The sequence below is a fragment of the Cucumis sativus genome, chromosome 6 (assembly GCF_000004075.3).
Source record: "Cucumis sativus cultivar 9930 chromosome 6, Cucumber_9930_V3, whole genome shotgun sequence".
NCBI classification, from domain to species: domain Eukaryota; kingdom Viridiplantae; phylum Streptophyta; class Magnoliopsida; order Cucurbitales; family Cucurbitaceae; genus Cucumis; species Cucumis sativus.
Window position 1 is genome coordinate 14,841,447 of NC_026660.2, and position 52,661 is coordinate 14,894,107.

A 52,661-nucleotide genomic window follows, 5' to 3' on the forward strand; every position below is an offset into this window, starting at 1 on the left:
TTTTTAGTTTAATATACAAAAAGATAGACATGCACTACGAATAAGAATCATATCAGGAAGACTTGTTGATTAGATATTGTTTGCAATTCAATGTATTGCGATTAGTTAAAAAGAGTCATCTCGAATTGTGATAAGATATGACATTCTTTGTATTTAGCCATTAATAAATTATTTTGAAGATTTCAAATTTTTATATCGGGATGGATTTAGTTTTTGTAGCAAAATTAGCGAAGAATTGAAGAAGACAAACAACACTATAGGTATACATAGAAAAAAATGTTGATGGGTTCAATTTTTTTTAGGGATTAAGAGTATTAATGAAACTTTTAAAAAGTTAAATATTGTTATTAAAACTAAATAGTAACCACATTTATGGCATATAATGATATTTTAAAATAAAAGGTAAAAGTAGTTGGGGATTATTAATTTTTTTAAAAAGTTAAAGTTTATGACAACATACCTTGTATTTGTTAAATCATACTACCTAAAGAACTTGTACAATATACACTTTTAATGGATATGCTTTTAACTTATAAATTTAAATGGTATATGCATTTGACATCAAATTTAAAAGCAATTAAAAAGATAAATTGAAGTCAAATATTTTTCAGTTGTAATTTTAAATGATATAAGAGTAAAAATAGATTAAAAGTTAATAACTACATACACACATCTTCCTTTCATTTCCTTTGTTTTACATTTCAAACAATTTGTTTGCTCCTAACTAAAATCCTATTATGATCATCTTTACGATTCTATTCCAAGGTGATCGAACGATCAATGAAGCTATATATTACTAAATTAATTTTAAAGGTGAAGTAAGAAAACAAAGGTCTCTCCTTATAGAACAAGCTCGAGAGCATGTGTGAATAAAATATGATTAGTACATTCAACTTTAAAACCACAAACAAATTAGCACTAGAGAGGTATATATATTTAGTTATCATACTCTTTATAAGATTCAAATTTGTAGAGATAATATCATTAAGGCTCACCATATGAAATGTTTAATTTTAGATGACACACTTTCAGTTTCCAAACCACTTCACCGGAGTTAAAACTACAAAAGTATGTACACAAGTTTTAGATTTACGAAATCATTTATATATATCCACTTTGATGGAGTATAAACCAAAATATTTGAAAGTGTCAAATAAATCTATCCGAAAGAGAGGAGTTGGTTAACTATTATCGTTACATGTCATTTTAACCAAATCTACAACGATGTTCTAATATCTCCGTTTTGGTTTACAAAATAATGATCAACAACGAATGAATTTTGGAAATTAGGGTTGGTATAATTCATAAAGTATATTTGCTATTTTTAAAGTAGAAGTACACCATTCATCAAGATTTTTAAGAACCCAATTACTTGTGATAGTGGAGGAAGAAAATTCTTTCCCCCTTTTTTTTTTGTAGGAAAGACAGTATATGACATAATATTGATATGTTTTTCTCTTATTTTCTTTCCTATTTTTCTTCAATACCCCTAATTATATTACTTCATATTAAGTGGACTAAAAGATTAACAATTAATTACAATGCACAAATTTACATTAAATTATCTACGATTTTGTAGAGACAGAAAATTATATTTACTCCAATTTCATATATAATTTTTAGGTAAAAGTGTTGCTAATAATCTTGATTTATCAATATATTATAATTTGATCTAAATTTTGTTTGAATATTTATTGTAGGTATTTTTTTTTGTTGTCAATTAAAAATTTATAAATTTAACCAATTTTTTTTAAAAAAAATCTATAAACATTGTCACTTTGTCAATGATAGTTTATGAAAACTAAAATTATTGTACACTCAAAAGATCTGTGGTTTAACTTCTTACACCTCATTCGTACTAAGATAAGTAAATAAATATTATGTTATGTTTTTTACAAATTTTTCGAAATGATTTTGGTATGTTATTTGTGTAACATTTCAATTATTTTAGTTAATTAAAAAAAACATTTTGGAAAGTTCAAAACTTGAAATGAATATTTTAAATACCATAATTGTATTCTGCTATTATGCTCATTAGTTATTTTATATTATTTATTTGAAAAAATATTGTATTGTTTTAATGTGAATGGTAAATATTTTTATCATTTTCTATTTTTGATAAATTTAATTTTTATTATACACATTATTAATCAACCATTTAAGATCAAATTGCCATATGTAAATGGAGAGGGGCTAAGTTTAGCAAGTCGTTGTATATTCAGAAGTATCCAAAATAGGGATTATCTATGAAAATACATTTACCTTTAATATATATCGTTAGTTTTAGTCCTTACGTTCATATATCACATACTAAAAATTATAAGTGAACGGTTTAGAATACGGAGTTTTATTATAGCTAGATTATAATATTTTTGTTTCGGATGTAGATTATTTTAGTTTGCATTGTAACATGTGTTCAAGGTGTAAATTATTTTAGTTGAAAATGAAACCGTAAATATTATAGTAAATAATAAAAAGTGTAGCAAGTATAATAAATACTCTAGCAAACCAAATTAAAGGTTCTGAAATATTATTTACGGAAACTTATTGGGCAGTACAAAATAGCATTTGCTATTACCAAATGAGATTATTACATTTTTACATAGTTATTGCCCCCAAACGTTCCCTAATTTTCTTATATATATTATACTACTTTATATGTGTGTGTATATATATATATTTTTTGTAATACTGTCTCCAATACTTTTATAATATTATACCATTTCAATTTTATTCGTTTTGTACTAAATACGAGCATAGTTCAATAACAATCAACCTATAACTCATTTTCTTAAGATCGAAGGTCCATATATATCATCGTATTTCATATTTATGATATAAGAAAAAACTTTCATTCATTTAAAGCTTTTAATTTTATTTTCAATTTAAATGTTAAATCGTAGATAGAGACTAATGATATGATGAAAATATTGAAATACCTAAAATATAAAGATTAGTAAAGAAATAATAGGAAGAAGATTAAATGTAATGCATAAATAAATATAACTCAAGATTACGTAAATAAATGAATTGAAACCAACAATTTGAAGCCTACTTTCATAGTTTCACAAATTTTAGTGGATTTTTTAAAAAATATAAAGAACTGATGAACTATTTACCGCACAAATAACAAAATCACTAAAACATAAAATTTATTATACTTGATAATTTTTTGTATGAACTATGAGTATTTTGTCGATTATTACATTTTTTTTCAGGACATTTAAACTTCTATAATTGTAGTCTTAAGTAAGTGTTGCAATTTTAAGAATCTAAACAAGTTATCTCTCAATTATCATCTCATGTATTTAATTGATTATTAGAACCTATATATGAAATTCATGTTTTTGGTAAGAGAAAACCAATGGTTGAAGCTTTTTTATAGTTGAAATTTAAAATTATTAATTTCTATGTGGGCCAAACTTATTTTTCAACAAAACTTTATCTTACTATAATTAATGAGTACGGATATTATTGAGTTTTACATTTTGTTTGGTTAAATTTAGTAGGGTAAATTAATTGTAATTGAACCAATGTGTTAACCTAATTCACCAAGTAATATAACAAAATATATACACAATTTCTTACAATTATGTATCTTAAAAGTGTATGAATGTATATTTGTTTTTATTGGAATTGATATCAAAATATAAAATTTTGAATCGGCAACTAATTTATATAAATAAAATATTTTATTAGATAAATGGTTCATATATAATTGTCAGATGAATCAAATACAATTAGTATCCAATTAATTTATAATCCAACCTATCTCTTTCAATGATCTAAAAATAAATTTGAAAAAAAAAAAAACCCAAAATGGACAAACATACACACTTTCTCGTTACAATCTAATTCATTTTCAAACTTCCAAAGATTAAAATAACAATAGAAACTTTCTTAAATGTATACCTTTTTTCAACTTAATATTTCACCAATGTTTCTTTTGTTTAATTTATTAATATTTTTTAACTTTTTATCTCACGTTTTTTAAAAATTAAACCAACATATAAAAACTAAATAAAATAGTTTTTAAGAATTTGTTTGTTTTCAATATTTGTAGGAATTCAACTAATCTACTTTAGAAATATTCACATTATTGTGATAAATTGAAATGAAATGTATTTAATTTTTGACAAATACGCTAGTTTTTCAGTTCACGAAAGTGAACATGACTTAACAGTAATTGATACTTTATAGTTGGAGATATAAATCCTTCATTTGTTGTATAAATTAACCGTTTAGTTTTACTTGTTCTTTTTAGACGAAATAAGCCAACGAACAACCAACCAAAAACTACACCCACAATTATTCTTCAGAAATTAAGACAAGAATACATATATTAATATGAACAATAGCAAATAAGCACGAGATGTTGTTGATGTCAAAGCTATGATAATATGAACAATCACGTTACATTTTAGTACCGATTGTGGTAGTCAATGAGGCAATTTCTCATATTGAGAGGGGCTATTTGGGAAAAAAAACAATATTGATAAGGGGTAATTACGTAAAAGATTATGAAGTATGGGCCCAATTACGAGCCCAAATAAAAAAATTGGACCAAGCTGTATTAGTTGTTTTATTAAGCCCACCGGACCCAGAGAAGTACTCGCCATCCAGGGTGCGCCCGCCCGGGGTCGTATTGCCAGCCGTTACTGGATGTCACCGCTCGACGCGACGCCCAACTACGTCACTTTTGATTTCAAACGACTTCAACGGTAAATTCCCATTCCAAAACTACGTTTTATTGTCCAACTCTTTTACATAGGTCGATGAGATGGGGGTGGGAGTTGGTTATAACTTGTGTTTTTATTTTTTTATTTTAAACATGTAGGTTGATCGAACACAACCAAACAAAACAAATGATTTAACCCAACTATAAAATTGACAAGATCCCATTTTTACATTTTAGATTGAATTTGAACTATCAAGTTATTTGAACATTTTTACATTTTTTTTTATATGTACGAAACAATCTTACCACTTATAAGTTGTTTTTAACAACAAAATTGCTGATTTTTTTAATTTATTAGAAATTGAGTACATTATTTTATTTATTAATAACAAGTTATATTAGTATATTAGTGTATATAATTGTCATTATTAGTAAATAGTAAAAATTGGTTATATTTACAAATATTTTGGTATATCTGAATACAACCGACAATTTAATTTATAAAAATTAAAATGTTATTTTATATAGTTATTTTTAAAATTAAATTTAAAACGCTCATAATAATAACTTTTAAAACTCATATCATCTTTTATACTATTTTTTTATAATTTTAATATGGTATAATTATTTTTTTAAAAACCAAACAATAAATTAATTAATACTCGACTAAAAATTTACATTTTCAGAATGAAAGAATGAAAGAGTCTATTCTTAACACACAAAAAAGTGCATATTTTAAATTCGTGGACTAATTAAATGTATATATTCCTTGAAACTTATAAACTAATAGGGTAATTTTACCTTGATTTTAAAGAAATTAGGTTATTCTTTTATGCTATACTTGTTAGATTTTATGTCTTAAAACTCGTAGATAGTAAATTTAATATGTTGATCGTCATTAATAAAATGTTGCTTTTGTAATTTCAATAAAATATCATTAATTATGTTATTAGTTTTTTTCTTAAAATAACATAAATCTAATAAACTAACATCTTAAGCTATTTGACGAGTCTTGAATTATATGCAATATGTTGTATCACTTTCTATTTGATAAAATGTTATTGATCTAATGCATTTGTGTATGTGACATGTGAGCTAGTGAGGGTATCCCTATGTAATGAATTTGCATAAGATAGATCCACAAAACAGTAATCACTAAATGTAACTTTGTTAACTAGTTATGTTTTTATTTGATTATGTTAACATAAGTAGTTTCGTCTTAATCTTGAGTGAATTATAAATTATTATTCACGATGGATTGTCTTTTGACTTAGGTGAATGAGAGTAGGAAGTTTGCCGACTCAATTTGATACATGAATGTATCTCTCTACTGCTATTTTATATGAACATTGTTCACACGAGATTTCGAAAGAAATGTATTTCGTGAAATTGAAATTTGTATATTGATGAATATTGTGAATACAATTTCTAGTATTCACTAATTTGATGCTTTCTCTTGAATACAAGTTAAAAACTTGGAATTTATTGATCTTCGGTCTTTAGGATGTTGTAGTTGCAAATCTATTTGAGCTTCAATCTTCTGAAATTCAAGGAAAGTTTGATCTTCCAAGTATTCAATCTTTCAGAAGATGATGATCTCGAAGTTGATAAAAACTTGCACGTCTTGAGAGCTTTATAGAAGTTTGAATCTTCAATTCTTCAGAGAGCTTCAATTCTTCCTTCAAGAAGAGACCTCCTCAAATGAATGACAAATGTCTCTATTTATAGAGAAATTTTGTGGGCTTTAGGTGGGCTTTGACCCATTTGCTTGTTGGGCTTAGACTTAGAACAATTTGCCTGTTGAGCTTAAACTTGGACTCATTTGCCTTGTTGGGTTTTGACTTGGACTTAGGCTCATTTGCTTTATTGGGCTTGAGTCCATCTGCTTGTTGAGCTTGAATTGAGTTGGATTGAGTAAACTTAACTATCAAAATCCAATAAAATATAATTATCGAATATTTGTTGTGATGATGTGGCAGAATTTAATTGACCGAAATTTCTTGCTCAACAAATGCCCTCTTTCGAGATTAGTGCACGTGTATGGTGGACGAGTCTCGAAAACGATAAGCTGAAACAAAAAATACTAAGTGATTTGTTATTGACTATGATTTCAGTTAATATAACAAATTAATCACACTACGCATAAATGTGGTTAAAATGCTATATGAAGTTTTGGTGAATTTTGAATTCAATTCACAAATTTTATTTTTATCTTTTATATATATAAATCATTTGGGATATAGTGAAGAGATTTTTTTTTTTTTTACCAATGTATTTAATGAGATAATTGTGGCTTGAAATTGAGAAAATTGGACTATTGCCCACTCATCAATTTAAGTCCAAAGTTTTGAATTTTTTTTTTTTGCACAATCTTTTAATTTAAATTTCTAGCAAAACTTGTTCTACTCAAAGATGAATTGCTTCCAAATTTAAATTTTGAATCTTTTTATTTTACTTAATTTGAAATTGAAATAAATTTATGATTTGGAATAAAGTTTAAAATTTTCAAATAGAATAAAAAGTAAAATTATTTGGAGAAAGTAATTTTTTTTTCTTCAATTATGTATTTAGTTAGGAAAATTTTATTTAAAAGAAATATTTTATTTATTTAAATAATTTGTTATTATATATATATATATATATATATAAATAAAAGAAAAAATATTAGGACTCAATCCCAACTCCTAACTCAATCTCAACTCCTAAGATTTGTTGGTTTGTTGAGAAGTAGAAGGAGAAGTTGGAGATTTTTTTTTTTTTTTTCACTTTACTATTTTTTATATTTTTTGTTATATGTATTTTCTTTCCTTTTTTCATTTTCATTATTATTATTATTATTATTTTAAATTGACTTTCACTTTGACCTTTTTTTTTTTCAGTCATTTTGAAGGCTCTATGCAAGCATCTTAGATTCATGGGTTTGTACATGATAGACGATGCAACTCTATCATGGCGTCCACTATTTCTTCGGCTTCTGCTTCTTGGGTTTGTACATGATAGACAATGCAACTCTATCATAGCGCCCACTGCTGCTGGACTTCTTGGGTTTGTACATGATAGATGATACAACTCTATCATGGCGCTCATTGTTGCTGTGACTTGTTGGGTTTGTACATGATAGACGATGCAACTCCATCATGGCGTCCACTGCTGCTGCAACTTGTTGGGTTTGTACATATAGACGATGCAACTTCATCATGGCGTCTACTGCTGCTGCGACTTCTTGGGTTTGTACATGATAGACGATGCAACTCCATCATGGCGTCTACTGCTGCTGCGACTTCTTGGGTTTGTACATGATAGACGATGCAACTCCATCATGGCGTCTACTGCTGCTGCGACTTCTTGGGTTTGTACATGATAGACGATGCAACTCCATCATGGCGTCTACTGCTGCTGCGACTTCTTGGGTTTGTACATGATAGACAATGCAACTCTATCATGGCGCCCATTGCTGCTGTGACTTCTTGGGTTTGTACATGATAGACGATGCAACTTTATCATGACGTCCACTGCTGCTGCGACTTCTTGGGTTTGTACATAATAGATGATGCAACGACTTCTTGGGTTTGTACATGATAGACGATGCAACTCTATCATGACGCCCACTGCTGCTGCGACTTCTTGGGTTTGTACATGATAGACGATGCAACTCTATCATGGCGCCCATTGCTGCTGTGACTTCTTGGGTTTGTACATGGTAGACGATGCAACTCTATCATGGTGCTCATTGCTGCTTCTGCAACACATTGAAGATGAGTATGTTGTTGATGATTCTCTCGATTGCGACATATGTGAGAATGAAGATGATGATGACAGTTGCTGCAATACGTCGAAGATGCAGATGATGACAATTGCTGCAACACATGAGAGAAGAAGATACTCTACTCTCAACCACAACACTTGAGAGAAAAGCTAGAGCTTGCTAATTTGACTTTGCCCCATTTATTTTCTGTTGTAACTCCTCATGAATTTCATTCTCTATTGAGATTACATCATCGCGACGAAACATAATACCTTTTTTTTTTTCGTTCGACTGAACTCAAAGTAAACTTTAAGTTGCCTACGTACCCTTTTTATAACATAGAGATCAAGTCATAACGTAGTTCAATTGAGTATTATTTATTTTTTGTCATTCACCTTTTAAGCTCTTGTGGACTAGGAGCATCATGCAGTTTAGGCTCTTGCAATAAGGAGCTTTACACATTTAACAAATATTTTCATGAAAAAAATTGTTCACCTTCTTCATTTGTAGAATTAGTGAATATAATAATTTTTGGCTTCACGATCAAGGAATCTTCTGTGTTTATGTCAATTTACCTTCAAAGTTTTCATCTCTTTTTCATGTTGATCGTTTGTCATATTTACTCAATCAAAAACAGATGTTGAAGGTTGATCTTTCTTTGATGTGGAGATACTTAGCCTTTTGAAAGCTGAAGTTCGAGTGGAAGTAGATGTTCAACATTGGTTTTCTTCTTCTTTTGTGGTCATACTCAATCTTTGAAAGACTGAAGATCGAGTAGTTGAAGGCTTGATACGATCAAAGACAGAAGTTATTTGCTTAATTTCGTTTGAATTGTCGATTTCTTTAGAAGATGCATAAGTGTTGTCGACTTTTGTTATACCCACGACATGACATGCAGTGACTTCTAATACTTCCTTGTGATGAACATCAATGAATCTTCTTGGGAGGAATTCTCTCAGAGACTTAGGCTTCCACATCTTCTTGTTTCTTTTTTTTTCCTTCTTTTTTTGGGAGATGCGTTCTTTTGCATGCTTTTGGCGGAATGATGATTCCTTTTGAATGAAATTTGGTTGTATTTCTTTTCGATTAGTCACAACTATCCATCCTTCGTCATCATCTTCAACATGCTCTTCTTTGTTTTGGGAGCTTGTCGTCATGATCCTTTGTTGGAATTGGACAACTGTAGGTTCAAAAGTCTCAACTGAATTAAGCTTTTCCTTTGATCATAAATTTGTGTTGATGGTGGAACACTTGAAGTCATCTCGACCGCAACATGATTCGTCTAAGCTAATTCATCAATATCCAGCTCGATCTTCTTTTCACGAGCTAACTTTAGAATCAACTCTTTTAACACAAAACACTTTCCAACAGGGTGACTAATGACTCGATGATACTTACAGTATTTAGGATCATTTACTTTTCCTGCTTGTTCCGGTCGCTTGCATTCTGGCAGTTGAATAAGTTGCTTATCTAGCAGTTGCTCTAACATGTCTGCAACGTCAGGGTCAGGAAATGGATAAACTTTTTCCTGTCTTTCTTTAAGAGTTGAGCGTTGCTTTTTCTCGCTATCACGCTTTCCTTCAATTTTTGTTTTTTTTTTCTTTTAAAGAAATATTTCAAAGGGGTTACATGAACAACCATAGACTCGTTTATGACACTATTTGCAATCTTTTTAGTATCATCAATTTCATTCTTGTCACTCCTCATTTTTTGAACCAAAAAATCTTTTGCTCCTCTGCGTGTGATACTTAGTTCCATATCATGGGCACGAGACGCCAACTCTTCAAACGTGCGTGGTTTTATCCCCTGCAAAATATAGAGAAGTTCCCAATGCATGCATTGGGTGCACATCTCAACTGCAGAAATTTCTGTGAGCTTGTCTTTGCAATCCAAGCTTAGAGCTCTCCATCGGTTTATGTAGTCGATGACTGGCTCCCCCTTCCGTTGTTTGGTGTTTGTCATCTCCATCATGTTGACGATACGTCGGGTGCTGTAGAAGCGATTGAGAAAGTCTCCCTCAAGCTGCTCCCAACTGTCAATGGATTCATGTTCCAGGTCGATGTACCAGTCGAAGGCATTTCCTTTTAGAGTTCGAACGAACTGTTTTACCAACAAATCTCCTCTCGTACCAGCAGTTTCACATGTTTCAATGAAGTGAGCAACATGTTGTCTTGGGTTACCCTTTCCATCAAACTGTTGGAACTTGGGTGGTTGGTATCCATGTGGCATTCTGAGATTGTCGATCCTCTTCGTATATGGTTTGGAATACAAAGAGAGAGTTAGAGCAGGTCCACCGTATTGAGTTTTGATGGAGTTTGCAATAATTTCCTGTAACTGATGAACATACAACGATGCAATTGAAGTCGAATTTTGTGGATGACTTTCCTGCATAATTGCCTTCCCTTTGTCAGTATTTTTGACAGTATGTGTATGGCTTGATTCAGCAGCATCACGACGTTCGATGTGATTCTTGAGAGATGCAATCTCATTATCCTTTTCTTCAACAGCCTTCATGAGTATGTTGATCTTCTTTTCCAGCTCAGCCATTCTGTCTTCATTTGTATCCACGCCAGTCACCATAACTGACATGATATTTGGATGAAGCATCTCCTTATTCGAGCGTTCACAGGAGGAAATTTGTTCGTCAATCAAAAGATTTTCTTTGATTATAATTCCACCTTTTGGTGGTTTGGACAGTTGTTCCCAAATGTTTTTTGCGGCCTCAAAGGATGACATTTCCTCATATGATTGAGTTTCCCTTGAGCGGCCACGAGTAGTGGGCTGCTTGCCGATGTCACTTGGAACTTTGGAAATATTGCCTTGAGGTGTCATGATATCTTTAAATGTTCTTCAAAAGAGAAAGAGATGAAAGGTAGAGATTGTTCCATTGGGCGTGCCAGACTGTTCACACGAGATTTAGAAAGAAATGTATTTCGTGGAATTGAAATTTGTATATTGATGAATATTGTGAATGCAATCTCTAGTATTTACTCCTTTGATGTTTTCTTTCGAATATAAGTTAAAAACTTAGAATTTCTTGATCTTCGGTCTTTAGGATGTTGTAGTTGCAAGTCTATTTGAGCTTCAATCTTTTGGAATTCAAGGAAAGTTTGATCTTCCAAGTCTTCAATCTTCTGATCTTCCAAGTCTTCAATCTTCCAGAAGATGATGATCTCGAAGTTGATAAAAACTTTCACGTCTTGAGAGCTTTATAAAAGTTTGAATCTTCAATTTTTCAGAGCTTCAGTACTTCAGAGCTTCAATTCTTCATCCAACAAGAGACCTCCTCAAATGAATGACAAAGGTCTCTACTTATAGAGAAATTTCGTGGGCTTTAGGTGGGTTTTGGCCCATTTGCTTGTTGGGCTTGGACTTTGACCAATTTGCTTGTTGAGCTTAGGCTTGAACTCATTTGCCTTATTGGGTTTGGACTTGGACTTGGACTTGGACCCATTTGCTTTATTGGGCTTGGGTCCATCTGCTTGTTGAGCTTGAATTAAGTTTGATTGAGTAAACTTAACTATCAAAATCCAATAAAATATAATTATCGAATATTTGTTGTGATGATGTGGCATAATTTAATTAGCCGAAATTTCTTGCTCAACAAACATGATTCATATAAAATTAATATTCGAATCTCATTCAAATATATTTTTATCACAAAATGGTTATCGCATGAATCCAATTATATATATTAATATTCGAATCTTATTCAAGGATGTATTTCAAATAGTATAATTTATTCTCCCATGATATCTTCTGGGACAAATTATTATAGATTGTATCTCTAATTAATTATATTTAATAATATATCAAAATATACACTATACTTTATATCAATCACATTGATATAAAACTTACTTAAGCAATTTGAATATTTTAAATCAGTCCTCGTATCCCTTCAAACATATTAAAATAAACTATTAAAATCTTACCCTGTCTAATACAACTCAATTGCACTGGCATCATTCAAATTTTGTCGAAATTTGATCAACAATACTTTCTCTTACTCAAGTTCTCAATCTAAAATGATGACAACTTATAACCAATAATTCAATTGTGTATCTCTTTAAATGTTGTGGCAGATAATATTAAAGTATAAGGATTAAAATGTTTAAAACCATGTAAACACGCCACATGTTAAAATAATTTTTTTTTAAAAAAAATAAATTAAATAATACGTAAAAAAGAAAAAAAACAAGTCTCTACTCTCAACCGAACCAATATATGGCTTTCAGGAGCATGCGACAACCTAATATAAGATTTTTAAATTACGGACTAACTAAAAAGTTGAAGCTATTATGCCAAGACAAATTTATAGTTACATATCACATAGCACTCCCCATCACTTTGGGCTGAAAACATGAAGGAACTTAAACGCATGACTCCATTGACCAACCTACTCTAATATTGTTTTAAATCGTCATTTGACCAAAAAGTTTAAAAGTCAATAGGTGAAAACAAATTTATCAATTAACAACCAACAAAATAAGTTTGAATTGACTTTGTAAGTGTTTAGATAAATATTTATAGTAAAACCAAGTATTTAAATAAATACTTACAATTGGGTTCGATGTCAGGTTCCAACCTCCCACTTGTCATGTCAATTACCATTGAATTGATTGCTAAAATTTACTTTGGCTAAGTATGGTTGTTTGGGGCAATAACTATATCTAAGGAAGCATTTGAGACAATAAGTTTATTATTATAATCTTATGTTATTATAGTTGGGTTACAATGTAATAGTTTGTGTTTGAAATGTAAATTATTATATTTTATGTTATAATAATACGTGCTCGAGGTGTGAAACATATATTTTAACATGAGAAGAGTAAACACAGTAGAAAAGAGTAAAAAAAATGACAAAGCTAAGGTAAAATACTAAAAACTGTAGCAAACTGTATATACGAAAAAAGTAAGCTTTTAGTAACGCACAAATGTCACTAAAAGTATATTTTTTACGGTGCAAATTGTTGCGTCGCTAAAACTTTTAACTACGCAGATATAGTGACAATCCTATTGACGAATGACGTTGCATCACTAAAAGTACTAGCAACATGTTTTTTAGTTTTAGTGACATTTTTGCTGCGAACTAAAAACTAAATTTCTTGTAGTTGGTAGAAAATGAAGGGTACTACTGTAACAAGATGTAGTTATTGTTGTATTAATTGATCATTGCCACAAACACCTCCTAAAACTATAACAACAAACGACCTCTTATTGCGTTACAAATTTTCAATCAACTACAATAAATACTATTAGCTCCATTTATGTATATACACATATATATATATATATATTACAATCATTACTTTTTTTATATTAATTTATCATCTAACTAAGATAGTTTATAGACGAATAATGTATTATTATAATTCAAATATAAATTTTTATATCCAAAATATAATAATTTAAAAGTTAGGAATTAGTCAAAAGGGAACATTTATAGGATAAAAGAGAAATTTAAGCATTATACGTAGAACGTGATTGAGAGTGACATTATGATCACAACGGAGAGATGAAGGTGAGTGAAATAGACAGGACGCACATTAATTACGAACTGGAGAAAGAGGTACAGAAACGGACGCGTTTTCTTTTCTTTTTTAGTGTAACCATGGCGGGAAGGGTGGCCGCTTCACTTCACTTGCTTCTTTATTATTATTAGTGCACAGTACAGATATTATTTTGGTAGCAACGTCTGTCCTAACGCCCGAAATGGAACCCGTATTGCAACTTGGCGCACTTTAATTGGCTCTTATCTAATTCCCCATTTCACAATCAATTCAGGCGTTGGTGACAGGGTTAAATCGTACCTTCTTCGTAATATTATAATTTGATTATCGAATCTTCCATAACAGATGCCATTCACACTCCATCAAACCTACATTCATTATATCTTTTAGTAAATTGTTTTATACAGTGCACCTAATCATTCTACACTTATTTTATCCATTTTTGTTCGTCACTACCTACCTCTAAAAATATATATATTTCTAATTAACGCAGGATAAACTAATACTACTACTAAAGTAAGTTTAGCTAAATGATTGAGTCATGAGTAGCTAGGGTTATCATAAACCTAAAATTATGATAAACTTCATATTATAATAAAACGTATTCGAAGGAAGAGCTATGATAATATATTTTTAGAAAAGAATTATGAATGAAGTGTTATGATAATATTATGTATGGGAGAAGGTTTACGTAGGTTGTGTTATGAAATTTATTATTTTTATTTTTTAAAAATCATAATATAAATCCAATACATAAATTTCTATATCTAATTTACCAAATTGTTTTGGTTTTCGCAAAATAATTTGTCTAAATTTCTTTAAATGCGACGTTCATTTTCAATTTTTTTAGTAATCGTTACATGCAATTCTATTTTTCTTTTTAAAAAATCATATTCTAAATTTAATATACGAGTTTCCTATATTTAATTTACTAAATATTCCTAGTTTACTTTAAAAAAAAATTCTTAATTTCTTTAAATACGATATACATTTTCAATTTTTGTAAAGTAGTCGTGGTGCAAATAGTTTTTTCTTTTTAATTCATATTATAAATTCAATAACATAAATTTTGTATATTTAATTTTCCAAATCGTTCTAATTTTTTTAAATCAATTTGCCTTAGTTTATTTAACTACGATGTTCATTTTCAACATTTTGTAAGTATGTGTTACGTTTCAATAAATTGGATTTTATAAATGTGACATGCAACCCATAAACATGTAAATAAGTGCAAATAACATTTGAAAATAAGAGGTCCATAAAACATAAAATAACAAACAAAGCGTTTACCAACTTTATTTTTATTTTATAGTGGAAAATTATAAATCTAGTTTTAGGTTTCTCCTCAATTTATTTTAGATTACTTTTAAAATATCAACTTTAATTTTTATTCTTTTTAACAATTGTATATATACTTTCAACTTATTTATTTTAATCATTATGCAACAATTATTAGGTAAAAACTTCATGAACCTACTATTTTTATAACAAAAAAAATTGTTAGGTTAATTTAACCAAACTTAATTTAATAACCAAAACATCAAAGTGGAAAATATAGACAAACAACCTCTAAAATAATAGATTTGTTGAAGTTACAGTCCCACAAATTTTTAATTTAATTAAATAGTTCTTATAGTTTGCTAATTATTATTGTAATCAATTTATGGTAGTTTGTTAAAATTGTGCCATTTTTTTTATTGAATTGAAGTTACTTCAATATTTAAGCTACTTAAGAAAATACAAAATACAATAAGGTTGGGATTGAATTCTAACATAGAATTGTTTGAAGGTAACTAAAATAAAATTTTAATTGTGTAATCACGCTAAATTATTTAATTTAAGAGTAAAGGAATAAATGGAAAATTTAATAATGTAACTGTACCAATTTCACAACTTAAAATTATGTTAGAGTTTTCAAAATAAAAATATTAAAATTAACAAAACTTAAATATAGAAATTATAAATGAGAAAGAAAATAATTAAATAATATATCTTTTAAAACTACCATAAATTGATTACAATAATGATATGGCAACCTTAGAGGGGTGAATAGGGTTTAAATAAACTTTTCGACAAATAAAAAGTAAAATCAACTAATTAGATATTTTCTAAAATTTAAATAAAAAACTTTGTAAATTTTGTTAAATAACAAGATTGATAAAAAGATATGAATGGAAGTATGGAATCAAACTCAACCAATAAGAATATGTAACTAAAATTAAATTAAAAAATAATTAGAAAATAGTTAGAGAAGAAGACACCGTAATTTTGTAGTGGTTCGGTTAAACTCAACCTACATCCACTTTCCCAAGCACCTCTTGGGATTTTGATTGAAAATTTTATTTGAACTCTTTCCACGGATTTGAGCCGAACCGATTCTTACTCATTTTTCGGGTTCAAGAGCGAACCCGGTTCTTTCCACGGGTTAGGATCCAACCGTTACAATATGTTGAAGTTTTTAAATCATACAAAAGAAAACTCTCTAAAAGAGTGAGTATACAATTTGAAGCTCACAAATTTAATCCTCACAATATAATAAGAAGCTCTCAAGAATAAGATGAAAAGAATAAAAATTGGAAACTTTAGAGAGAATAACGCTTTTTGCACTTTTTGAGGATTGTAAGGATGTTATGATCTTGTGTAAATGTGAAGTATTTAAAAAGAGAAAAGATAAATTCAAAATCATTTGGGTCATTAGATATAAGAAAAAGAAAAATAAATGGTTGAGATTTAAACTTAATTAGTCGTTAAACACAATACAAATAATAATATAATAATATATCTTTTCAAAATACTTTGTTTAAAAAGAAATCAATAAAGCAACTTCACCCTCTTTTAAAAAAACTAGCAGTTAGACACAAGAAAAAATAATAATATTAAAATCATTTTCCTTTTAAATTCATTTTCTTTATAAAAGCCAATAAAACATAACAAAAAGCCACATTTGTTACTCCTTCCTCCAGGCTTTCTCTAATTGGTTCAAATTGAATGCTTGGTCGCCACGTTAACATTCTTTTAGCAATATTTTCTTCATTTGAACTTCGATTTGGGTGATTCAAGAGGCGTTAGAATCATTTTTCCAAGCTCTTCGATATGGTCTATTCAAATTAATAAAATTATCAATAAAAAAAATCAGATTACATCAAAACATAAATTAATTGAATAATTAAAATAAATAAATTTGAGATTAAGGGCCAAAAAGCCAACAAGAAAGAGTTGAGGTGGAAGGTTAGGGGTAAAACTAAGATTATGATAACCCTTCCCCCAAAAGTGAGTTGGGTTACATGACCCAATCCTTCCCTCAAACACCACATTATTAATTTGTATAAGAGTTTCTTGAGTTAAATATATGTTTTTTTTAGGATGATGATTTTAGCAAAAAAAAAGTTAGAAAAAAAATAATTTATAATACATTTTTTTTGCATATTGCAAATTTGACGAATATAGCTTGTAATTGATGCTATTAGACGGAAATGTAGGCGACATAGATTATATTATCACAAATATATACTAAATGATAGATAGTTACAAAAATAATAAAAATACTTTTGATAAGAATGTTGCTCGGACATTAGAATTTGAAAAAATATATGTGATAAAAATAAACTAATATATTTTTTCTCTTTTAAATTGTCATATAAAAGGTAGCCAAAAACAAGTTTTAAGTGAAGATTGTTTATTTATTTATTGTTGTTATATATATATTTTAAAAAGCTTAAGTTATTTTTATAACTGACTTTTTAAATTTAAGTTAAAGGTTGTTTGCTCTTGAGATTAGAAAGGAGTTTTAGCTCACTTCATGTTTGTGGTTATAGTATTATCATATATTAGGATTAGATAATTTTTATAATTCCAATGTTTGGCTCTAGTATTATCGTATGGTAGGATTATGATTTTTACAATCTCAATGTTATGATAACTTTATTCTCTCAAAAGGTAAGAAAGCAATCCCGTTCATTGACCATTTTTTCTTTCAAATATAAAAAGAGAAAAAAAAAAAAAGATTGGAGAAGCCAAATAAATAAGCAATGAAAAGGAACTTTAGTGTGATTTTTGTTTTCCTCTCTTCATCTCTATTTAAAGGATGAAAGACATCAAAATCTCCAACACCACAACAAACTTGAGATTGACTTAGGAGTTGGAGATTAGTTTTTCTTTTATTTAAAAAAATTCTCCTAATTAAATTCAAGATTAAAAAAAAAAGGGAATTTAGAACAATTTTTTTTTTCCAAAATCATTTTTTTGTCTTCCGTTCCAAAAATATATATATTTAAACTTTATCTCAAATCATAAACTTACTTCAAATTCAAATTAAGTAAAAGAAAAGAAAAGAAAACTTTTCAAATTTTAAATATGGAGCAATTCATCTTTAATAGCACCCTATAATTCAAATGAGATGATTGTGTAAAAAAGAAATCAAAACTTGCAATTGAGTTGACAATATTCAAATTTTTTCAAAGTCTTAATTCTTCAATTAGATTCATCAGTTAAGAAAAAAACTCAATTTAATTAAAAAAAATAATCTTAATCATATTCCAAATGATATTTATTAAAATCAAAATTAGCGGTAAAACTGACATTGGACTGTATTACAAACTTAATATATGCTAGTATGATTAATTTGACATATTAACTAGAGCCAAAGTCAATAACAAACCACTTCTATTTTTTGTTTCAGCTTATCGTTTTCGAGATTCACCTACCCATACCCATATACATGCACGAATCTTGAAGAGAGACATTTGTTGAACAATATTTTTTTTGCCAATTAATCGTGCCATATCATCATGCCACGCCATCATAGTAAAATTGTGATATTCATAATTTAATTGGATTTAGGTAGTTAAGTTTTGGGGTTTTAACTCATATAGCTTGAAATTTTATACTATATTACAAGATTGACCTAAATTTCTCAAAATTTTCATAAATGTTCTAAATTGACTAATATTTTACACAAATATAAGGTCCAAATGACTAATTTACTCACATTTATTATCAATAATATATTAAAAAAGAAAGAAGAAAAAATGAAAGTGAACTCTGATTAATATTTGTATTTATTAGATATTCTATATAAATATGGTAAGTGAATAATTCTATTACAGTAATATTATAATAAATTTTTCTCCTAATTATTTTTATTTTGGTTATTTTGTTCAAAAAAATCTTTCATACTTTCTAATCTCTCACCTCGTCCATTCATTCATTCATTTCATTTTGCATTGTTTTTCGTATATTCCGACGAGAGAGTGGATGTGGATTACGGTTTAGATTTTTTTTTTTTAAAAAAGGTAAAATTTTTATTCTTTGAACAAGTTCAATATTGATTTCATTTTATTTATGAAAGACGCCAAATAATAGAAGGTTGATGAAAGTATAAATTTGCAAAAAATTTAAGGTTAGTAAGAATAATATCGGTAGCTGACCAGTGATCTTTCGAAAACAAAAAAATTAAGGTTGGTCAAAATTTATATTTTGTATTCGAAATACATTAGGGTATATTGAGTATATTGAAAATAACATCAATATATATATATATATATATATATATATATATATATATATATATATATATATATATATATATATATAAAGTCACATAAAATATATGTATTATGCAGTAGTATATATATGTAAGAATTTAAAAAAAAAAACTAATAAGATACGTAATCTATATTTACAGTGGTATGTAAGTACAAAAAATTCACAAAACATGAAGAAAAAGAAATGTATGTATTATTGAATATATGCAATAGTATATACGTAAAAAAATCACAAAACATAAATAAATTATTCAATAACATATGTGTAAGAAATTAAAAAAAAATATCGAATGCATATATAATATGTGTATATATTGGTATATACACGATAATAAAAAATTACAAAACATAAAAGAAAGTGTATATATTATTGAATATATATAGTTATATATACGTGACAAATCAGAAAAGAAATGATAAAGAAGTTGGTGTAGACGTTGAAATAAGGTGATAAAATAGTTAAAATGCAAACACTATATTTGTTTGTCAAACTTTATCATAAAGAAATATGAATTAGCTTTAATTTTTTCCTACAACTCTACTGCTTACTTTTCCCATTAAAAAAGAAAGAAAGAGAGGAAAAACTACCAGCTGTTTTTAGAGTGTATAAATAAAGAAATAACAACCTCACTGTTTTTCATGGGCGCGAATTATGTAGGTTTACTCCCCATAACTCGCAACAAGCACAACGTTTTCGTCATTTATCATTTACTTTCTCAATTTTCAGTTTTTTTTTTTGTCTCTAATACCAAATATAATATTTATTGGCCATATTGCATTTAAAATTCAATCACAGCCCTTCAATTTCGAAAGCTGAACAATAGCCGTAGGATAGAAACAGAAATCCAACTGCCACAATTAAGCTACTAGAAGCTTCTAATTCTTCATTAGTCACGTTGCTCTTAAATCTTTCTGCTCTCTCTTTCACCCTCTCCATTATCCATCTTTGTAAAAACGAAATTCCCTCTCGTTTCATTTCGCTCTTTCAAGGTTGCCATTGACGACGATTTTGGATCTCTTTCTTTGTTTTCTGTGCTGTGAATTGATTTTTGTTCATTTTGTAGTTAATCGATCTCAGCCATGGGGAAAAGCTATCCGACTGTCAGCCACGAATACCAGACGGCTATCACAAAGGCGAGGAGGAAGATTAGAGCTCTTGTTGCTGAGAAGCACTGCTCTCCTCTAATGCTTCGTCTCGCGTTGGTTTCTCTGTTCCGATTATGAATCCTTGATTTCATTATATTATGAATGAACGACGATATTTAATTTACTATGGAATGGATGTGTAATTTCAGATGGCACTCAGCCGGAACGTTTGACGTTAAGACTAGAACGGGAGGTCCGTTCGGCACAATGAAGAATGCAGCAGAGCTCGCTCACGAGGCTAACAGAGGCCTTGACATCGCCGTTAAGCTTTTGGAACCGATTAAAGAGCAGGTGCCGATTCTTTCTTATGGTGACTTCTACCAGGTACGGCACTATGATTCCGATCATTATTTTCGCACATTTCGTAAATGACTATTGCGAAAGTTTAAAATTATCGACGGATTAAAAAAATGAATCGAGTAATGTTTGTTTGTTATTCTTATTTTTATATTTGTTGTACAATAGCTCGCCGGAGTTGTTGCCATTGAAGTTACTGGTGGACCTGAGATTCCGTTCCATCCTGGCAGAGAGGTAGTTTAGACGAAGTTGCTCCTCTCTACGTTTGTTTCGTGATTTCTTTTTGCCCTTTCGTTTTACGCTGTTTGCTACTGATCTTTGATGTCCGGATGGACAGTTCATTGTATACCTATGGATTCTCGATTTGCTAACATTATTTCGATCGTGAATTGCGTTTCAAACTCTTTTCTGATTATTTGCTCATACGTTTTTGATACTTGTCTCTTGCATAAGCATATCACCTATTGATTTTCTGTTTGAAAGATTTATCTGAGCGGACATCGCTGAGAGCTCCCACTAGCCACTATTTTTACATTATTGGTGATTTTTTTTCCCAAAGAAAAGTGACTAATCAACAGATAGGTTAAATTATAAGAATGCCATAATTTTAGTTTGGACAAATAGTTTCAAAAATGCCTTTAAGAAGTTTAAAAAATATTTTGGAAATAAAAGTACTCTAAAAAGAATTTTTACGCAATATCATGTAGGGACATTTTTTTTTTATCATTTAACCTATTAGATTAGTTTTTTTTTTTTTTTTTAAATTATTTTATGTTGAATTTATAACTATCAGGTTAGTTTAATCATTAGTTCTATATGTGACTTGCTTGCGTTATTTAGTTTTGTCTCAGAATTTATTCAAGTAGCATCTTTATTTTGTAATTCTCATATAACAACGCTGACCTGTATTATCCTTGGCGTTTTCTGTCATCAGGACAAGCCTGAGCCACCGCCTGAAGGCCGTCTTCCAGATGCTGCTAAGGGTGAGTACACATCATAGAAATAATTTAAGACAACTTCTCTTACGGTAATAATGAATTTATGTTGCACCCATATAATACTCAAATGGACTATCATTAAAACAACAGGGTTTTCAGAAAATAAATTAGTCTATCAATAACTAATTTTGTATTTAACATTTTTAAATTGTGAGATAAGAGATTGCACTACTAGAGTGCTGGAAATAAATTGCACTTGGACGATATTTATCAACATTCGATATTCAAACTACCAATATCATATCTTCGTTTCTAGACGTCTTACATTCAATCTCCTACGGGTTAAGTTTAAATTTTTGGTTGATCTATGATTTCACAGAAATGGTCTACATCTAAATCTAACATTTTTTTTTTTGTAGGATGTGATCATTTAAGGGATGTTTTCTACTCAATGGGTCTCAGTGACCAGGACATCGTTGCTCTTTCTGGTGCTCATACTCTGGTTTGTTTCATTTGTGAATCTTTCCGCTTGCATCTTTCAATTATTCACCTCAATTTTTTTTAATTGACCTTTCCTATATGGGTTTTGACTCTTTCTTTTGAATTTTTATTTTATGCTTAGGGAAAAGCCCACAAAGATCGATCTGGATTCGAAGGTCCGTGGACAAAAAATCATCTCATCTTCGACAACTCTTACTTCAAGTGAGTTTTTTGCTTATAGACATCAATCTCCGTATATTAGAGATTCCATTATTCTGTGAATTTATTTGTGTGTGTGTGTGATAATATTTTTAATTTTTTTATTAGAGAGATCTTATCGGATGACAAGCCAGAGCTTCTTAAGTTGCCATCTGATAAGGCGCTTCTGACTGATCCTGTCTTCCGTCCCCTAGTTGAGAGATATGCTGCGGTATGAGTTTCTCATACTTGTTTTTTCTTTTCTTGCCAGCGAAGTTATCGAAACATCAAATTTCTTTACCCGGACAATTTAAAAAATATATTGTATACACACACAACAGTGACCCTAAACCCTTTTTCATTTTACATCTTTAACTTCAACCTTTTCATGAATTAAATTTAACATCCAAACTCAAATCCAAGGAAATATAATTCTAAAGATCCCATCTAACTTAATATAATGAGTTTTGGTTAGGTCATGGTCATCTACCAAGACCTATAGGAAAAGCTTAAGTTTGATATGTTTAGGGTTTAGGGTTTTAGTATTTATCAATAATCAACCCTAAGCTTTATGCGTAGGTTACTTTTAAAAGGTAGAATACTTTGTCTCCGGAACAATTTAGTGGTTGAATTTTGGTCATTATACTTTAAAATTTATAATAATTAGTCCATAAAATTTAATTATAGTTACTTAAAGTTTGTATAAGTTTAGTCATACCTAGCCGTGAAAATGGAGCAAGCCCAAGGTCAGAATCAAGAGCATGCCTTGGGTTTGGAGTTGTGGTTGGAGGTCGAAGTGGAGGTAAATGAGAGGGGATAGTTGCAAATTTAGCAATTAAATTCAAATTAATTAAGTATATATCACAACTTTAAAAAATTTGTAAATATAGCAAAATTTGTCAAATTCTATCAATTATATAAGTTTATCACAGATAGTGATAGACCATATGAAGTTTATCGGTGATTTTGCTATATTTACAATTTTTTTTAAATGTTTGCTATATCCTTAATTATTATCTCTAAAATAGAGGGACCAAGCCATGACCCAAGAATGAGCCCAAGCCTAGGCCGAAGGACAAGATAAAAAACAAGAGAAAGGTGAAAGTGGAAGTTGGCAATGGTTTTTAGTCTTTAGTTTTAAAAAAGCATTCCCAATAATATCTATCTCTACATAGATAAGATTAAAAAGGATCACTAAATCTTAATAATAGTCTTCAGAGTAAAGAACAGACCGGAAAATAGAGTAAATCAAATATGCTAAATTCAGAAATGTTTACTTCTATAGGCAAGTTACAAGGATCTGATAGAGTGTCTTTAACCCAAATTTAATTAAATGGATATTTCAGTAAGATAGTTAGATGCATTATATAGTTTGTAGTAATCATGGTAATTCTTCCCCCTTTTGTAGGATGAGGATGCATTTTTTGCTGATTATGCGGAAGCACATTTGAAGCTCTCAGAGCTGGGGTAAAGTCCTAAACAATATATTTTTTTAAACAAACAAATCAAACTCATTATTGTTGCCATGTTGAATGTAAATTTGGTGTATTGTTGTATTTATTGCCAGATTTGCGGATGCTTAAATTATTCCAGAAGCGTCAAACGCGGATGACTATCTCAATAGTGTGCTTTTAATTTCTCTTAAATCGTGGGCGGCCTTTGGAGAGTTGCTTTGTTGCGCTATTAAGAATGTTTGTGTGTGTGGCTTTCTTGATCTTGCTTTTTCGGCCATATGTGAATGCTATACATACATTACTTTTACCTGTTGCCTTTCTCTGCTTTTCCTGTTCAGCAATTATTAGGTTGAATCTTATATTTTCAGCAATTATTAGGTTGAATCTTATATTTTCAGCAATAAAAGTGTCTCATGGCAGCATTTTGTTGGCCTACATTTGGATGATTTTTTTTAAAGGAACAACCACTAATCCCATCGGCAACCATTTTTCTACGGCACAAAAATGAAAAAAGTGAAAAAGAAGAAAACCCTAATACAATTTAGAAAATCATGAAAAATGTTATACATTTTCAAATGAATATGTATTAAATGTGATAAATGATAATAGATTTAAAACATGCAGAGAAAGAATAATAAAGATAGAAGTTAAATTCTATAATCGATTCAAAGCATTAAACCATAAAGATTGAAGTTCAAGAGTGTGTGTAATAAGTTCTTACTGTTGATGAAGAAGATCCACATTGAAAAGAGAGAAATTAGACGTCCACATTGAAAAGAAAGAAATTAGACGTCCACAGAAGATTGCATGCAGAAAATTTGAAACAAGGTCAGCTTCATCTTTTCCTTTTAGGTCCATTCACAACATATACTAATATATACACGATATATATAAATATATATATAATTTCACTTAGATATAAATATATTATTAATTATATAAATTTATCTTTAAAAAGCCAAAATATTCATCACTATCTTTTGAGTATATATATATATATATATATATAAATTACAATATATGCATTTAAAATTTAAAAATAAAATAGAATGTAAATCGTAAATCATTATTTGAACCAAAACGGAGTGTTGATAATGGAAGAAAATGAGTTTTTCGTGTGTTGTTGTGGACCCAAATCAAGACTTGTAGTACATACTCGATTTTTGTGTCTGCTAGACTTTAAAGTGCAGACGGTAAAAAAACCAAAATACTTATCTCTATCTTTTCCAGTTTTAATCTCTCTTATTCTCTTCATGTTGATTTCGTTCTCATTCTTTCAGATGTGCTAGACTCAAAGAAAACAAAGTTGGTGGAAGGGAATCAAAATGACGATGTAGAATTTGAGAGTTTTGGACAAATTTTCTAGCAATTTAAATGCTTTTATTGAGCGACTGCAATCGTTATGAAAAAATGAATAATCTTAAGTTTCACCTTCTGATCTAGGCCGACGATACTTCGTGGTGGGTAATTTCCTCTTGTGTTTGAATCATTTCACTTATGCGTTCTCTTGACTATCTATAGTGTGTTTGATATTGAATTGAACAATCAATATCAATTTCTTTCGTAATGTTTTTTACTTCCTGTACATTGAAACTTTGATTCTTTCATTGCGTTTCTGAGTAAGAAGATTAGTGGTATAGTCATTAAATCAAACGAACTAACATTGAGATCAAGTTACCTACAATATTTTGATGATGAATTGTGCGAGTTCTAAATCTCTTGGTGAACTAAATTAGGTTTTGTTCATACACCTTTTTTTCCCTCAATGTTAACAATATTCGCTAAATGTAACTTCAATTTTCTCTCTTGATGAAATTTTCTTTATCGTCCTTTATGAGTTCGTTTATCTAGATCCGAGCACAAATTTCTCTCTTATGTGTACTCAATGTTTTCTTTTGAATTTTCTGGCCAGGGCAAAATTTTCTTTCCACTGCATCAAGTAGTCTCCATTGTTTGCACGAATTCTTACTTCATATTTTTGGATGATACATTTCTTGTTCTATTATTTCCTAAATTGGAAGAAGATTAAAAATTTACGGAAGTTCAATGGAACTCATCCATGATCCAAAGGCAAGCTTTCTTTCATACATACGATTTTACATTATTGAACAAATTCACTAATAGAAGGCAAGTTTTCTTTGATTAACATTTATATGATTTATAATTCTTTTAGATCTCTGCTATAATTTTCCCACAAATCATCTGAAATCACAAAATTGAGTTTAGTTTTATGCAATATATAAATGCATTGTGGTGAAATTATATCTTCTTTCTGATTTTTTGTTCTTTCTTTTGCATGATTCGTGGAAGGAATCAATTCATTGGCTATCCATCCATGATTCAGAATATATATGAGGAAAGATTGTGTAACATTGCTTTGAAAGCAAATTCGACCGGACCGTGGTGCTAATCTTAATGCCGGTTGCTTCCCAAGGTTAACATAACTCTCTACTTCTGGCGTACACTCGCCGAAAATAGGAATAGAAACGATGAATACTAAACACACTAGAATTTTGTATCGATAGGGAGGATGGTGTATCGGTAGAGAGAAATGTAGAGTGGAGATTGTGTATTAAATGAATGAAATGAAATGATCAATTTCATCGTGCCTTTCTACTATAAAGGTGTTTAGAAAATCAGGTTCGAAACTTTTCTCAGTTCTCTGTCTTTTACTTCTTCTAGGTTCTAAATCATATCTTACGCTAAAAGTATCTACCTCAGGTGTTTCACTAACAACTTTGGGGTTCTCTAGATCATGCAAATTTTTTGATGGACAGGGAATGGACAGAGATCTCATTAAAGGAAATACATGCTCAAAGAATTCTAAATCCCTAGATTCATTTATGCTTTTATCATTCAAACACATAAACCTATATGCAGCACTCACTATCTCTATCTAGTTTTAATCTTTTTATACTTTTGCTTAGTTGATTTTCAGACTCTACCTTAAATTTCAGAAACATGCTATTAGCTTAATCTTTTGATTTTATCAAGTAAACCTTAGTAAATTTAGAGAAGTCATCAACAAAAGATACATAACAATTCTTACCCCACTACTAGGGGTGTTTTTGAAATCAACTAGATCCGAGTGAATCAATTCTAATAATTCAATACTTCTCGTCATAACATGTTTGTAAGGTTTCTTAAAACACTTACTTTCTACACATACATGTCATTTACTAGCTTCATGCGATTCACATGTATTAATTAGCTTTAAATCTTTAAGCTTCCTAATTGATGCAAAATTCACGTGTTTAGTCTACCATGCGACATAAAAACAATAGTGAAGTACAAAAAGACCCATTAGACAAATACCCATTACCAACAAATTTTTTGTTTTCGGTGAGGACTACTTTGTCACCTTCCAGTATAATCATGAAGGTTTTTTAGAAGTGTCTTGATGCACGTGGTAACAGGTCATACTATCACCATCAACACAATTTGCAGTTTCATTGTGGCACTTAACTATTTATACCCATTTACCTTTTTCAACTTTATCAATGTGGGACAATGATAGAGATAAATTTTTATTGGGCCAAAGGCCCACAGACTTGTCCAACACTTCCAGTCGTAAATCGCAAGTCGATCCACGCTCATATCTGTTTATACGCTCTCTTTTGCGTTAGTTTCGAGAGCCGCTGCCTATGCATTATTGTGGTTCGAGGTAAGGATTTAGGTTTGGGTCTTGGTGGTTGTTTTCAATAACCATTATTGGTTGGGTTTATTATTTGGTTGACATTGTTTCTTGAAGGTGCAAATTGAGGACAATGCTTAAAGAGTTGGATTGGAGTTCGATTCTCCACAATTTGGGTAAGTTGTGAAATTTACATATATGGTGAATTGAATGGATGAAATTGTTTGTGGAAGTGATTGATTTCTGTTCAATTATGTTTAGGTTGGTTCGTTGGACTTTAGTTCAACCAACACGCTTAGGTAACCTTAAGGAAAGAGATTTTCTACTACTGAACCTTGTATCAAAATGCTAAGTATTGGCTGAATTGACCGAATTGAGAATGATTGATTGTTATGTAAATGTATAGATAATATATTGTTGACTGAATTGAGATGAGTGACGCTTATGTATAATTTTAATTATTTGAGGAACCGTTATGCTAATATTTGATTATGTATTGTTTTGGGTAAATTGATTATATTTTTGTTGAACTAAAATGATTATTTGACGAAGGTAGCTTGTTTGAATTGACTACTTAAATTGTTAGAATGGACCGAGGAAAAATTGTTAGTTTCATCTATGGGGTAGTGTGCCTTGCAGGTGTTCCACAGAATCACCACTTGTTGTGCATCCCCCGGGGGCACTAGACTGATAGGTGCATCCTTTGGGAGCACTAGACTGACATATGCATCTTGCGGAGGACTAGACTGATAGGTGCATCCTTTAGGAGCACTAGACTGACATATGCATCTTGCGGAGGACTAGACTGATATATGCAACATTGAGGGCATTAGACTGATTATGTGCATCCTATGAGATCACGAGACTGTTATGATGCAGGGTACCCCCAATAGAAAGTTAACAGTTTTATCTCCAAGGGGACCAACATGGGTCTCTTACTGGGTGTATTTATACTCACCATTTTATGTTTAACTTTTAAGGCAAAGGTAATACGAGAGGCAGATGATGAGAGACAAGAAGGAGACGTGATTGCCATATGGGTACTCTCTTCAAAATTGCTTCCGTTCAGTGTTTTATGTTTTCAAGTTTTTGGTGATTGAAATGAGCTTCATGTTTAGAACAATTGTTTATTTCTTGGTGATTTTATAAATAATGCTTTCGAATCTTTATTTTTGTTTGAAATAGGGCTAGGATAAAGATTCTTTGATGTCTTTTTTACTTTTAATAGATTTTACGAACTCATATGTTTCAAATGAAGTGTCTTGGTGTTAAAGTAATGATCTCAGCTTAGTTTGAAAAGTTGGATCGTTACAGACTAAGAAATAGGTAAAACACCTTACTTCTTCAACATTACTTTGGAATATAAATTGAACGAAATACTTGCTTTTTAATCTATAGTATGCACCCAAGTGAAATATTATCCTTATTACCTCTAAATTGGGACTCTCTATTGCAAGTTGTGAATACAAATTTGGGGTGCTAAAAAATAATAACAAAAATTAAGTTTTAGGAAAAGGACATTTGTTAATAATCATTAAATTAATAAAATAAAATGACTGAAAGATATTTTATTTGGCTATGTTAGAACTTAAACAAATACTTGACTTGCATGCATGAAGCCAAATACATGAATAAACAAGCCAAAAATTATACTCTCTCTAAGAACCATATGGTGTATTTTAAAATAGATTAAAAAACTTATCTATAATAAGTCTAAAGTGACCTCTTTTTTTATGAGACACTTGCAAAAATGGTAAAATAAGTTATAATAATTAAGTCTATAATGCAAACAATTTATTATTTGCAAAAATGGCAAAAAAGAAGCCCAACCCACATATTAAAAGGTAAAAGTCATAAATGCTCTCATTACTAATATATGTTTGATACACCTAATACATCCCTTGATACACATAATACTTCTTGATACATTTGATACATTTGATTGATACATTTGATGCACCTGATACTTTTTGATACACACCTAAAACATTACTAATATATGTTTGATACATTGCAGATTCATTTAGTCTTCTTCACTTATACAATTGATTGCTTAAATACACTTGATATGCTTGAAGTCCTACTTATGCACTTGATTCATATACTTGATAATGATTCACTTTACTGATATGCTTTAACAATATATTGTTGATATATTTGATAATGATACATTGAGTTACACCATTCATATACTTAATAATACTCTAATGCACTGAAATTTCAAAAAATGAAAATCACATAGTAAGTATATTAACCAACTAATACATATAATATAAGTATATCACAACACTGATATACGAAACTGAGACAAAGTAAAACAAAAAAGTTAATGTAAAAAAATAAAACAAAATCATTTGAAATTAAATTCAACTCAAAATACACATCGAAAAAAGTAAAAAACAATCTGATCAACAATCACTATATTATATTTCATATTGCAATTATTGTACTATTAATATTTTAAAATTAAAATTAAGACATAAATAATAAATTATTTTTCTAATATAAGAATAAATACATAATTAAGAGTTTTAAAAAGTAGAAGAATAAATAAATAATGAATAGGACATTGAAAGAGGTCGAGAAATAAGTCAAAATATCCTTTAATCTTACTAAACATATTAGTTTTTAGATAAGATATATTTATGGATGATTGATATCATGAATCAACAAAGGAGTATCACACTAAAATATCTCATATTTATTTGTTGTATTAAAAATCTCATATTTATTTGGTTGTATTAAACTCATCTCATATTTATTTTAATTATTTGTTGTATTAAACTCATCTCATATTTATTTGTTGTATTAAACTTATATTGATCATTTAGTAAAGTATGTTCATATTCATTGTTGTGCATCCCATTTTTTACTTCCATTTTCGTACTTTCCAAGCTTGTTCAATATAGTTTGTTCAATTTTAAGTACGTATTTATAATAAACTTTAAATTCAGTTTTCAATGTTAATTTATTGTCCTTTTTTTTTTTCTGAATTTGAAAATATATTAACATATTATATTTTCTTACACAATAGTTATAATTATTTGATCAAAGTTAACTGAAAATATGAAAACTAAAATTAGAACATTGAAAATGTAGTCACAAAAATTGAAATATGAATGTCAAAATGGTGTTTTAACCTTTTGTAATTAATTTCCAGAAAGTATTATCCAACGGGTCGCGGTTAAACTAAAAGTTATTGGTTTGTCAATGAATTCTAAACAAAGAATTTTTCTTGTTTAATGTTGTCATTGTGAGTTCATAATGGAAGGGAGGAAGTGAACAGGATAACTTTTGTTTTTACCTGCACAAGGTGGGTCTCGGTATATTCGAATAAAAGAAGTCAGTAAGACCGTTAGTGGGAAAGAAAGGAAGGCATTCTAGCTAACAAAGACTCATGGAGTTAAACCCGCTTTGGTACATTTTGTACAATCAAACGGTCCGATCCCTTGATTATTTTTCCGTTTCACCTGTTGGTTTCAATTAACACATAATTAATATTAGACAAAAACTAAAAAATATATAGATGCGGTTGTTAATATAGCAATTAAAATAAACAATCAACATATATAATAACATTTTTAAAAATTTGTGAGTATAACCAAATCTAACCACAATATTTGATAAACTCTCATCGTCTATTAACATAAGTATTAATTATATTTGTAATTTTTTAACCCACTGTGTTATTATCTTTAAAACTGCTGTCCATTCTAATTACCTAAAAGAACTAAATTTTCATATTAGTTTTGTCCTTTGCATCCCTCATAAATTCAGTGAACAAACTGAAATATATAGTAACAAAGAGACGAAGAAAAAAAAAGTCAAAAGAAAGAAAATCAACTTTGACACTCGTCAACATTTAAATATGGAAAAAACTGTTTTTATGAATGTTACTTTTTTTCAAAGATTTGCAATACACTATTTCATAATTCACAAACTGTTTTAATGAATTAACTTGTTTGAAAAGTAATTGAAATCACCTGGTGTGTGAAATTATGAGAGTCTGATAGCTGTGTTCATAATTTCCCTGTTATCCAAAATTTGTACTTAAAAAACAGTTCTTCATTTTTCCACCGTAAACATTAGCCAAGTCATTCTTTTAATACACAAAGCATTCGGAAACAGAACATGCAAATAATTTCGTTAAAGTTCATTTTAACTCTACAGAGAAAAATAGTAAAATATGTAGAAAGTAATGTCAGTAGATCTTAATTGGTTAAATTATAGGTTTAATCCTTGGAGTTTTAAATTTAAATTTATTTAACACATTAATTTTATAAATTTTATCCAATAAACTATGATCAATTCATCTTATTTAAAAATTTATGAAACTACCCACGTAAAGTTCAAAAATCAATTAGACATATTTAAAACAAGCTTAAAAGTACTAAAACTTGATAATTTGAAGAAAGGAGGTCAGGTGAGAGAGAACATACCGGAGACCATGGGCCAGGTTCAGGTTGAGACTTGTCGGGAGGTGAATTTTGTACAGCTCCGGTTTTCATGGTCAAGATTTCCTACATTTTCAATTGAATATAATGTAATCTTTTAGTTTAATAATTACTTTCCTGAAGAAAATATTCGACCATTTTTTGTGCTTCCAACTTTTCTACCACACAAATATGTAATTAGACAAAAAAATGTTTTCAAAATATGACACATGAAAACATTCTATTGGACTATACTTTGGATGCACCAAGATAAGTGCATAAAAAGAAATACCCATGTTTTTTCCGTACCATGCCACCGATGTTGATGAGTTGTTACTCATCGATTTGAATTTTTATAATAAGCACAAAATATAGATATAACACAAAGACAAAATAATTATATAGTTAGAGTATGTTCGAAAGTAACTTCGAAATGGTTAAAATATAAAAAAAAATTAATCGTTTGAATATGTTTTGAATCCTTCCAAATCAATTTTAATGATATGAAAATTAAAATTGAACAGTAACTTGATGCATAATTAAACGTGAGTTTTGAAGTGATATAAGAACACGATAAAGTGATTTTAAGTTATTAAACATTTCAAAAGGCACCCTCCAAACACCTTATAAACACATGAGGTTGAAAGAGTATTAGAAATTGAAGGAAATATTTCACCTCTCCAGCAGCTTCAAGTGCAGCCAACCATTCTTCAGAAAATGGAGCAGCATTTGTTGAAGTTTTAGTTCCCATAACATTTTGCTTCCCGACAACCTCGGACTTCCTACTGCCAATAGCATTTATAGTTTCTATCAATCAAGCGTTTTTAAAAAAGTGAAAACGCAAGGAAGCAAAAAGTTCATCCACAAATCAATGTACTTACAGCTCCAATGATTGTGAATTGTCGGCATATGTACTGCATGTTTCGGCATCGAGTCGATGCATTTCACTGTTGAGCTCATTCTCATTTTGAGACACTAAGTTTCCGTTCATATTTGGAGACTTATGATTCTCCAGTTCTATAGCTTCCAAATATACTTCAATTTTTTCCCTTGACAGTATGTCTTCATTGGGTATTGATGAACCCAAAGCTTTAGTTGGCGAACAAAATGATGAACCGTTGCAAGTTATTATTGCTTCTGATTGTGGATTGTCGTTGCATGTACTGCACATCTCAGTGTCATGTAGATGATCTGTTTCACTGTTGATCTCACTTTCGTTTTGACATAGTGTGTTTCTAGTCATCTCTTGATTCTCGAGATCTTTTGCTTCCATATACTGTTCGATATTTTCCCTTGACAATATGTCATCATTGGATATTGATGGACCCGAATCTTTGGTCAGTGAACAAAATGGTGAATCGTTGCAAATTGTTCTTGCTTCTAATTGTGCATTGTCGTTGTACGTACTGCACATTTCAGTTTCCAATAGGTGATCCATTTCACTGCTAAGCTCGCTTTCGTTTTGACATAGTGTGGTTCCATTCATCTCTGGAGACTTGAGATTGTCCAGTTCTTTATCTCTTCCATACTGTTGGACATTTTCACAAGACGATATGGCTATTAACAAACCCAAATCTTTAGTTGGAGAACAAAATGTCTGATCGTTGCAGGTCGTACTTGCTTCGGAAACAATTTCTTTACTCGATGTCTCAGATGTACCTTCACCACTTGGTATTTTGCCAAACTCAGATGATTTAGCAGTTGAACAACTTGAACTTCTTAATGACGCATCGATCTCCAATGACCCTAAAATGTTGTCTCCTTTCCTTGTTTCACGTATCTCCTCATGTGCACTGCAATTATCCTTGGGAGATGCTATCGGGTCACAATTACTTGGACATTCTGGCGGGTATACATCAGAAGATTCAGAACAATCAATGACACTATCAATTATAATTTCTTTGTTGTTCTCTTCACAACTGCTTCTATGCAACAAGTCATCAATTGAGCAGTACCCTTGGTTGTTTTTTGGAGAATCTTCTACCTGGTCAATGCAACAATTTTGAAGTGCAGAAAATCCAGGTAGTTGATCAAAATCTATAACTGAGGATAGAACAGGAAAATTTTGTTTGTCTTCATACTGTACATTCTCGGGTTCAATGCATATATGGGCTTCATACAGCTGATTTTCATTATCACTTGGACGTAAATCTCGGCTTATTGGTACAGTTTCAGCAGCTTCAGCATAGCAGGCAATTTCTACGCCACCATGATCATTCTGATTCCTTCCTACTTCCAAGGAAGTGTTATTCTGCTGCATATCCGATCCGATGTCTGCCATCTCATCTGTACGACTTTTGCAATTCCTGTTGACCTGGTCATTATCTAAGCAAGCATCTCCTGTTGAATGTGGAATCGAAGAACAATCATTCTCACCGTCCGGTTGACATTCACTGACGTCATTGTTTTCTCTTGTAAAATGCTTGTTCTCACAGGAAGTATAATCGTTCTGAGACGCTAGAGAACAACTGTTTCCTTGCGATGCTTTACTACTCGACATTGTAGCAGTTGTTATTTCATCATCAATATGCATTGAGTCTGAATTACACAGTACAGAAGTGCTCTGCATAGTGTTGTTGCATTCATTTGAAATGCAGCGATCTAAGTCAGAAGCTTCTGCTTTCCTTGTCCGTAATACTCTCACCTTATGAGTTTCGAAGGCTTCATCCTGTTCAAATGAACATCTCTCCTGACCGTTGGAGTCATTACTAACATCTCCAAATCCACCACGGTCGAATTCTATTGAACTTCTACTTCTCTTTAGTGAATTAGAAGTTCCAATTCCTAACCTCTCGTGATCAGGAGAAGTTCGTTCAATCTTGAAATTAGAAGAGTTTGTAAGCTCAACTTGCTCGGAAGATTGGTCATAGCAATTTTGCACCCCACTTAACGGATCATCAAGAGCCTTTCGCATCCCTTGCAAGCACAAGTCGTTTGTTTCATCAAGATGTGATTTGGTAGAATCACCAAAGTTAAATGGCACACGATGGGATTGGCACTCATCTAATTGGTCCTGAATCTCATCGTGTATTCTAGTAACATCACCAAGATGTTCCAGCACAGGATTCTCCAGTCCATGGATGCTCAAAACCTCGTTCATTGTAGAAGCGCCAGATACATTCATTTTCCCTGAATGAATGTTAGCAACTTTCAAGGCGGACTTCGCTTTATCATGGGAAACAGGTTCTAGTGAACTACCAGAGCCTAAGCAGGAAACTACATTAGTTTCTTCAGAAGCCTCGCCATCGTTTGCTTTCGTAACATTTCTAGGTACAAGTGTTGCCAACTGACAAATAGGGTTTGAATGACCAGCTAGTCTCACATTGGGAATACTGGATTTAGATATACTGTGCAATTCTGAAGTATCTGGGGGCACGCTTTGGAATGAAGAAACTTTTTTCTGGAATAGAAATTCACAAAAAATGCAAAGAAAATAAGAAATACCAAGATTTGAAGAAAAAAGTATTTATCTAAAATATATCTAACAGCACTCATTGAAGCTCGGTGAATGGTGATGATTATACATACCTGACCAAAAAATCCCATAGAGGGTGATGGCATTCGCAGACCAGATGGCTTTGGCATTTGGGTTTGATTAAGCATGCTGCGACCATCAGAGGCAGCGTTTTGAGTAATGGAAGCAGAAACTTTCTTGGTGCCGTCATCATTTAAAGAAAGAGGTTTTGAAATTAATGAATTTGTCACCGCCTTTAACCCCTCATTTGAATCAGTAGATCCGTATTGTAAACGCAAGGGATTCACTTTTAATACTGGGTTAGCCTGTAAAATAGAAGTGAACACTGGAATGTATAAGCTTTCCAAATTAGTGGGACTTTTTTACGACCATTAAAACTTTCTAACCATCGTCTCGTCTGCCAATTTGAATACAAAGATGATAAAGCCATAGAGTTCTAAACTTCTAAGTTCTCACCAATTTTCTTCTCGGTTGTTCAATTGAGCTTTTAGCCTTCAAAGATTTACTTGCATTGACGTCCTTGTTTAATGCCCTTTTTGCATTGATGGACGGACCCTTGCACGTAGTCATTTTTGGAATACTCCCAGCTGAAAAAGAATATTCAACACATCACAATGGAATTACCAGCATCGAAATAACAGGAAATATTGAATGTGATAGTATTGTTTTAGATGATTAGAGTTATGACTAAAATAAAGCAGAACTATCGTGCGATTCTACAACGATTACCTCGTTGAGCAACCTGATTAACTCTTTGAGCAACCGGATTACTCTTTGCGTCACTTGCACGTATAGAAGCAGCATTCCTTGGAGCCCTAGAGATAGTTGTAGGAATAGGATCACGTTTTGGAACTGGAATTCTGGGAATTCTCTCCTCTTTATTCACAATTTTTGTTGCAGTTGAGATTATAGGCCTTTTGACAGTATAAAAAGGGTCAAGGAAATCTAACTTAAACCACAATTATAAGTGAGTTTATGAACGATCAACCTGCTAGAGAAAACTTGATAACACTGCAAAATTCAAACAAAATTTAAGAAACCACTTAAAGGATATGACGATGAAGCCGCAGGTCGCGGACAGCTTCCTCGTTTTGATCCGCTCCAATTGACATCTTTGGCTGATGGCTCCTTCAATTTGACCTGAGATATCGTTTAAAACAAAAGGAAAGTGTTGTAACAAGTTCGCCTAAAAACGTAGGAAGTTAGAATCTTTTAGTCTTTCTAGATCAAAAGTTATATAGAACCAGAAAGATAAAATTTTCAATCAAACTTGGAAATGTACTGACTGCAGAAGCTGGGATACATTATCTTTAGTTGATGAACCACGCTTTGGCATCAAGCAACGGCCATTCTTTCTACCAGCACTTGGAGTACTAATTGACATATCCTTGAATAATTTATCTTTTAACGACAAATCCTTATAACAGCCACCACTAGACTCAGCCGGTATTTCTTCGTCGATTGCTCCCAATGCTTCAACACAAGATGTACTAGTACTACCAGTGATCATCGATAGCTCAACGGAATCCAAAACTCCTGATGAAAGTATATACAGTTCAATCAATGTTTTACTGTTAAATTTGCAGAAAAAGGAAATGCGAAATAAAACAAATCCATTAAGTAATAACACGTAGAAACCTTCTTCGGTGAAGAAAGCTTTGTTCCATGCTAAGCTTTTACGTAAATTATATCCTCCTGCTTTCTTCTTCTTCTTCATCTGTTGCGGCATAATATTAAGCTTAGGACCTTCTATATTGTTTGCATTAATATTTTCTTTATCGGTATAATCTGTACAGAAAAAGAGAACCGATCATTTAACCAACATGAACTTGCACTTATCCTCGAATGTTAAGTGTAAACTAATGAACAATAGTAGAACATATGTAAAAGTAAAGAAATCCTAATTTACTCGAATTAAAATACTAATAACCTAATTAACTATATTCTTAGTAAGAGAAATTGCAATCGCCTAAAATGCGGGTTTATCTAACCAGAGAGAGCAAGCTCTCGAGATTCAGCAACAAAACTTCTCCGACAAATTGCAGTTTTCAACTTCAATCTAATTACGCATGATTTAAATTTAACAAGTACTAACGCCTAGAAACGATATCTAAAACTCAGAGAAAGATGCAGCACATTAGGGCAAAGGTTCTAAACAAAAGGAAATATGTATGTAATCAAACTGACCGGCAGAAGAAGCAGTGGAAGAACCAGCAATGGTGGCGTTGGATCTGCCAGTTAAGAGGGGCGAACACAAGAAGAAGCCGCTGTTTCCAGCTGTACTCCCTTCCATTTTCCGTTCAAGGTTTAGAAGATCGTCTTGTGGAATCTGTTGCAGTAGAGAATCGTCTTCACCGGCGACTTCAATGAGAGAGATATCGGACTCCATGACGCCGGCGACGGGAATCGGAATGACGGAACGAAATTTGGAAGTAGAAATGAGAATGAGTGAGTGAAACTGGAGATGGAGGAAGGAAGTTTGTTTTGGATCTTGGATATGGATTTGAAAGGATATGCGAGCGGGAAGCGATTTTGATCAGTTAGAAAAGAGACCACGTGATGGATCCCAAGCGGCTTCATTTTAACATTTTGAATCTGAATCTCGTGGCCCAGTTAGTGGGCCGCAATATAGCAGGCCCATCAACCGACGACTTGACGGTTTCCTAATACAATAATTCAGTTATTTTAGGTATTTTAACTCATATAGCTTAATTTCCTCCTTGATATTATATGAAAGATTCAAATTACTAATAAATTTCATAAAAGTCCTAAATAGACTAGTATATTACATAAATGTAGGTTCAAATTACTTTAGTACCCATTTTTATTATTTAATTGATTTATAACAAATATATAAATGGAAAAAATTGTGGGATATAGTTTTGGAAAAAAGTGAGATCCAAATTAATTTAATACTAATTTCTATTATTTAATTAATTTATAACAAATATCTAAATGGAAAAAATGGTGAGATACCGTTTTGGAAATAAGTGGGCCCAGAATAATTTAATACAAAATTCTATTATTTAATTGATTTATAACAAATATCTAAATGAAGAAAACAATGAGATACGGTTTTGGAAAGAGTGGAAAACTTTTCATGCTTTCCTTTCACAAAAACGGTTGTCTACTCCTTTCAACGTGGATTACGATTTTTAATTCGAAATTTTAGAGAGTTCGGAGGTGAAGAAGAAGACAGTCGACGACCGACAAATACAAAACTTCTCGAATATAATCTAATTAAAAACTTCGAGGTATATTAGGTATATTTTAGATATTCAATTAAATAACCAATCAAATGAAAATGTAGTTTTTAATGTGATACATTTTAGGGTTTATTGAGATTTCGACGGTGAAGAATAAAACTTTTGATGGTCGAAAAATACAAAACTTATCCGACTGAATCTAGCTAGAAATTTTGTGCTTAATATTATATATATTCAAAACAAATGAAACATTCAGTATATTAGGTATATTTTAGATTATATTCCAAATATATGAAACATTTGGTATATTAGGTATATTTTAAATATTCGATTAAATAGACAAACAAACAAAAATTTAGTTTTGAATGTGATACATTATAGAGTTCGTTAAGAATTTAACGTTGAAAAAGAACTGTCATCCTATCAAAAAAATAATAGAACTATATGTCAGTATATAGTATTATTGTATATAATATGAGGTATATATATACTAAAACGTAGAACATAACTATTATAGATTGCGGATATATTAAAGTATAATGTAATCAAATACATTTATAAAGGAAAAATATGTATGTATGATTATGTCGTTTACTACTGTTTTAGTAATATTTATTCTACAAACAAAATTTTTTAACACAAATTCTGTAAGAATTATGTATAAGGTATATTGTATATAATATGAGGTATATATACTAAATATCATATATAAATTCATTGTATATTTTATTAGTGAAAGGTTCTTATATCAATTTGTTTATGTATTTTATTTAAATATTCATATCTTATGTGGTAAATAATACGTTATGTTTGAAATAATATTGATTATGTATTAAAGTTGTTTATGGCTACATGAACATGAATGAGAAATAATTATGATGAGTATATGTAATATATGTCATTAAAACATTAATTGTTTTATAGATAGTATATGTAATGTTGATAAAAACTTAATATGATTGTAATGTAGAGACTTTGATGAAAGAATTGAAGATCTATAGAATTGTATGAAAAAAATGAATTATTCAGTAACATACATGTAAGAAATATAATTAATGTTAAATGCAGTAAAAAAAACACAGAACATAAAAGAAAATGTGTATGTATTATTGAATATATACAGTGGTATATATGTAACAAATGACAAAATATAATGAATTATTCAGTAACATATATGTAAGAAATATAAAAAAGATAAGAAATGAATATATAATATGTGTATATATTGATATATATACGCACTAAAAAAATCACAGAATATGAAAAATAACATGTGTATGTATTATTAAATATATCTAGTAGTATATATGTTACAAATTACATAACATAAATTTATTATTCAGTGGTATATCATAGTATATACGAATGACATGACATTTAATAATAAAAATTATATGTCGAACATGATAAAAAGATGAACTGAAAATAAAAAATTAAACAAAATAGGAGGAACAAGACCGAAATATATATTACGAAACGGAAAAAGCTTCAAGTGTTGGACAATAATAACTGCTGGAGATGGAGAATAATAGGTAAAAATATAATCTTGGAAAGAAGATATAAATAGGTTATTACAAATTAGAATAAAATTACTCATATTATAATATATTTTGATTTATAGTTAATTGAAAAATACTTAAAATTTATTATCATAATAATGAATCAAATTTAGAAAGTTATGAAATTCATATTAAATTCAAATTATTTTTAATAAGGAAATATTTCAAATAATATTATGAATAAAATATCTAATTAATAACCAAAATATCTAATTAATAATTATTGAAATGTTAGAATTGTCCATAAAATATTATATTTTATGTTTAAGAAAATAATTTTTAAATTAAGACATTTGTGAAATTTCTTATTCAATTGATGCCTTTTGTCTAAATCTTTTTTTTATTGTTATTTTAAAAAGGGAGATTGCAAAAGTGGAAAAAGAAATTTTGATAATAGGTATATATCACTACATTGACAGTCCTCTAATAGCCGTTTGATATCACTAATTACTTGTTATATTTGTTATATTGGCAATATAAAAAAAACGTGATTAATTGTTTTTTTCTAAATATATTTGTCATATGATGCAATTTCTCTTTAAAAAGACTAAATTATAGAAAATATCGAACTTTATATATTAGTTTAAAACTTAAAACTATGAGTTCTAAAAAAATATATATTGATTGATAGTTTTGGAGGCAAAGCTCGATATTTCATTTTAAAAACATCCTTCAACTTTTAAAAATATAATAAATGACCCTATAGTTAGTACAGTGAAGGATAGGGTTTAACTAATTAAGTTAGTTATTTTGTTATAAATTGGTTCTTTTCTTTCTCTAAAGAATAAAAGAATGGTTTTAAATGAAAAAAAATTAATGAAAATGTTTTCAAATATAACAACAATTTTTTTTCAAGTTGTTCTACCTAATTAAGTCGATCATTTTGTTATTGGTGAAAACAACCCGCTTTAAAATAAAATAAAGTTATATCTATACTATTTATCTAATTTTTATACTAATTTTCTCAACCATCAAAGAGTGCATAAAACAGAATTTGAGCTTAAAGCACAAATTTTACAAAATACCATATAAATATCATATTAAATCACTTTCAACCTTCTTAATCGATAAAAATATATATATATATATATATAGTACTTTTGAATTGCAAAAACATCGATAAAGTTTTAATATTATGAATTTGGTTACGCACGTGTTTTCATTCTTTTCCATAGTTGTCCTCAAAATTATGACACAAATCTCAATATGTCTCTAATTCTAATTGTGCAAGTATTTAAGGTATATATACTAAAAGGAAGTATTAACACACCATCGACTACAAATGCACGGTCTTATTAAAACATTTAAATTCCAAGGTACTTTAGTGGGTTCTATACTTCTATTATTATATTTCTTCTTATTATAGTATTATAACTAAGGGCAACTTTTTCTTTCAAAAAACGAAAATGAGATAACGAGATTTAATTAAAATTAATATGAACTAAATGCTTTTTTCCATTTTTTTGAATTTTTTGGTAGGTTATGGGTTACGAACTTACATTGAATATTTGTTAGGTTGTTTTGATAATTCAAGTGATACTTAGATAATGCAATCGACCTTAAACAATGCAAAATTTTACTGCTTCCTTTTAAATTATGCACATTTTTCTAAAATTTTTAGTTTAACCTCTTTAATAAAATTTGATAAAAATTCTTGTTTTCCTTTTGTAGGAATAAAGGAAAATGAAATATATCTAAAGTTGAGATCTTTCCAAGCAAGTTTTCATAAAGAAACTAGATTACAAGGGGAGGTTTTATGTTCTCTTCTCGTTTTTCCATCCTCAGAATCTTGCTTTAAATCCTTTGAGGACAAAGCAAAATTTTAAGTGGGGTGGGTTGGTAGCCTTGCATATTCCATGTCCTTTAGAAAATTTCCATTTTGCCAATTTGGCCAAAAATGCCCAAATTTAAAAACTTTTGAAATTCTTTATTTTTAGAATAAATATCATGTCTACTTTGACTTTTAGCATAGAAAAACATGTCTGCCTAATCCTTGAGCACGAAGCTCGGGTTTGTGATTGTGTTTGTTATTTGAATATCTTACATGTGTTGCGTTGAGTTCCTTCGGTATCAGAACTTGTGTCGATTAGATTTGATCAAGTAAAATGCGTTGAGTTCCTTTGTACACAATCATTTGGTACACGATCATTTAGATTTGATCATTTAAATTTGGCTACTCAAATCTGAACAATTTTTTAGGATTTTTTGTACTCGATTAATCATGTTGATATTTGACTAGAACAAACAATTAACAGTGTGAACAAAATTTTTTAAAAATAGATCTCTTATATTCGGTACATGATCTTGAACCAAATAACAATTCGAAAAAAATAAAAAAAAAATTGCATAAGAAGACATTAGAAAGAAAAAAAATTATGAAAAGGGAGGGCAAACTTGAAATATTTTACAAAAATGGCCAGCGCCTTTTCATTTTGTTATACAGGCCATAAATATTTTACTTTATATTTATGAAAATTAACCTTCAGAATGTTTATTAAGATTCTCTTTTTAAACAGACAATATTTTAAATAATAATAATAATTTTGATCTTTTTTTTAGAAAACTTGTATATATAATTTTAGTTCTCAAACTTTACTTGAAATTTGAAAAATATTTGTAAGGGGATGAATTCGAAATCAAATCATGTTATGAGTTAAATTTAAAAAAATCAAATGGTTACCATATCAACTTTTAAAAAATTATTTTATTTAAATATCCATAATCTTACTAATTAAAATTCAACTTACATACATTACAAGAAATCAAAACAATTGTGACGCAAAAAACAACATCGACCAAAGATGCGTCGCCGTTGATCATCTTTCGTCGACGCACAAAATGTTACGTCGCGGAAAGTCAAAAATTAAATTTAATGCGTTCACTTTTCGCAACGCACACAATCGTACGCTGCGGTAAGGCACTTTCCGTGACGCGGAGAAACAAGACGTCGCGGAAAGTCAAACCCTAATTTCGTAGGATAATCTTTCCGCGATGTGCCTCTGTAAGACATCGTGTCCTTGTACGGAATTAGGGTTAGACTTATCGCGACGTGGCATGCCACGTCGCGGAAAGTGTAAAAACAACGAAACAATTCGAGTTTCTGTGACGCACGTTGTGGATAGTTGAACATATTAATTTCGTTGCTCAACCTTCCACGACGTATGTCCTCCGACGTCGCGGTAAGTGAACCTAAACCGCGACATCACCTATCTCGTACGCCACAGATACCTGTTTCCCGCGACGTTTTCGAAGACGTCGCAGAAAGTCTTGCCTATATAACCGAATTCATTCGATAATTTCTCTCATAATTCATTCACAATCCAAATTTTTTAGAGAGAAAGGGAGAAAGTTCGAGGTTGCCAAATTCAGCCGTTGTCGTTGCTGTCTCTCGCCGCTGCATTACCTACTGCCGTCTTGAAGTCGATTGCACTTGAAGTTTTTTTTTTTTTTTTTTATGTAATGTTTTGAATTATGTAATTAATTTTTTATATTGAACACATTTAATGTATTATTTCATTTCATAATGAATAATATTTTCATTTTAATCAGTTTATTACAAATTTTATTACATTGAGTTTTACTAATGCCTAAATAATGATAATAAAATTATTTTTAAAAATATATATATTATGCGACGTCAGCGTTGCTGAAGCATTTTGCGACGTTGGCGTCGTGGAAGCCTTATGCGACGTAATGGGCTGTGTGCGGGGGAAACCTTCCTCGACGTCGTGTCGAGATGCGTCGCGAAAAGTATCTTTGATGCGCTTTTCGCGACGTGGATGTCGACGTCGTTCACGACATTGTGGTAGCCTTTCGCAACGCAGTTTAGGATTTTCGACGACGTTTATATGCGTTGGGGAAGACTGTTATTATTATGTATTGATATTTTTTTATTTAATATCTAAAATTTACACATATTTGAAAATTTATTTCCTCTATTTTCATTTTTTCACCTATTTTATATTTCAAGGTTTAAGTAGTATTTTTGTTTTATTAGAACTAATTATAATTAAGGATATAATAACATATTAAAAAAAATTGAAAATATCACAAAGTTCTTAAGTGCTTTATAGACTCATATGATCTATCAGTGATAGACCGATACTTACAACATGACCTATTAGAATTAGATTTCTATTCCAGCTTTTTGGTAGGTTATGAGTTTTTAACTTACATTTTAGCATTGTTAGGTGGCTTTGAAAATTCAAATGATACTCCAAGGTAATTCTTGAAATATTTCTTTACATTATATTTGTTAAATCGCTATTGAATTTATTAAGAGCTTGATAAATAACCACTAAACTTAAAAATTAGAGAGGATAATTGATAGACCACTAATAGATGCTTGATAAACACTGATAAATGTCTATTGGTGTCTATCACTAACAAATTGTAAAACTTTGTTGTATTTATAAATATCTTCAGCAATTTTATCATTTAAGACAATTTCTCGTATAATATCAACATTATTTCCAATTTTTAATACTTTCATCCATTGCCAAATTGAAAACTAATGTTCACAATCTCTTGTCTTATTAAATGAAATTTCACCTTTATTGAAAATTTTGAATTATAATTATTTGAAAAAAATATTTTTTTTGCTTTATCATTACTAGAATTTTTTTGCTTTACGAGTTATCCTTTTAGTTAATGGTTCTTATTTGTGTTTGTTTGACAATTTTTTTACCTTAGTTTTTCTCTTTTGTTGCAGTAAAATTTGATTTTTTAGTCTAATTTTAAAAAACAAAATATTTATTTTAGTTTTAAAAAAAATTTATGTGCACATAAAAGTTAGCTCATTCAAATGGATGTAACCAATGGTTTAAACACCATTTTAAACATTGAAATCACAAAAATCAAATCATGCTTTGGGACATCATACAAACATACTGTAAAAACACACAAGCTTTTTATAAACTTCTTTTTGAAAACTTTCATGTTTCAAATCAGTAAAAACTTCATAAGAGAGCTTTTAACATAAAACATTTAGGGTGCGTTTGGGGGAAGGGTTGAGTTACGGAAGGGTTAGGGTTATGATAAAACTAGTTTTATGATAAAAGGTGTTTGGGGGAAGAGTTATGTAAGTAGTGTTGTGATAGTGTTATGATAAGATGTGTCTGTGGGAAGAGTTATGTGAGAGTGTTATGATAGTATTATGATAAGATGTGTTTGGGGGAAGGGTTATGTGGGTAGTGTTATGAAAGTTATTTTTTACTTTTGTTCAAATTCATATTATAAATCCACAATACAGAAATTGCATATTTGTTATTTACCAAATCGTCCTACGTTTGATGAAACGATTTGCCTTAATTTCTCTAATGACAACGTCCATATTCAACATCATTGAAATAGTCGTTACATTTCATTAAATTATCTTCTAAGTAGTTGTTACATTTCATTAAATTGTCTTTTTTTCTTTTTTTGTTATTTTACTTCTTTTTATTTTCTCACTTTTTGGCACCTTCTCTCTCTCTCTCTCTTTTTTTCTTTTAAGAAGTAACTCTCCCGATCATACCAACAACTAACATATGGTAATGTTTACGATAAAAAACATCTCTCGAGATGATACCAACAACTAACATATGTATATATATTTAGGAGCAAAAGATGTGTTAATTAGATTTGTTCTACACTAGTTGATATTGGGATTTCGTAAATATGATTTAGTGGATGTTTTGAATAGCATATATCTTGTCACACCTTTGCATGGTTTGCCATGGGTTATGGGTTATCCCGGACGGAAGGTTAATACATTCTTTTGTTGCAGATGTTTTTATGCCAAACATTTTTAAGCTTTTATATTTAATAAATAAGTAATAATATTTTCAAATATAACCAAATGAATTAAAATATTTATAAAATGAACTAAAATATTTATAAACATATCAAAATTAATTATTTTATTGTTTTAAAAATTTTATTTTTCTAAAGAAAAATTTGATTGATGAATAAAATAATTCAAAATGTAGAAGATGGATAAAAAAAAGGATAAAGAACTGATAAAAAACTTCAATTTTCAAAATTACATGAATGAAAATGAAGGCAAGGGAATGTTTGAAGTAGTGATTATTTATCTACTTTTCTTGGATCGTCCTATCATATACAAAATAATGGTAAATTCTTCATTAAAATACATCAGTCATGGCTTAGCTACAGGAAGAGAAGTATTTTATAGCACCTTGTTCCTACAAAAGTTAACTGTCATGTTGCTGCTAACTTCACTCCTAAACTATTACCTATACAAAGAAGAGGTCAAAAAAGAACCTACGATGATGTGCTTTTTGTGTGCTCTAGTCTTTACTTCTTTTCTTTCCTTTCGAGTTTTCATCCTCAGTCTCATAAAATTCCAGCTAATGGGTTTAGCAGCACACTGATATAAAACAAACTCATCTACGAGTCGATAGAACAAATAATTTCTAGTGTAGAATAAGAATAGGTGAAAAAACAAAACAAAAGCAACGTAGCCGAAACCTCGAGATGAAAAGGCCAAAACTGAATCAAGGTATCCGTGGATTTGTTATTCCTTGCAGAGACCCATTTGCTACTCGGACTCGATGCGGTTTCTTCTTGTAAGTTGTAATACTACAATGCGAACAAACATACTCCAACCCATCTGTTTTGGCATTTGGCATAATCCTGCAAAGTAAAAAGAAGCAAATAATTCAAACCATCACACAGATGTAATTAACCAAATTTCAAACCCTTGCATTTTCAATTTTCATAATGTTTTTTCAGTGTATTTCCAACACCATATAAGAACATATAGGATCAACTTCTTTCCAGCATATGAAATTCGTAAAATTGAAACAAGTTTCATCAACCAACAAATTTATGTAGCTTAAGTTGAGTAGAAAAATAACATCATAAGGGTCACAAATCTATGAGAAAAGGCTTGTAGTACATACAGTCATTCTATTGGTCATTGTGTAATTGTGCAAATTAGAGAAGATCTGCCCCTTCTTGCTGATATCATTATCCATGTGAAAGCCTCCTCGGATGACCACCTATGGCGAAGCAGAGCAACACTTTCGATGTGGGTCTTTGCAGTTAAAATACCAAAAAAGATGAATTAATATTCTGTCTAAAAATTCGAGGAGCATACCTCTTTATATAAGTTATAGATGTCAAGACGCTTCCCATTGAGTATGGCATCTGGAAACTCCTCTAAGTCCTCGAGTCCTCAAGTCCACCTTGAGGAATAAGTCGTGTATGTTCTCTAAGTAGTAAAAATTCCATAACAACTTTCAAGAACTCCTCCTACAATTGGATCAGAAAAGAAATTTAATAATAGCACCATGAAAGCCACATCAATTAGTTTCAAATGAATGTTAAACAAACATATAACATGAAGTTGATAGAAAACACAAAAGGGTGGAAGCCCTAAACGAATTTTTTTTGGCAAGAAATCGAACGCCAGAGTATGATTTATGAGGAAGACCACAACCGAATTAAAGAGATGAATTTGATTTTGTGCACGGATAGTAATTTTTTTTTGGCAACATAACGAACGATGAGATTTATTAGAAAGGCCACAGTCGATTAAAGAGATGAAGGGAAGATTTTGATTGAGGAAAATGTTGAAGACGGGTTGAGTAGAAGAAGACGAGAGGGTTGATGAAGGAAGAATGGAGGGTTTAGGGGTAAATCGAGAATTATGGAAACCCTAAAACTAGGGTTTCCATAAATTTGGCCCCAAACGTGGGTTAGGGTTATAATAACCCGACCCCACAGTAATAACTTGGGGCCCAAACAGCTCCTTAGTGAACATACTCACAAACTTTGAAGAAAGTACTCACAAAACTTTACTAAAATGATCATTCTTCCTCTTCTCACATAGCCTTCTCGCTAAACACTTGGGTAGCACAAAAGCACTTGTGCTTTTCTCTTCATATCAGCAGAAAAGCTTACCGGCAGAGGGGTGACGACCGACGCCCATAATTTGAAGCTTTAGGTTGATTGCAGAGGTTTGGAGAAGACGGGGGTGGTGACAATGAGGAGGAGGTTTGGACGAACGGGCAGGAGGGGGGCACTAGTGGCGACAGGACTTAATATGACCGGAATGGGGAGAAATGCGGACGAAAGGAATGGAGGAAATTTAGGGGAGAACATGCGCAAATGGAAGGAAGAAATTGGGGAAAAAATTTGGAGAAAAATTAGAAGGGGAAATTGTGTTTTTTTAAAAATACAAATATGTAATTTTAATTTTTTAAATATAAAATAATAAATTTTTTAATGGTAACTTTCTATGACATCAAATAACTGTCGCGGAAAATGTTTTCCGAAAAATTCCGTCTTTTCCTGCAAAAAAACGCGAAATTTTCTATTTTGTGACAATTTTTTCTTTTTCCATTTATTTCGTGAGATATATAACTGTCATAGTAGACGGATTTTCTTCTAGTATACTGAAGAGAGAGAACCAAAGGTCAAACCCAAAGGAACCACAGTAAATTCCAACAAGAACGAGATTGGAGTTGCAACACAATCTTTACTCTGTTATATTCCATAAATTTTTCTATAATATGATAAAATAATGTCCATTCCTGCCATGTTAATGTCAAAACAGTGGAAGTGTAAGAAATATTGGAATGTAAAAATTAATACAATTGAACTAGAAATAAATATTGATTTAGAATTTTCAAATTTACTAAATTTTTGCTGATTAAAGAATTGTTTAAATTAATAATTTACTAGTTAATTTTTAACGCAACTTACTTATCTTCTTATGAATGCATATACTCTGGAATAGTAGTGTGTGTTTTTTCCCCTTGATTTTGTGACGAAGTGTTTTGTATTTAATTTTCATTTCGATATCTATGCTTCAAATTATTACATTTTTATTCATAACAATTTAAGTGGTACGTTTTTATATTAAGATTTATACTTTTAAACTAGTTTTTTTCCACTATATATCAAGTTTGGTATTCAGTATCAATTTATACTAAGTAGTTTAATTTTCTTTTACTATTCAAATTAATTAATTTTTTCGATATAATAATTATTTCAAAATAGTTTACTAGACCCAAGCAAGCATTTGGTTGTTGTTAATTTTTTATTTCATTCTGTCACTAAATATAAATATGAGTACTTTACCATTTTTCTTACTAAAAATTAAATGCATCAACAATGTAAACTAAGTGAAACTTAGTGACTAACCAAAACTAATTTAAAAATGTAAAATTATCGTGCAATTTGATAAATTTGAAAATAGATAAAAAAAAACACTATTGAACTTTGTAATCTTTATGTAAAAAATACCATTCAATTTTAAAATTAAAAATAATAATTGTAGGTAAATTGTTATTATTTATTTAAAAAATACGTTTGGAATTAAAAAAAGTTTCAAAGATTACATGAAAAAAATCTTATAAAGCAACGTCAATACCTTCTTGTAAAAGTATTTGTGAACTTTGAATAGTTGTATCCCTACTCAACTGACAAAAAATAATAATAAATGTCCTTACCATTGTTATTTACACACCCTACCACGACTTTGGTGACTATATATTCCATTCTCTTTCATTTCTATATTATCTTCACTCTATGACTTAACAATTCTCCACTTTCCCACTTCTCTCACCACCTCACCTTAGGAATGCTTAATTTGAAGTTTGTCACTCGTAACTTATCAAAAGTTTAAAAATTTCGAAAAAAAAACACTTCAAGACTCAAAATGGCAATCAAGTGCGCAAGTACAACAAACTTAATTTCAAACCAACCTAAAAAGTGGTCAGGGTGTGTCTAAGTATCACTTGAACTTTCAAGACGACTTAACAAAGCTTAAGTGTAAGTTGATAACTCATAACCTACAAAACGTTAAAAATTGTGAAAAAGCACTTCAAGGCCCAAAATGGCAACCAAGTGGGTAAGATCAAAAAACCTAATTTTAAACCAACCTGAAAAGAGTTCAAAACGTGTCTAAATATCACTTGAACTTTAAAAACGACCTAAAAAAGCTTAGGTGTGAGTTCGTAACTCATAACCTACCAAAAAGTTCAAAAAGTGCGAAAAAAAACATTTCAAAACCCAAAATGGCAACCAAGTGTGTAAGTGCAACCAACTTAGTGTCAAACTAACCTAAAATGTGCTCAAAACATGTATAGGTATTACTTGAATTTTCAAAACGATCTAGCAAATCTTAAGTGTAAGTTCATAACTCAGAATCTACCAAAAAATTCTGAAAGGTTGAAAAAATCACTTCAAGACCCAAAATGACAACCAAGTGTGTAAGTGCAACAAACCCAATCTAACATAAAATGTATTCAAAACATGTGTAAGTATCACTTGAATTTTGAAAACGACAAAACAATGCTTAAGTGTAAGTTTGTAACTCAACCTACCAAAATTTCAAAAAGTGTGAAAAAAGCACTCCAAGGCCCAACATGTCAACCAAATGTGTAAGTGCAACAAACTTATGTGTGTTTTGATTATCTTTTAAAGTTCGCAAGAATAAGCGAGCAAGTTGAGACATTATCTTACAAGCAGAGGGCAATAAGAGGAGAAGATGTGGAGCTAGTTGAAGAGTTCAAGCGTGAGTGGGAGGCGATGAGTCCAGAAGATGACAAAAGGGCCTCACCTAAGAAGACGGGGAAGAAAGCCGCCATCAAACATGAAAAGAGAAAGAAAAGCAAGGTTGACACTTCCAGACCTGAAGGAAGGTAACAAGGCCCCAAAGTTGGGCATTGCCAAGGAAGTGAAGGTGGAGAAGGACTTCTTTCCTTTCAATGGGGCCCCTCGAGAGTTTTTGGACGTCCCAGTTAAGTCGCTTTGACAGAGGAATTAGTTCTTCAATGGGACTTTCAAGATACAGTTGGAGGATGTCAGAAAATGCTATGCATTAGTTTACAACCAAGCCAAATACTATGCGATAATGGACAGAAAAAGCGTCTACTTCAATGTTGAGGCCATTAGCAAATTGTACGATTTTCTCTTGGACATTGAGACACCAAAACAAGCGTTAATCACTACAACTTTCAAAAGGCAGACTAGGAAAGCATTGGAAACTATCGCGTGACCTGGGGCAGAATGAGATATCACGCCAACGGGAAATACCTACTATACCCACATCAGATGATCATTAAGGCGAGTGTGGCTTTTTTTCATAAAAAAAAAAAAAATGATGCCAACATGTCGTGACAACACCATTCCACTAGAATATGCAATGATGACTTACCGCATTAAAAAGAAGATGGTAGTTAACCTTGGTGCCATAATAAGAAACTCAATCCTCTCTTGGAAGGAGCATATTAACATCCTCCACCTTCCACTCTTTCAGGTGACTATCACCTATGTCATCTATTATCCTCTAGACACTTTTCAAATCCTCTGTCATCATATCAACATCGTCCACCTCTCGACCTGACCTTAACGAGCCCTTACCTGATAAAAAAGGCATTATTAGAAAAGAAAAACTCCACAACCTTGAGGAAGACTTGCGTGTAAACCTCGGAACCCAAGAATCCCTAAGTTATTTAAGGAATTCAAGAGGATATTATGTTGGAATTTTTTTGTCCTAAAACTCGTAGTTTGTAAATCATATTATGTTCAATAAAGTTGTTATTGAGAAATTAAATATTATAATCTTAAATCCAATAAATCAAGTTCCAAGGCTATTTTTCAATAAACTTGAATTTTATGTATAAACATAAACGTGGATCAAGTTCGAGTATATAACCTAAATAGTCTATAGTATATGAAATAAAGGTTGGGCGCCTTATTTAGAGAAACTATGGATGCAACCCACTTTGTAGTACAAACGAGGTGATCCTAATCGTTCATGTAGAGACATGAAAGTGGGGGCATCCTATGTAAAATGTTTACATAAGACTGAACCATGAATTAGTCATTTTTACGTTATAACACCGTTTACTGTTTAAAACTGACTATCTCAATTATTGATGACCTAGGTAACTTAGTCTTAATCCTGAGTTAACTATGAACTCCTGTTCACACGAGATTATCCTTAGATCTGCATAGGTGAGGGCAGCTCATCAGCGTTGGCCCAATAAGCCTCCCATTTCAGGGGTAAGATCGGGTGGATAGCTGGGAACATAGGGTACAAGATGGAATTCACTCCTACCCGCTTTAGGGTTAGTAGATAGGTTGTTCTCTTAAGCACTGAATCCAAGTGTTGAACAAGGGGCCCCACCCTCTCATTGGCCCGAGAGGGATTAAGTTTATAGGTTGAACCTTAAACCAATTGTTCAATAGTGGATTAGTGGGACTTAAGGAGCAAGATATAATCTTGGGGGTAAAAACGGTATTTTGACCCAGCCAAGGTTACGAGCAACCTGTGAAGGATTAACTTACTGATTATGGTTTTATCAAATGAACACAAATATATCTATAGTGAGGGGAGTGCAACT

At 30.6% G+C, this 52,661-nt stretch overlaps 2 protein-coding genes and 1 long non-coding RNA gene across 8 annotated transcripts; 1 reads left to right on the forward strand and 2 right to left on the reverse strand.

Annotated features, from left to right (window-relative positions):
- Nucleotides 1–20,342: 20,342 nt before the first annotated feature.
- On the forward strand, nucleotides 20,343–24,435 carry LOC101221563 (L-ascorbate peroxidase, cytosolic). 3 transcript variants are annotated; one of them, XM_011658931.2, is made up of 10 exons: nucleotides 20,343–20,469; nucleotides 20,544–20,678; nucleotides 20,775–20,949; nucleotides 21,091–21,156; nucleotides 21,857–21,905; nucleotides 22,280–22,362; nucleotides 22,483–22,562; nucleotides 22,668–22,770; nucleotides 23,947–24,005; nucleotides 24,106–24,435. In XM_011658931.2, the coding sequence occupies exons 2-10, from the start codon at nucleotides 20,560–20,562 to the stop codon at nucleotides 24,119–24,121; spliced, it is 750 nt and encodes a 249-aa protein (XP_011657233.1). In that variant the 5' UTR covers nucleotides 20,343–20,469; nucleotides 20,544–20,559; the 3' UTR covers nucleotides 24,122–24,435. The 3 variants fall into 3 exon arrangements, with proteins under 3 accessions (XP_011657233.1, XP_031742652.1, XP_031742651.1); XM_031886792.1 differs by having other exon boundaries at nucleotides 20,417–20,469; nucleotides 20,558–20,678; XM_031886791.1 differs by lacking the exon at nucleotides 20,343–20,469 and having other exon boundaries at nucleotides 20,476–20,678.
- A 6,307-nt stretch (nucleotides 24,436–30,742) lies between these two features.
- LOC105435834 lies at nucleotides 30,743–38,075 on the reverse strand. Of its 3 annotated transcripts, XM_031887853.1 has the most exons (12): nucleotides 37,722–38,075; nucleotides 37,173–37,322; nucleotides 36,838–37,070; nucleotides 36,589–36,674; nucleotides 36,264–36,457; nucleotides 35,991–36,121; nucleotides 35,588–35,839; nucleotides 32,941–35,459; nucleotides 32,736–32,844; nucleotides 32,066–32,146; nucleotides 31,610–31,656; nucleotides 30,743–31,096 (listed from the first exon to the last, which is right to left on the reverse strand). In XM_031887853.1, exons 1-12 carry the CDS (start codon nucleotides 37,921–37,923, stop codon nucleotides 31,093–31,095), a joined length of 4,008 nt encoding a protein of 1,335 aa, XP_031743713.1. In that variant the 5' UTR covers nucleotides 37,924–38,075; the 3' UTR covers nucleotides 30,743–31,092. The 3 variants fall into 3 exon arrangements, with proteins under 3 accessions (XP_031743713.1, XP_011657235.1, XP_011657234.1); XM_011658933.2 differs by lacking the exon at nucleotides 31,610–31,656 and having other exon boundaries at nucleotides 32,736–32,841; XM_011658932.2 differs by lacking the exon at nucleotides 31,610–31,656 and having other exon boundaries at nucleotides 37,722–38,074.
- An 8,293-nt stretch (nucleotides 38,076–46,368) lies between these two features.
- On the reverse strand, nucleotides 46,369–48,011 carry LOC105435835. 2 transcript variants are annotated; one of them, XR_004217301.1, is made up of 4 exons: nucleotides 47,744–48,011; nucleotides 47,402–47,556; nucleotides 47,205–47,303; nucleotides 46,369–46,935 (listed from the first exon to the last, which is right to left on the reverse strand). It is a non-coding gene; the product is annotated as an uncharacterized LOC105435835 (long non-coding RNA). The 2 variants fall into 2 exon arrangements; XR_969787.2 differs by having other exon boundaries at nucleotides 47,402–48,005.
- Nucleotides 48,012–52,661: the final 4,650 nt, after the last annotated feature.

Excerpts from the sequence above, each read along its gene's own strand:
- LOC101221563 (XM_011658931.2), top strand. The coding sequence starts at position 20,560 with ATGGGGAAAAGCTATCCGACTGTCAGCCACGAATACCAGACGGCTATC. Across the intron at positions 20,950-21,090 it reads CTTATGGTGACTTCTACCAG|CTCGCCGGAGTTGTTGCCAT; the intron begins GTACGGCACTAT and ends GTTGTACAATAG. Across the intron at positions 21,906-22,279 it reads TCTTCCAGATGCTGCTAAGG|GATGTGATCATTTAAGGGAT; the intron begins GTGAGTACACAT and ends TTTTTTTTGTAG.
- LOC105435834 (XM_011658932.2), bottom strand. The coding sequence starts at position 37,923 with ATGGAGTCCGATATCTCTCTCATTGAAGTCGCCGGTGAAGACGATTCT. Across the intron at positions 36,458-36,588 it reads CGACCTGCGGCTTCATCGTC|TGTCAAAAGGCCTATAATCT; the intron begins ATATCCTTTAAG and ends CCCTTTTTATAC. Across the intron at positions 35,460-35,587 it reads CTATGGGATTTTTTGGTCAG|AAAAAAGTTTCTTCATTCCA; the intron begins GTATGTATAATC and ends TTTCTATTCCAG.